This window comes from Sinohyriopsis cumingii, chromosome 5 (genome assembly GCF_028554795.1).
Source record: "Sinohyriopsis cumingii isolate HCF-2022 chromosome 5, ASM2855479v2, whole genome shotgun sequence".
NCBI lineage: Eukaryota > Metazoa > Mollusca > Bivalvia > Unionida > Unionidae > Sinohyriopsis > Sinohyriopsis cumingii.
This window is the reverse complement of record NC_142965.1, coordinates 153,322,449-153,394,537: the sequence shown is the minus strand read 5'-3', so window position 1 is coordinate 153,394,537 and position 72,089 is coordinate 153,322,449. Positions and strand designations below refer to the sequence as shown.

Here is a 72,089-nt window from a genome sequence, read left to right as displayed (position 1 = left end):
TATCCCATTGCAGACTGGCTGCCATATATTTTGGGTCCTACTAGTAATTGGGTTGTTCCTATAAATACTTTTGACTAACATTTTAGGTGCATCAGACTTGTTTCTTGTTAAAAGCATACCCATTTTTTGAACTGTATACATTGAACTTGTTTCTTATTAAAGGTGTATAAATGCTTGGAACTATATACTGTGATATTGTTCTTTTTATAAGTTTACACAATTTTGGAACTGTCTGCAACGTTTTTTTTTTTTTAAATTGTACAAAATCTTAAACACTTTACACACAGATCTCGTTCTTTTTGTAAGTGTATGCAGATTTTTAACTGTTTACAATGAACTTGTTTCTTATTAAACTGTACAAATGTGCCAGGATTGATATTAACATCATTAAATTCTTTGCCAATTTTGCATGAATATTCAGGAATGTAAAGTTTTCTTACGTTCTGATATTGTTAAGATAATGAAAAGATTTGTATGAATTTAGGATTGTACATTATTTGTGTGAAGTTTAAGATAATATATAATTTTTTATGAATTTTAAAATCATAGTTTTATGGAAGATATAGGATTATATTAGATTTGTATGAATTTTTCTCAGTTTTCCATCATATTAAAAGAGAGACTGTGAAGTGTAAGATGACTGGTAATTGCAGGTGAAATGTCAAAGTATATCAGTTTTTAATTTTTTACTTTTTGAAATATTTTGGTTTGCTAAAGGATGCATTTGGCATTTCTGATAATCACAGCAGTTTAGAAGCATTGCTGGGCATTTTCTTGCTCTAGGCTCTTCAAACCATAAAGCTCAAGAGAATATTTGAATGGAAAAGTATAAGATAGGAATATTTGAGTGGAAAAGTATAAAATAGGAATATTTGAATGGAAAAGTGTAAGATAGGAATATTTGAATGGAAAAGTGTAAGATAGGAATATTTGAATGGAAAATTGTAAGATAGGTATATTTGAATGGAAAAGTATAAGATAGGAATATTTGAATGGAAAGTATAAAATAGGAATATTTGAATGGAAAAGTATAAAATAGAAATATTTGAATGGAAAAGTATAAAATAAGAAATTTGAATGGAAAAGTATAAGATAGGAATATTTGCATGGAAAAGTGTAAGATAGGAATATTTGAATGGAAAAGTGTAAGGTAAAAATATTTGCATATAAAAGTATAAGATAGGAATATTTGCATGGAAAAGTGTAAGATAGGAATATTTGAATGGAAAAGTATAAGACAGGTATATTTGAATGGAAAGTATAAAATAGGAATATTTGAATGGAAAAGTGTAAGAAAGGAATATTTGCATGGAAAAGTATAAGATAGGAATATTTGCATGAAAAATATTAAATATTTTCAGTGTACACTCACTAGAACACAAATCAAATATGCCACCAAACTGAATTATGGCCTGCAAATCAACATACTGGATTATGGCCGACATGCCTTCATTACAGTGCCATTTGTTTGTGACATTAATATTCTCATTTTGTCAAATAATAAAAGTTTCAAATTGCCCACTGTATATTCCTGATGTTTTTTGAATAATTTAAGGACATGGTTATGTAAAACTTACTTCAAATACTCTTTTGAAACTTGAGATTATTTGGTAGGATGACCGACATGAAATAAAATTTTCACATATTAAATGTTTGAAAAATATTACTCAATTTAGATTTGGATTTCATCCTTTGTTACAAATATGAACATATTCTTTGTGATGAAGTGAACAAAGCAAATTGGACATAAGAAATTTGAGGTACAGAAACCGTTTTGAATAGCTTACATTAAGTGCTATTAAACTCTTTTAAGTTTAGAAAATGACACAGGATTAAGGTTGTATGTTTTTGTGATTATCAGTGAACAAGTTACATTATGTGAGATATTACAATTGTCTTTATAATATATGTATCATATGTTGTTCCATTATATATATATATATATATATATATATATATATATATATATATATATATATATATATATATATATATATATATATATATATATATATATATATAACACCTATTAATGACACCAATGTGTGTACAATTTCTGTATTATACCACATGCCTGTTGACAAATGGTGTTATTTTAATAGAATTATCAGTTAATATTTTTGAACATGCTACCACAGCAAAACATTTAAATACTTTGACTGTTTTAAACATATTTTACAGTGCGCTAATGTTATTATTGTTTTCTTACCCATTAATTGAACATCGTGGCCAATATTATTGTTTTGTTATCTGACAATATTATTGTTTTGTTATGTGTCAATATTAATAGTTTTCTTATGTGACAATATTGTTTTGTTACATGATTATTTTTGTTTTATTATGTGACTATTTTTGTTTTGTTATGTGACAATATTATTGTTTTGTTGTGTGACAATATTGTTTTGTTATGTGACTTATTGTTTTATTATGGGACTCTTATTGCTTTGTTATGTGAATATATTATTGTTTTATGTGACAATATTATTGTTTTGTTATGTGACTAGATTATTGTTTTGTTATGTGATTATATGTCAATTTGTAAAATACTTCATTTTTAGCATATGACCAATACTATAATACATTGTATAGTTAGGATTTGTTTCCTGGTGTCCTTGTTGAAGATTTTGTCTGGATATGCATGTTATAGTTAGGATTTGTTTCCTGGTGTCATTGTTGAAGATTTTGTCTGGATATATATGGTCTATTTAGGATTTGTTTCCTGGTGTCCTTGTTGAAGATTCAGTCCGGATATACATGGTCTATTTAGGGTTTGTTTCCTGGAGTCCTTATTGAAGATTTTGTCTGGATATGCATGTTCTATTTAGGGTTTGTTTCCTGGTGTCCTTGTTGAAGATTCAGTCTGGATATACATGGTCTATTTAGGCTTTGTTTCCTGGTGTCCTTGTTGAAGATTCAGTCTGGATATACATGGTGTATTTAGCATCAGAGAGAGAGAGAGATAAATATTAATTTTACTGTTTTAAAGATACAGTTTTCATGCAGGTATGAGATGGCAAGATTTTCATATGACATAATTATCCATGGGGTAAGATTTGGTGAAGTAATTTTTCCAACATTAGAAAACTATTATTTAAGCATAGACAGCATTTTTGTTTAAACTTTTATAAGGCTTATTATTATTTGCAGTATTTTTACTGGCGAGTAGTTAGTTGACAACAATTTTAATCAACATATATGCCATCCATTCTCATAAGCCTTGAACGTGTCCAATACTTTTATATTTATTATTTTAACTGAAGTTGAAGAGTGAAGAATATAGTGGAAAATCTTTGAGATTTAATTGAATAGCATTATTATTTCTTTAGATCAATTTTTTCCTTTATTGATTATATATGTAGGTCTAGCTTGTTTTTCTATATATAGATCTAGCTTGTTGTTCTATATGTAGATCTAGCTTGTTTTTCTATATATAGATCTAGCTTGTTTTTCTATATATAGATCTAGCTTGTTTTTCTATATGTAGATCTGGCTTGTTTTTCTATATGTAGATCTAGCTTGTTTTCCTATATGTAGATCTAGCTTGTTTTTCTATATATAGATCTAGATTGTTTTTCTATATATAGATCCAGCTTGTTTTTCTATATGTAGATCTAGCTTGTGTTTCTATATATAGATCTCGCTTGTTTTTCTATATATAGATCTAGCTTGTTTTTCTATATATAAATCTAGCTTGCTTTTATATGTGTAGATCTAGCTTGTTTTTCTATATATAGATCTAGCTTGTTTTTCTATATATAAATCTAGCTTGTTGTTCTATATGTAGATCTAGCTTGTTTTTCTATATATAGATCTAGCTTGTTTTTCTATATATAGGTCTAGCTTGTTTTTCTATATATAGATCTAGCTTGTTTTTCTATATATAGATCTAGCTTGTTTTTTATATATAGACCTAGCTTGTTTTTCTATATGTAGATCTGGCTTGTTTTTCTATATATAGATATAGCTTGTTTTTCTATATATAGATCTAGCTTGTTTTTCTATATGTAGATCTAGCTTGTTTTTCTATATATAGATCTAGATTGTTTTTCTATATATAGATCCAGCTTGTTTTTCTATATGCAGATCTAGCTTATGTTTCTGTATATAGATCTAGCTTGTGATTATTCATGTTTGGACAACATTAGTAATAATCTTATATACAGGTACTGCCAGTGATAATTTTATGAGCATGTCCATGAGATGTGCATATATACAAATGTCATGTATCTGAAATGGCTGTCGGTAAACAATTACAGTTATTTATGTCTAACACAGAGTTCAGCTTTCAGATGAGAATAACGTTAGTGAAGCATTACATGTAATGTTTAAGCAGAACAGGATTCACTATGCTTCAGATTTGAGGTTTGTAACAGATTTGACCTAAATGGATGCCTGGATTAAATGACAATGCAACACATTGTGATGAAAGATGGACGTTTATGAAATGAATTAATATAAATATGTACAAATTCTACAAATACTGTGTGATTCTTTCATATTCTAAAAATATGACTCATTCAATTACTTTACACAAGCATTCACAAATGGGAAAGCAAAAATGTGATTCATATATTCAAAAATAAGGTAAGATTCAAATAATCTCATGTAATGAAAATGACTCAGTTGTACTCAATTGAAGTAACATCATCAGTTGAAACAAATATGTTCAATTGTAATCAAAATTATAATTGTACCAAACATATGACTGATGACTCAGGTATTTGTACAGCCTGTATGATGCACGACCACGTATGACTCATAAATACTTGTAAAAACTTGTAAACAAAACATTTTGACCTAGTTCACATGTCCATTGTCAAACCACACAGTTCTCTTGAATTCTTGGGTTGGCCCACATTTGTATTGGCCACACATACCCTTCATGGATCCACTATGCGCACACATTTACAAAAATCAGTTCCGTCTTTGTATGGCCTTGATTGTCACACCTATTACCATTCTCATACAGACGGCCAGAGCCTGATATACTCGCACACACATACACATGTATTGCTACAATAAAACCAAACTGGTCATAATAACAGGTACGGAATTAAAATCTATAGATATGTGTTCCTAAATTAAACTCTTAACAGCAACTTGTAACATATAAAAAATTCACAACATTTAAAATCCGCATAGTGGTAAAGGCAACATTTCATGCTACAACATTAAAAACTGAATATGCTTCACACACGTCAAATAAAATAAAAATGTAACACTTACCCCTATGGCTGTAGGATAAAAACGGAGAATGTGCACTTCATGACATGATCCAAACTACCAGTGTGTCAATTAGAGAAGAAACTTGCCTTGAATCTATAGGAGAATGAGGGGGCCCCGAGTGACCGAGTGGTCTAAAGTGCTCTCTGTTATGGATTATTGCTATCTCACCTCTGTTTGCATGGGATCGAGTCTCACATTCAGCCAATGTGGATATGTGAGAAAGCTTGTCAGTAGCTTCTTGTGGGTCTATGGTTCTTTCCGGTGTCTTTCCGGGTTCTTCCTCGATTCTTTTTACTAGTCAGCCGCCATGTATAGCCTATCATGTGCTGAAAAATGGTGTTAAACCCTACAACAGCAACAACAACAACAACAGGAGAATGAGAATTCGTAGGGGCAAAATACCCGTGCATACCATGCTTGTTGTGTCTCTCGCCACAAGCGATCTATGACGAGATACATGTTAGTGCTGTCGCTTGGCTAGAAAAACATGTATCTATCCTATGTAATGCTATATGCATGTACAACAAAAATGACCAAATTAGTCTAAAGAGAAATTAAGTTATTTCTTGCCTTATTCTGTGACAAGGTTATCTGTAATAAACAAATAAAATCATCGCATTCTTTTGAATACATGTTTGTTTATTAATCGTTTATCCAGCACGACATATAATCTTGCTGTTTGACTAGTTGTCCAAAATGGTAGATAGTCTTTTTGCCTGACTAGTCGTCCAGTACAATATATGGTCTTGCTATCTAACTAGTTCTCTAATGCATTATATGGTCTTGCTGTCTGACTAGTTTACCAGTATGATATATGGTCTTTCTGTGACAAGTTCTCCAGTACAATTTATGGCCTTACTGTCTGACTAGTTGTCCAATACATTACATGGTCTTGCTATCTGACTAGTTGTTTAATACATTATATGGTCTTGCTGTCTGACTCGTTTTCCAGTATGATATATGGTCTTGCTGCCTGACTAGTTGTCCAGTACAATATATGGTCTTGCTGTCTGACTAGTCTAAGACAATATATGGTCTTGCTGGCTGACTAATTATCCAGTACAATATATGGTCTTGCTGTCTGACTAGTTGTCTAATACATTATATAGTCTTGCTGTCTGACCATTTGTCCAGTACAATATATGGTCTTGCTGTCTGACTAGTTGTCCAGTATGATATATGATCTTGCTATCTCACTAGTCCAATACAACACAATTATATAGTCTTCTACTTGATCTCAGGTCATGATTAACATTTTCTAAAAAGCCAATTAATTATTAGAAAATAACCTTCTAGAAGGTTCATAATTTTTTCAAAATAAAATCATAGTCATAACTAGAAGTCTATTACTAAAATTATAATATAAAATGTACAGTAAACAACACTTAGACCCGGGAATTCAATGGAAATTTGGAAAGTGTGATACTCAGATTGAGATAAACACATTTACTACAAAACAAAAATTAACAATTCAGGTCAGGTAGAAAATGAATTTAATTTTGGGTAAGGTCTAGTCCAACATAACAAGTCACATTATCAATATCACATACAATTAGAAAAAATAAATAAATATCCAACTAACAAATCATGCAAATTAAAAATATGTAAAATCCTTGCAAACCTTAATAGGATATCATACAATCTTATGGATGCCAAAATGAACTCAAATGATTCATCACCTTCACATCTAACAATGTCAAATATTTTTGAATACTTGTAAATTTCCTCTATTGTGCTTTCATATACCTTTCCCAGTTTTGCACTGCTTCACTTATGTATCATTGTGCATTATTTCATAACATGTCAGAAGGTTGGTGGTTTTGGATGCCATTGTTATCTTATAACGCAGTTTTCCTGCACAATATCAAATAATGATATTTCTTGGTTTATGTCATAAGAGTGTCATAAGTCTAAGTAGCTGCGCCTCAAAGAAAAGTCAATTATTTTATCAATGTGATCTGGATACATATTTGAAAAATCATAGTTATTTTGGGCCTCTTTGGCAAACTGTATGATACATTTAAGCAAAACAGCTATTTATTGTTGCCAACACTCCGTTCATACAGTAATATAATCCTAGAATTGGATATACATATAAACTCCTCCAAAATAGTATATGCAGAATTTATTTTGTTATTTATATAATATTTCATGCTGAATTCATGAGGTAATATTCCCACACAATTTCTGTCACTGTGACAGTCAATATAGTCACACAGAGAAAATGAAAGTCCACAAATATTATCAGTAGAATATATTTTATACATAATATTGTGGAGATTGATAATCATATTCATGGAGTAGTGTTTTTTTTCCTGATAGTGTTATATAGTCATACTCAATAATATACGTCTGAATGTGGCTTTCCTGTTCTATCTTCTCTTAAGGCTCATCTGCGATTACAATCAGGGTAGGCTCAGCATGTTAATGAGTGCATTTTACATTAGAGTTATGCAAGTCTTGGGGTATATAAGGCTTTAATCTCTATCAGAAACCTAACTCTAAAAGATCCATAATGATTCTACTAACCACTTGCATTGATAATATATTTTAATACAGGTACATCTAGTATTAACAAACAATTTCAGCATGATGCATGACTCTAAACTGAGACATTATTTCTTTTTATATCTTTTCAATAATATTGTGGCAGTAAGGTCAGCAATATCACAAGCAAGTCAGAATACTGTTCTCATTTGTGTATAATTGCAACATTCTGAAGAAAATGACACACAAAAACTAGCTAACTACATCATATGTCTCATAAGCAGGTTAGTATCTTGCTGTGAACTGCAGAAAATTATTGACTCAGCTGGATTACATTCTTAATTACCTTAAAGCGGAAGGGATAGTAGGGTTTTAGAAATGCAGCGTTAAATCCAGATAACCAATGGGGGACTTTCTTACTTCTTACAGCAGAAGGAAGTTGCCTACCTACATATGGGGGAAAGTAATTCAGATCTTTGTGTGAGCAGTTAAGGGCGTTATGTACATTCTGCGTTTTTACTCTGGGAATTTCCATCATGAGAGACAGTAAGCACACATTTGCGAATCACACCACATGTTGCTAGATGTATATAGACCGTTAAGGGAGTTAATGCACATTTTGTGTTCTTGATGCTAAAGGCTCATTCAATCAGATACCAGAGCATAACTCTAGTGTCACTGGAATTTTGTATGCCTCCAGAGTGTTGCTAAAATTGTAGAATACTAAATATATATATATATATATATATATATATATATATATATATATATATATATATATATATATATATATATATATATATATATATATATATATATATATAAATTTCTCCACGTTAGACATCACTATAAACTGCCACGTTGCAGACATCGTAGCGATATGACTGAAAAATTGGTAAAGGTACGTTAAAAATCCAAATCACATCACATCACATCACCACGTTAGACACAACCAGATGACCACACAGTCGAATATATTGTAGGACTATGATGGTTAGACAGCAACACAGATCAGACTCATTGTTTTGTTATGGGTCACTGGTTTTAAACTAAGAAACAGAAGCAAATCCAACAAGTTTTATAAAAATTAAGAAATAATTAATGGTTCTAAGTTATGACATTAACATTTAAGAGTAGTTCATAGTATTCTGAACTAAGTCCAAAATAATCCTAATGGTTTTATCCCTTGCCCAGGCCTTGAATGTGCTAATGTTACAATAGCTTTGAGTTTGCTCAAGTGCAAACAGTCTCATTGTATAAAATGTCAGAACTCCTTTGAATGAATTCGCAATAATTCCAAAAAAGTACTTAGTTTAACCATATGAACACTTTGTAATTCAAAGCTATAAAATAAATAAATGATACCTCTCACACTATATCTAAACACAACATTGAATACCTTTGCAGACTTAACATAACATAAGAACAGTAATACAATAGGAATTCATAACTGTTTGCTTCTTCCTCCTTATATATGTCCCTACGAAGCTACGACGAATCTATGTCACAATACACCCCTCGTGACTTAAATCTAAACCCAGCCTCAACTTTAGGTCACAACATAACCTACCTGAATTATCCAGTGAATGGAAAATTAGCCGAAACTGTAATCATGTTCATTCTATAGTACACAAACCCAAACAAACTACCTATTTATAGATAATGATCTTAAAATAATATAGAATCTACACTCATAGACTATGCAATACATTGTTTATACATGATCATTACAATCTATTATTATGGACAAGCGTTAAACACACAATGTAGATACACATAACAGAATTGCCTTTATTGATGCCATTATGATTTATTGTTTCTATAATGTAACTCATGTTTGTAGCTTATCCATGTTATTGGGACATGTAGCAGTCCATGTTATCTCTTGGTATTTGTGTTTTTGTGAACAGAAGTAGTTTCTTTCCCTAACAATTTCCTCCGAAGCATTCTGAAACTTTTGTGTTTGCCTCATATATATACACACAGATATATATGTATATATATATATATATATATATATATATATATATATATATATATATATATATATATATATATATATATATATATAACTCTATGGTTCAAACTAAGTAACAGAATCGAGCAAAAGCCAATATAAGTTCAGTTAAAGTCAGCAAATGATTTATTTCCCTTGGATACAAAGTGATAATTTAGAGTGTATGGTATCGTACATTAATAGTCATAAAGGTTATATCACAAGCACAAATCGTATATAGAATATTCCGAATGAATTCTAGTGCTGTTCCAAATGAATTCAAATCTTGAAAGCGCTGAACTATCAGTAACATTGAATTGTGCTAATAGGCTTGATGTGTCACAATGATATAATATAAATGTCTTTAATAACTTCATGATAACACCAAAATAGTGTTTTAGTCGTAAAATAATCAATTAGCACTTTTTAATTCCAGTGAATATTTTTATTTTTAAATCCTCAAATTAAAACTGAAACACGACTTACAATTATTCCTTCGGTAATGTGGTAAAGATATACAATGAGTAACTCTAATATAACTAACCTTGATATAAAAACTTAAGACAATTTGAGGACTGGGATGAGGGTCATCTTAATAATAATTTCCATCAAACAGTAAACAAAAATCATTTCTAATGTCGCAACCAAGGCTGTATTTTACAACAAACCCAGGTAAACATAATTCCCTACAAACAATAGTCTTAATATATAGTCGAATATCATGGACATATATTAGAAATGTAATATGTTGTTTATGACATCAAATTATTAGTCAGATATGCCGAACTCCTACCCTTATATATATAACTCTGTGTGTGTGTGTGTGTGTGTGTCCTGGAAGGCAGATAAAAAATACTCTTGCACCATTCGATATATATAACATTTTAGAAGATTTGGTATGTAATTTGCCTTTATCTTCATTTGTGCACAACGGTTTTTAAATTTTGATTCGAATTATTAAAGTGGGTTAGGTCGAGTGGTTTATTTCAGAAAGTAATCTAAAACAGTTAGTTGTAAATTGATACACATCTAGTAAATTGATACCCATCTAGTAGGTTACTGGTTGTAAGGCCACTCCGTTGGGTTATGCAGTGGGAATGAGACGTATTTACCCCCATATCCTAATGTGAAACGTTGAACAATCCCATCCCATTTTCATAGTTAGATTTACGGGTATTATATATTAGATAGAATATGCATCCCATGTCAGACCCATTGCCATGGCTTAGTGTCCCAATGGTGGGACAAGTTGCTCCTGTGTCCTAACACGGAAACTGTATCCATACTTGCACATAATGATCACGAATTAAGTTCAAACACATCATTACATTTTATTTTTTTTATCAGCACCTAGCTCAATGATGAGTAACGATGGGCCGTAGAATTTGTTGTTTTCATAATTATTTCATACAAAACGCTTTTATACAACTACATCAATCACTGTCTTTAGCTCTAAACCCGTGGGACAGTTCATAAGAATATGATACTAAAGATTACCTGACTGTTCACTCAGACAAATCTGATCATGTACATGTGAAACGGGCATTTGAACTCTTAGCCTTACACCACAAGAGGTTTGATGGCTGCTCGTTGTGGTGAGCTTTTCATGGAACGATTCAATGCTTGACGCCATGAGCTTATGACCTTTTTAGTTACAAAGTTAACAGATTGGCAGAAGGCAGCAGATAATATCGGGAAGGGTTCGGGAGATTAGGGACGAAGATTGGTACGACAGATGGCGTTGTACCAGGAACGCGCCGTGGATTGATGCTGCCTTAGAGAGTTTCAGGAGGAGGGATTGGGAAGGGGTGGCGGTGGAATTAAGGAGCCTTTGTTGCATACAATCCAAGAAGCTTTTTTAGATATCGGGTAGCATTTGCGGGCGAAGAGAATCACATGTTTTATATTTAAAAGTGTATGTTCACAAAACCAAATGAACATGGCAGACATTGAAGTAGATATATATCTGCTGCGAAAAACTATTCGGGTTTTAACCGTGTGAAGACGAACTGTGATCTTGCCGTTCTGGAAATGCAGAATTGGATTTGGCACCTACCACTGGATATATGCATGCTGCGGCGGGAGCACAATTACTCAAATCTAAATAAGGGAGAAAGCAGCGCAAGGATGCAGTTTGATATGGTTTTCTGAGTTGTTGGAGATCCGCAAAATGTCATTTAGAGGTGGGTAAAGTTTGAAAATAAGCTTGTTCATTTCTCTAGCTGACCACTTAAGGAACCTGCTCAGGAGAGGTCTTTTAACTTGGAGAGAGCATGAACTAGCAGTGTAGGCAAACGGATTGTGCAGTTAGCCAATTCCCAGGTACAGTGTCGCTCCGTTGGCTCGACCGTCGGAAAAGAAAACAGCTGCAAAAATGGAGGAGTTCCTAGGTGAGGTGGTTAACGTCTGTGCACGCCATTTTCTACCCATCCTGTCTTTGTAAAGAAACGGGAAACAGTCGATGAGGTAGCGAAACACTACCTCATTACGTAGTGGGTAAGTCACAAGCTCGAGGATGATGTTATTGGCATTTTAAAAAGAAGATACGAAATCTTCGCGGCCTGAAGTTTAATCCCATTCTGAGGGCATTGCTCGAGAAAGTTCCACTTCATCATCAGGGTGCCATGATAATGGTCACAGTCAGTTTCAGAAACATTGCCGTCGTAGCCCTGTGCATTTAATAGGCTGAACGGCTGGTCACCCAAGATAACAGTCTTTCAAGAGAACATACGCGAAAGATATGGATGGTTGTTCTTGAGGTGTGCGGAGCTAGAATTTCATTTGTCGCTATACCTCCCGTTTAAGGTCGTAGCTAAATGTCAACGCCAAGTGCTTCCCGCTGCTGTTTGTTGTCACTTTGAAAAACACCGCCAACTTCAGTTTCATGTAGAATATTTCATCCTTACATTACCCAGGAGACAAACGTGCTCTTCAGCAAGGTAAATCAGGACAGTACATTGGCGTGTTCGTGAACAGTGGATTTGACTTTTACGTGCAAATAAGCGACATTGAGAAATTTGAGCGCCTGAACTCGGAATCGTTATCTACGTCTTTTGATAGAAGAGATGCTTATACCCGCTAATAGTCAGCATGAAAGTAATACCGCACACTGTAGACCTATTACTTCTCACTGGGACCGAAAGTAGCCACTATGTATGGATAAATGACTTAAGGCATATGGTGTTAAAGAACCGTGAAGACAAGAATAAATATAAATAGCTCATCTGCTGCCAATGTATTCATGTCTTTATCCGGAACGACATAGTGGCAGCGCAAACCGAAGCGTGTCGCAACATGGGAGGAAGCCGCAGGTCATATCCTTGTCGTATGCAGAAAAGAATATTACATCCTTTCAGGACCACCATAGAAAGATTCACCTTTCATACATCATTTATGCAGATTTATAGGCATTAAATGTACCAATGGAAGGTCCCATCCGGAGAAAAGAAACAAGCAGACATTGCGGACCGGGTCCTAAGCTATACAGTAGGCTATGACAGACTCTCCTATAAGCCGGTGTTATACCTCGCAAAGGGGTTGGTGCCACTTTACTCAAAGCCATTAGTGCGAGATGATGGAGATTTTAGAGGCGCTTTGAAACACGGCCGAATTTATCATAGGATTAAATGGTCATGGTTGGGTATCCATCGATGTGTAAATTTTACCTAATCACTCACAAAATAAAATATGTCAGAAGGACTTCACTCAACCACGATAATTTAATCCCTATACTTCCAATTTACTTTCTGTCATCGTATCAGCAGATTTGATTAACCAAGCGTTCATTTATAGGCAGCTCGATGTTTCCTTTCAGTTGCCTCTTCACTGCAATAGAATACATAGCCCCATCTTCGTTAGCCAATAGTGATCGATTTATATGTAGTAATGTAGGGTGGAATGTCAATGCGGATCATGATAGGTATCTCATCAGCTTGTTATGATCATTTGCTTTTTATTTTAAATGAAACTAAATGGTTGATGATGTTTAAAAGAGGTTATTCGTGTTGTTAACATTAGGTTTGCATATTGTAGGTGTTGTTATGCATCCGTTGTTCTTGCTTTCTGTGCATTTTGGTCTTTCGAAAGCAAATTCGTATCCATTTCTAGTGAGATCCCTTGCTCGTCAAATAACCCTGACCTTTAATAACACATGCTGTGACGTGTTATCGAAGCGAAATTCAATAATAATGTATGAAGGTTGGCTTGTAAAGTCTGCCATTTGCCTTCTGCGAACGGGGTGAGTGTTCAAGTGAGGAATGTCAGTGCAATTACTTTGTGTTATCTTATAATGGACGATTTTAATCTGGGGTTTGTAAAGTTTGATAGGAAATCAAACCGGATCGGGGATTGTTATAGTTTTTTATGGCCTAAGGTCTTGATAACTTCACATAAAATGAACTGGAAACAAGAAACCAAAAGTTGTCCGCAGAATTTATCGATGTGTAAAAATGTCCAGATCATTATCACCTGACCGTTTACATCCATTCAGATTGGTGAAAACGTGGTCAATTCATAAAAATTGGAATAATAATAAACTGAGACGACAGAAAGGCTTTCCAGAATCCATCAGACTTACATCTTTTGCAGGACCCTAAGCGACGACAGGGAGAGAGTCCACTGCCATATCACCACCCCACCACCGACATAGCATCTGCTTTCTTTCTTGCATCATTGGTTGTTCAGTGCATAGTTCCTGATGGATGAGAAATATCTAAAATTCAATGTAATATACCGTAAAGCTCGTAAACTGGAAGATATATATATATATATATATATATATATATATATATATATATATATATATATATATATATATATATATATATATATATATATATATATATTGAGCGCCTGAACCCCGAATCGCTATCATTGCTGGTATTTCTAAGCATCTGGGGTTTCTTGGGGAATTCCACTTGAGCTGCTAAAAGACCCGGGCATGTATAATTTCATTGAAAGAAGAATTAGCGGTGGCATTAGTGTGATAGTTTTGTCGGGTTATTCTCTCATCTTATTGGATTGTCCCTTTGTCGCTGCAACAATGCGATATCACGGCATGCCGAAATTGTCCATCATGCGGAAGCACATACAATGTACACTGATCTTTCCTGCTGATGCTCATGACAGACTAAACAAATGGGTAAATGAACAATGACAAAATTATAGTAGTAGAGCTGTGATTGTAATGGGCTAAGGCAATTAGGGTATATTCCATAATCTTTGCTTGCCTACTGTATATATGATAATTCAAACTCATGAAGAAATCTTTTTGTTTTTAAAGAATTTTATTCAGATGCAGTAGTAGCTGTACCCCTTTGCACATTATGGATAGATATAAAATACATCACACGTTATGGATAGAGATCTAATACATCACACTTTATGGATAGAGATCTAATACATCACATGTTATGGATAGATATATAATACATCACACGTTATGGATAGAGATCTAATACATCACACGTTATGGATAGATATCTAATACATCACATGTTATGGATAGAGATCTAATACATCACACGTTATGGATAGAGATTTAATACATCACATGTTATGGATAGAGATCTAACACATCACATGCTATGGATAGAGATCTAATACATCACACGTTATGGATAGAGATCTAATACATCACACGTTATGGATAGAGATCTAATACATCACAAGTTATGGATAGAAATCTAATACATCACACGTTATGGATAGAGATCTGATACATCATATGGTATGGTTAGAGATCTAACACATTTCACGTTATGGATAGAGATGCAATACATCACACGTTATGGATAGAGATATAATGCATTAGAAGTTATGGACAGAGATATAATGCTTTAGAAGGTATGGACAGAGATATAATCCATTAGAAGTTATGGATAGAGATCTAATACACAACACGTTATGGATAGAGATGCAATACATCACACGTTATGGATAGAGATATTATGCATTAGAAGTTAAGGACAGAGATATAATGCATTAGAAGTTATGGACAGAGATATAATGCATTACAAGTTATGGATATAAATCTAATGCTTTAGAAGTTATCGATAGAGATCTAATACATCACACGTTATGGATAGAGATCTAATACATCACACGTTATGGATAGAGATCTAACACATCACAAGTTATGGATAGAAATCTAATACATCACACGTTATGGATATAGATCTAATACATTTCACGTTATGGATAGAGATCTACTACCTTACATGTTATGAACATAGATCCAATGCATTAGACGTTATGGATAGAGATCTTAAACATTACACGTTATGGATAGAGATCAAATACATTTCACTTTATGGATAGAATCTAATATATTGCAAGTTGTAGTTAGATATTTCATGCATTAAACGTTATGGATAGAGATCTAATACATCACTCGTTATGGGTAAAGATCAGATGCATGAGATACAATGCATCACACGTTATGGATAAAAATCTAATATATTGCACGTTGTGGTTAGAGATCTAATACATAACACATTTTGGTTAGAAATCTAATACATTACACTTCGTGGTTAGAGACCTAATACATTGCACGTTATGGTTAGATATCTAATGCATTAGAGGTTATGGCTAGATACTTAATACATTACACGTTGTGGTTAGAGATCAAAAGCATTAAAAGTTGGGGGCCCCGAGTGGCCGAGTGGCCGAGTGGTCTAAAGGGCTGTCCGGTAAGGATCGCTGCCATCTCACCTCTGTCTGTATGGGTTCGAGTCTCGGATTCAGCCAATGTGGGTATGTGAGAAAGCTTGCCAGTAGCTTCTCGTGGGTCGGTGGTTCTCTCCTGGGTTTCACCGGATTCTTCCTCCACCATTAATACTGGCCGCCATGTATAGCCTATCGTGTGCTGAAAATGGCGTTAAACCCTACAACAACAAAATTAGAAGTTATGGATAGAGATCTAATACACTACACATTATTCATAGAGACCTAATACGTTACACGAAATGGATAGAGATCTAATACATTACACGTTATGGATAGAGATCCAATAATTCACACGTTATGGATACAAATCTAATATATTGAACGTTGTGGTTAGAAATCTAATACATTACAAGTTATGGATAGAGATCTAATACATTACACGTTGTGGTTAGAGATCTAGTACATTACACGTTGTGGTTAGAGATCTAATATATTGCACGTTGTGGTTAGAGATCTAATACATTATACGTTATGGATAGAGACCTAATACATGACGCGTTGTGGTTAGAGCTCTAATGCATTAGAAGTTATTGATAGAGATACAATTAATCTTATCGATATAGATCTAATACGTTACAAGTAATAGAAAAAGATCTAATACATTACACGTTATGGATAGAGATCAAATACATCACACGTTGTGGATAGAGATCTAATACATTATACGTTATGGATAGAGACCTAATACATGACGGGTTGTAGTTAGGGCTCTAATGCATTAGAAATTATTGATAGAGATCTAATACAAATAATCTTATTGATAGAGATCTAATACATTACAAGTAATAGAAAAAGATCTAATACATTACACGTTATGGATAGAGATCAAATACATCACACGTTGTGGATAGAGATCTAATACATCACACGTTATGGATAGAGATCTAACACATCACACCTTATGGATAGAGATATAATGCATTACAAGTTATGGATAGAAATCTAATACATCACACGTTATGGATATAGATCTGATACATCATGTTATGGACAGAGATCTAACACATCTCACGTTATGGATAGAGATGTAATACATCACACGTTATGGATAGAGATATAATGCATTAGAAGTTATGGACAGAGATATAATGCATTAGAAGTTATGGCTAGAGATCAAACACATTACAAGTTATGGAAAGAGATATAATGCATTAGAAGATATGGATATAAATCTAATACATTTCACGTTATGGATAGAGATGTAATACATCACACGTTATGGATAGAGATCTAACACATCACATGCTATGGATAGAGATATAATGCATTAGAAGTTATGGACAGAGATATAATGCATTAGAAGTTATGGACAGAGCTATAATGCATTATAAGTTATGGACAGATATAAGGCATTACAAGTTATGGATATAAATCTAATGCTTTAGAAGTTATCGATATATATCTAACACATCACACGTTATGAACAGAGATCCAATGCATTAGAAATTATAGATATAGATCTAAAACATTGCACGTTATGGATAGAGATAAAATACATTTCACGTTATGGATAGAATCTAATATATTGGATGTTGTAGTTAGATATTTCATAGAGATCTAATATATCACTCGTTATGGATATTATTGATCAAATGCATGAGATATAATACATCACACGTTATGGATAGAGATCTAATAATTCACACATTATGGATAAAAGTCTAATATATTGAACGTTGTGGTTAGAGATCTAATACATAACACAATTTGGTTAGAAATCTAATACATTACACAACGTGGTTAGAGACCTAATACATTGCACGTTATGGTTAGATATCTAATGCATTAGAGGTTATGGCTAGCGACCTAATACATTACACGTTGTGGTTAGGGATCTAATGCATTAAAAGTTATGGCTTCAGACCTAATACATTACACATTATGGTCAGAGACCTAATGCATTAGACGTTATGGCTAGATACTTAATACATTACACGTTGTGGTTAGAGATCAAATGCATTAAAAGTTGGGGGCCCCGAGTGGCCACGTGGTCTAAAGTGCAGTCCGTTAAGGATCACTGCCATCTCACCTCTGTCTGTATGGGTTCGAGTCTCGGATTCAGCCAATGTGGGTATGTGAGAAAGCTTGCCAGTAGCTTTTCGTGGGTCGGCGGTTCTCTCCGGGGTTTCCCCGGGTTCTTCCTCCACCATTAATACTGGCCGCCATGTATAGCCTATCGTGTGCTGAAAATGGCGTTAAACCCTACAACAACAAACTTAGAAGTTATGGATATAGATCTAATACACTACACATTATTCATAGAGACCTAATACATCACACGTTATGGATAGAGATCTAATAATTCACACGTTATGGATACAAATCTAATATATTGAACGTTGTGGTTAGAAATCTAATACATTGCAAATTATGGATAGAGATCTAATACATTACAAGTTGTGGTTAGAGATCTAAAACATTACAAGTTATGGATAGAGATCTAGTACATTACACGTTGTGGTTAGAGATCTAATATATTGCACGTTGTGGTTAGAGATCTAATACATTACACATTGTGCTTAGAGGTATAATACATTATACGTTATGGATAGAGACCTAATACATGACGCGTTGTGGTTAGAGCTCTAATGCATTAGAAATTATTGATAGAGATCTAATACAATTAATCTTATTGATAGAGATCTAATACATTACATGTAATGGAAAGAGATCTAATACATTACACGTTATGGATAGAGATCTAATACATTACACGTTATGGATAGAGATCTAATACATCACACGTTATGGATATAACTCTAACATATTGCATGTTTTGGTTAGAGATCTAATATTTTACAAGTTATTGATAGAGATCTAATACATTACACGTTGTGGTTAGAGATCTAAAACATTACAAGTTATGGATAGAGATCTAATACATTACACGTTGTGGTTGGTGCTCTAATGCTTTATAAGTTATGGATATAGATCTAATTCATTACACGTTGTGGTAAGAGATCTATTACATTACACGTTATGGATAGAGATCTAATATATCACATGTTATCGATAGAGATATAATATATTGCCTTTTGTAGTTAGAGATCCAACACAATTCATCTTTTTGATAGAGATCTAATACATTACACGTTATGGATAGAGATATAATATATTGCACGTTGTGGTTAGAGATCTAATACATTACAACTTATGGATAGAGATCTAATATATTGCAAGTTATGGATATAGACCTAATACATTACACGTTGTTGTTAGAGATCTAATATATTGCACGTTGTGGTAAGAGATCTGATACATTACACATTGTGGTTAGAGCTCTAATGCATTAGAAGTTATGGACAGAAATCTAATACAATTAAAATAGATCTAATACATTACAAGTTATCAATAAATATCTAATACATTACACGTTATGGATAGAGATCTAATACATTACATGATATGGATCTAAATCTGATATATTGCACATTATTGTCTGAGATCTAATATTTTGCAAGTCATGGATAGAGACGTTTTGGGTAGACATCTAATATATCACAAATTATTGATATAATCTAATATATTGCACGTTGTGGTTAGAGATCTAATACATTACACATTATGATTAGAGATTTAATACATTACACGTCATGGATATAAACCTAATACATTACACGTTATGGATAGACACCTAATATATTACACGTTGTGGTTAGAGATCTAATACATTACACGTTATGGATAGAGATCTAATATATTACATGTTATGGATAGAGATATAATATATTGCCCTTTGTGGTTAGATATCTTATTGATAGAGATATAATACATTACACGTTATGGATAAGAGATCTAATATATTACACGTTGTGGAAAGAGATTTAATAGATCACATGTTATGGATAGAGATCTAATATATTGCACGTTTTGGATAGAGATCTAATACAATTAATCTTATTGATAGAGATCTAATAGATTACACGTCATGGATAGAGATCTAATATATTGCACGTTGTAGATATAGATCTAATACATAACATGTTATGGATAGAGATCTAGTATATTGCACGTTGTAGATAGAGATCTAATACAATTAATCTTATTGATAGAGATCTAATATATTGCACGTTGTGGATAGAGATCTATTACATTACAAGTTAATTATAGAGATCTAATACATTACACGTTGTGGTTAGAGATCTAATATATTGCACGATGTGGATAGAGATATAATACATTAGACTTTATGGTAAGAGATCTAGTGCTTTACACGTAAGGGATAGAGATCTAATACAGGACACGTTATGGAAAGCTATCTAATATATTGTACGTTGTGGTTGGAGATCTAAGACACTACACTTTATGGATACATTACATGTAAAGTCCAGTAAGGAGCTCGGAGAGCAAGGATGCCTCGCAATGTTATCATCAGTGCCTTAGTGCCAAAGACAGATGTGAGAGAGCGCAATAAAAATGTGAGGTAGCGCATATTTCTTGGATGCGGGGGAACGGAGAGGGGCAATGGCAAGCAAAAAAACTAAATGAACGCCTTCTCCACGCGGTCCAACAGCACTACACCTCTTGTTATTAGAAGTCCACCAAGGAACTAGGACAGCACGGGTACTTCGCATTAATATTAGAAGTGTTACTGGCAACCACGAGTTACAGTTGTGTCTGTTAACAGATAGTAATTAAATTATAGTATTTTATTTGTCACATAGTGTCTCTTCTTCACGTCAGTGAAACGGAAAAAAATGTATCGTATACCCAACAACAAACTCGTTGTCTTATATACGCGAAATCAGGAGTTTGAGAGAGTAAAATTAGTTGCAGATATATTTAGAACGTACCAAACATTAGAAAATGTACTTGCTATTGTATCATTTTGTGTAGATGGTTCTTTGATAGAACAATAAAGCAAATATCAAGAAAAATAATTGTTTCATATATTACGATTATATGGTCTGGAAATAGGTAATAGATAAGGGTGAAAACGAAGAAATGTTGTAAAATTTAATAAATAATTTTTTTTCATACAATACAAAGTGAAAAAATATAAAAACAAACTTCTGGTATTCATATTGCAAAATAATTCGCAAATATTCTTAGAATTTTGAAGACAAGTTCTAATGATTACTTTTCGGAACACCATTTCGAGGTATTTTAAAATAAATCCAACGCTGGAAGTGGAAGTGCCGATGTGCTTTTGGTGGCCTGTATCATAGTGATGTGCCAACAGTCATTTGTTGAATCACAATAATCCAATTAAAGAATATATCCATATTTAAAATTTCACTTACAATTCTAAGTCTCTATTTCAGAATCCTTTATTTTGAGCACTTATTATTTCCAGAGAAAGATAACTGGAATTAAATAATTCGAATAAATAAATCACAACCCAGATGAAAGCCTGAACACAACAATAATACAGCCGATTATGCTCATATCTTATATCATGAATATATAATTGATTAAAAAAACAAGATTTTATACTCTTCTACCTGATCGTAATTATTGTTGTGGGGTTTAACGCCATTTTTCAGCACACTCTGCATAGCGGCCAGTATTATTGGTGGAGGAAAATCCCGGAAAACCCCGGGAAGAACCACCGACCCACGAGAAGCTACTGGCAAGCTTTCTCACATACCCAAATTGGCCGAATCCTACACTCAAACCCACGCAGACAGAGGTGAGATAGCAGTGATCCGTAACGGAAAGCGCTTTAGACCACTCGGCCACTCCCCCCCCAACCATAGTCACAATTAGGATATTCTAAAAGAAATATTACCCAATGGAAAATTTGATCCTAGAAGGTTCTAAATGTTTACACTAAAATCATAGTGATAATGAGATGTATGTTACTAAAATTATGACAAAGAACATAATTTATCAAACCATGATAAATATGTGTACTTCTATTAATAATAATCCTAATACTAAACCGATAATTAGTGGGAAAATACTATCTATGTATTAGCTGTATACAGATTTTGTTTAACAATCTAACATTTTGGTCAGGTATAGACTGAACTTAATTTGGACAAGGATAGCAAAAAAAAAATATTTTTTTACATAACCCACAGCATATAATGAAAAAAGTTTTAACAAGGAAACAACAATGCAAATTAAATATACACAACACGATTTCTTGCACGTCTTGACACAATGGGTTCATTGTACAAATTATTGTTACGCATTCAGTAATACAAAAAGTGACGCTCATCTGTCAAAAATTGATCCATGCGTTAACATGTGCTTGGTTAAACAGGTCATGAAGTTATCGACTTTTTTCCATAGCGAATATCCAAACTTTTCAATTTTCATAATGCGGTCTGAGGTTTTAATACGAATAATTTATAAAATGAAAGAACTTTAAATGTACACTATGACAAATAGTATGACATATACCATGTATAGATACGAAGGACGCCGGGTAGACATTGTGAGCACCCTCATTCCGAACGTTCAGCAAAGAAAATATATTGATTACCTTTGATTGCATTTTTGCAAATATACGTAAAGTATTTAATGCTCTTGATTCAACACAGGCTGATATGCTTATTCGGACACTGATAATCTGTTTCTTCAAATATACAAACGGAATGGTATTTTAAGTCTCTAAACGTCTTTGTTAGCCAAATAAATTGTAAAACTGATCTAATCATGTCAGTTGTGGCATTGTCTCTTCCTGTTTTAATTACATACTTATATGCTTTTCATTAGAAGTACGTGCATATGTCATTAATAGACACATACTGTGTCTCTTTTTTTCTCGGATGAAACTGATCTCTTCCTTTTAAGTCGGAGAAGGCAGATTCAAGTTCGAATATATGTGTGACTGTCTATCATGTGCACTGCTATTTACCGGCACTTCGTATTCATTCCTCGGTAATCGCCTGTAAAGAATGAGAAAAATATGTTTGAATTTCGTTAGCATAGATTGTATTATACCTTATAAATAAGTTATTTAATTAAATACACACTAATTCAACAGTTACTAATTGAATAGTTACACAAGTTAAGGGGAGACAATCATTATAACAATCTTTAGCATACCTTTTATACATGACTATTTCATATTATTTCCTAGACACTAGTAACACGTATGTCCGACCGTACACAAGTTAACATATAATTGTTTCAGAAAAGAAAAAATATATGTAATACCATTTTCGAATATGCATCAAATGTAACTTATATTTAACGCCTCAATCGTAGACAAATTTGAGTTTTACCTAGTTAATGTTGCACAACCTTAAAGTCACATGTGATTTAAGTATTTAGGAATGTTGCTACAAACCACATATGATGTCACATGTATTTTAGTACGTACTCATAAGCGTGATATACATAACAACTCTGGCAGAGTATACATCTCCGAAATATTGATGCTGAAAATCACTTTTTGTAGGCAAGGACTATGCCTTAATAAAGTTTTCTCACGTAGACCTAAATTATTGGATGTTTAGTCTTGTCCTCTGTAGTGTAAGTATCAATGCCTACATTTGTCTTTCTTATATTTATTGGTCACTTAGACAGCTATTAAAAATATGACACATCCTATTTATTTGTCACTTCCACAGCTATTAAAACTATTACACCTCCTATTTATTTGTCACTTCGACAGCTATTAAAACTATTACATCTCCTATTTATTTGCCACATCAACAGCTATTAAAACTATTACACCTCCTTATATTTATTTGTTACTTCGACGGTTATTAAAACTATTACACCTCCTTCTATTTATTTGTCACTTCGACAGCAAATATAACTATTACACTTCCTTCTTTTTTCTTGTCACTTCGACAGCTATTAAAACTTTTACACCTCCTCCTATTTATTTGTCACTTCAACAACTATTAAAATTATTACACCTCCTGAAAGTATTCGATCAAAGATATGGATTATATCTTTATCGTCTTCGCATAAATCTTTCTGCCAATATAATTGCATGTTATAGGTGTGAGCAAATAAATGCTTTGACTTTAAATTTTAGTGTCTAGATTCATCTTCTTAAGTCGTGCATTTGACCATATGGCACACCATTTCCTGCTGTCGATGCCATATTCTAACAAGTGTTAGTATTCTGCATACAGAATTACAATTTTGAGATACGAACTAACTTTCTAGCAGTCATATCATAAAATATAACCATTGCATAAACTCCGCGATGAGGTAGGCGAATGAATATATACATACCACCATCTACCTCATCTTTATTAAAAGAAATATCATGCATTGAGAGTTAAGCATTGAGAGTAAAGCAGTATACTGTCAAATCGTTATTCTGGTAGATATCCAGTTTCGATATAATACACATGGGGAATCGTTAATCTGGTAAAATTCCAGTTTCGTGATATTATACATGGGGACTTGTTAATCTGGTAGTTATCCAGTTTTGTAATATTACACATGGGGAATCGTTAATCTGGTATATATCCAGTTTTTTAATATTACACATTGGGAATGGTTGATTATGCTGATATCTAGCTTCATAATGTTGCAAAAACTACAGTGTTGTACTATTACATTTTACATACTACCGGGAAATGGGTCTTATCGTTATTGACAGAATGATCTTGGATAGCTTTAATTAACAGCAAAATCCGCTAAAATTAGTACCTAAGAAGTATAGCGAATTTAATGTATTACTACGACATCATACACGTCTTGTAAAAGCTAAAATTAGTACCTACGAAGCATAGTGAATTTAATGTATTACTGCGACATCATACAAGTCGTGTAAAAGCTAAAATTGTACATACGAAGTATAGTGAATTTAATGTATTACTGTGACATCAAACAGGTCTTGTAAAAGCTAAAATTAGTACCTAAGAAGTATAGTGAATTGAATGTATTACTGCTACATCATATAAGTCTTGTAAAAGCTAAACGTAGTACCTAAGAAGTATAATGAATTTAACGTATTATGGCGGCATCATATAAGTCTTGTAAAAGCTAAAAGTTGTGCATACAAAGCATAGTTAATTTAATCTATTACTTTGACAGCATACACGTCTTGTAAAAATGCTTTCTTCAGAATCCTCTACCCTGAGCATGATTAAGTAAATGTCGGAAAGTTCAATCAGTCAAGTTTTCAAAGAAATCAAACGACACACAACCATTTCCTTTATAATTTTGATATCTGAAATTAAACATAGGTTTTTTTTCCGATACTCAATCAGGTTGAAATGATACATTCATTCCTTTACTAGACAGATTGATTTTAAAATTAAAATGAGACTCTAAGTTGATTGATTTTAAAATTAAAATGAGACTCTAACTCATGTTTCGTTGCTTACTTACAGTAAGATCCTGACGAGCGTGTATTTGCTATTTAATGTTGTGTATACCCTTATTCCTAGTCTGAAAAGAGCCGTTGATGAAGATCTTTTTGAGAACGGTATCCAATAAATTCCTTTAGTGTATTCAACGTTGAGATAATTAGATATATTTCTACAAAGTGCCAGTTACAACAAAACTATTAAACATTTTTTAAACAACTAACTTCATAGCAAATCAATGTTAAATCTAGTTTAATGTTTGATCAAAATGGTCACGGTACCATGATTCCTATTCTCTGAAATAATTTGCTTGTGACCTACCACCAAGCGTTTTAAAAACAAATTATCTTTACTTGTCCTTCATGTCTAGTCATGAACTCCTTTCAATATAAATAATTTATGGATTTGATTAGGTACAGCATTTTTCTACATTACGAGACATGGTCAGCATTTAGTACCTTCGGTGACCCAGTCTTAAAAACGTAATAAAGATTGCATAATCCTATCGATGTTCGATTGTCTTTAGTTTTCTTAGTGCTTGTAAATACGAGTTTCTGGTAACGTCTCAGTCATTTAAGTCATTCGCTAATTTCATCTTTATTCACTTCCAGGATACCTCCCTGCATGATAAAAACAATTCATCCATTCTTTACACGTGACCTCGGTCATGAATTTGATTCACCACGTCATACTAGTGAAGGAATTCAATATGTGACTGACTGAGTGACAAGCACGAAGATAGACTAGGTCAAAAAACGGACAAATGGAGGCATTCCATATCTATTTATGTTTGATAGGCATCTGCGGTAAAGAAACTGTACTAATGAATTAATCAGTCAATAATACAGAGAAAATAAATATGTGGAAAAGAAAACCAACCTTTTCAATGCAATTATCACAGTCACAAGAATGACGATAGCAACGATTAGTCCTGCAACAACCGCTATCACCAGGATCTGTATTCCATTATCTGCAACAATACAATATCCAGGTATATGTTACAATACAATATCCAGGTCTATGTTACAATGCAATATCGAGGTCTATGTTACAATACAACATGCTGGTCTATGTTACAATGCAATATCGAGGTCTATGTTACAATACAACATGCTGGTCTATGTTACATGACAATATCCAGGTCTATGTTACAATACAATATCCAGGTCTATGCTATACACGAAGAGCACGTCATTTTATTTATTTTTAAAGAAACTATTCCGCTAATTGCATATGATGACCACAAACTAATAGGTAATTTCCAACAAACCGTTTTTCACAAAATGTATTCACGAGTTGTCGATCATTCCTTTTGTTTGAGACATACGATGCCTATCATCTCAAGGGCTGTAGTTAATACGAATAGGCTTCAAAGGTTATGTGGGTTTGATATAGAACAATATCACTATAGTGCGTAGTAAGTGAAAGGTTATAAATTATTATCTTAAGAAAGTGCTATTTAAATGCTCTGTTTTGCGGAAAATGTATTTATCTGACCTAAAAAAGGCAATTATGGACAAAGGTAAATCATAATACAAATGATATATACGCGACATATAATCATGGACAAAAGTCAGCACAATCCAACTTACAAATGCATAATAATTGAGTCATCAGGATTTTCAAAGAATTTTCATCTAACACAGAAACAAGATCTAACTATAGAAGTGCCAGAAGGTCAAGTAACGTATATAGGTAAAACAAGGAACTCCTGGTTTATTTTCCTTGTTTGTCTGTTGTGTTTTACAGTTATGCCATCTACCTCAATCCCACTCTTAGATAATAGTTAAATGATTATAGCAATACTCTCTATCTCTCGCTCTCTCTCTCTGTTTAGCTATAATTGCTCATAAACTGTTTTCAGAAACGTTCTAATTACATGTAAACTGGCTCCTACGCAGGCATCCTTTAGGCATACCAGAAAACTGAGTGCTCTGACCTCCTGCTAGCAAGGATATTAAAATTTAAGTAAAATATTACGTTTACTTAACAAGGAGAGAGAGAGAGAGAGAGAGAGAGAGAGAGAGAGAGAGAGAGGGAAAGAGAGAGGGAGAGAGGGAGAGAGAGAGAGGGTTTCATTTATATATCATTTTAATCATTATATTACCAGGGGTACAAGACTGAGACAGAGAAGATTTAACAGCAGAAAGCAATATACTAGTATTAATTGTATAGCTAGTATATTTCTACTTATGAACCAAACTGTGGATGGAAAATAAGAACACACCCAGACCAAAGGAAGGAACTTGAATGCAATTTACACTGGTAAAACTTGAATTGAATCAATAAATAACCAATATATAAAAAAGGTTGGACGAATTTGTTTTCTTCCTGCAAGTTGTAAATCGTATTCATAATATAAAGGAACCATTGAGTATGACGTATGACACCTACGCAAGTAAATTGTATTGTGTATAAATTACAATGTGTTGTCAGCAGGTGCCTGTTCATTCGCTTTATTTATTAGTAGTTTTTCATTCTTTGTGTTTACTGTGGTATTAGCGAGTCGTACATTGTCTGATGTCGATGGACCTTGATCAGAACAATATAAGAATCCATTTGTAATATTAATAATAATAGTAATAATAATAATAATAATAATAATAATAATAATGATAATAACAACAATTACAAAAAAAATAAATAAATAAGTAAAAACATAAATAATAAAATAATAAATTAAATTTGATAAAATTAGTGATAAATAAAATTATAAAATTATTATAATATAATAACTATAAAATAATTTAAAATTACAATTTTATATTAAAATTTCAAACTGTAATAATTTAATTAATAATAAATTAAAATAAAAATAAATGTACAATAATTATGATTTAGAAAAAAATCATATAACTTAAATTCAATAAATTTTATTTAAAATATTTTAATAATAATAATAATAATAATAATAATAATAATAATGATAATAATGTTGAAGATTTTTTTTTTGAAGCTAAAGACAACAAAGACTTGTCGGTAATGACTGATTTCCGAAACCGAGCGTTGACGCTAGTAACGTTTACTATCGTGTGTTATACAGAAGTTTCTTTTTTCAAATAAGGAGAGATTTCAATGTTACAGTCAAATAATGAACGTAATGTTGTGGGAGTAGTATTTTACTATCAAGGTAAAAGAGCAGAATTAATGACCTTCAAATTCGTTTTCTTCTTACACAGCAGAATCTCAAAATCTAATAACATATGTCTTGGTAAATCGATACTATTCTATTTGTATATAGACATTTCGGTTACAACATGTGATACAATTTAGCACAATTTCATTTAAGACACGTGGTTTTAATTATATTGATTTTAGCGACTCCCAATTATGAACAGTAGCTACGAGGCACAACAAATGCTTGACTGCAATGAAAAGTGAAGTCTTTGAAATCAATTGAGTACATCTTTTCCATCCAGGATGTTGTTGGTGGTGCTATATGGTTTAACGCCATTTCTCAGCACACTATAGACTATACATGTCGGTCTGTATAAATGGTGCAGGAAGAAGCCGGGAAAACCCCAGAAAGAACCACCGACCCACGAGAAGTTACTGGCAAGCTCGCTTACGTGCACACATCGGCCGAGCTCGAGACTCAAACGCACGCAGAGGTGAGATGATTCTATTAAAGAATCCACGTGGAAAAAGTCGCTGAAGTCGAAAGTCTGTAATGTACGGGTAATATTTGTATACTCGTCAGCATTTGAAGAATTATCTTACATGTATTCGCATGCACAAAAACTGTTATACAGATCTGAAACGCAGAAAGCTACAGTCTAATCAGTAATAGTCGGCTAAAGGATTATTCCAAAGGGGCTTCGAGTGACTGATCAAATGTTCCGGGTCTTTGAAATTATAAGTATATTAGTTTAACCGGAAAACCTGAGGGAAGGGGGTCAATATAAAACCAGTGGAAATGTAAAATTATAGTACAAGCCCAATGGCATCGAGCCCGGTTATGCATTATAGTAATTTCCTACCGGATAAGGAACATTTTCCACAAGCTCTTTGGCAATTTGGTACCATCCACGTTGAATTCTTGTCACATTCTCCTGCCCGAGCCCAGCTCTGACACTGAACTGCATCGTGCTTGTCTGTACAGTTTCCTGAAAAGTGGATTGTTTATTTAAAACCCGGTGTAATATGTTGTGCAGCACTCAGAAAATAGCAACGTTTTGTATATATGGTATGTTTGTTATTAAGTTCTATAACAGCAACACAAATTATGCTTCTTTCTTTATGATGCATGTTTTTGGTTTATTCTATTTCTTGCATTTTATTTTTCAAATTTATTTTAATCCCAACTCTGGTGGAAAAAAGATCAAGAGAAGAAATATTTTCCTACAATAATGTTGCATTATTTATTATCTATATATAATAATGTAATTCTACTTCTTGTGAGAAAGATTAGCATTGTCACTTCTCTCGTCTTTCCATTCCTGATAGCAACATTCTTTCACACTTCTATTTTAAAGGTAACTGATGGAAACTGTCCCCGGAAGGCGGAGGAATGTATGTATGCATGTGTGTGTGTGTGTGTGTGTGTGTGTGTATGTGTGTGTGTGTGCGTGCGTCCGTGCGTGCGTGCGTGTGTGCAGGCATGCACCTATGTATGAATGTATGTTCAACGGCAACTCGATACGAAAATGACTCTAGAGTGCAAATCAAAAATAACGTTCTAAACTTAGATCCAGGAAATAGGTGGCATAGAATCAATGGTTTGTCTTTGTAAAAATGAATCTTCCTACTTTTGTCAGTAGTTTCTCGAAATAGTTATCGCGTTACAACTTAAATATTCATGTCTGATAGCAAGCACAATTAGTATGTTGACGTTAAAATGATACACAGTTGACTGTCAACCCGTCTGATCCAACATGAGCATTATTCACCATAAAGATGATACAAGTTTATGTATTATATTGTTTAAATCATTTACACTAAACAAGATTACTTTCTGAAAATAGTATCATATCAGATCATCCATCGTGACGTCGTAAGTTAAAAAAGATGAATTCTATAAAATTTCACTGGACATATAGCTTCTATAATTTATTAATTATAATCCAAACGGAATGATAATATTCTTTCTTAATTAACACACCAACATCCGGAACGGGGGTTGTGGCTGGCGCTTGTGTGGGTATTGGTTTGTCACATGAGCGGCACGACTTCTGACAATTTGGAATCATCCACAGAGGATTAGCCTCACATTTACCTTCGCTCGCCCAACGGTCACACTCGATGGAATTATTGTGTTTGTTTTGGCAGCCGGCTGCAAAAAGTAATTTCAAAAACAGTTAGTCTGTCGTAATGGACAAGCAACAGAGACTTCAACCTATTTACCAAATGACCAACTAATCAACAAAGTGAAACATGTTCATTATCAGAAAAGTGGCAAAAATCAACCTTGTTCCTGGGATTGAAATCATTTGGTTTGCTCAGACCTTATCCTCACTCGTGTATTAAAATTAGAAAGTCATTACTATCTGAAGATTTTAAATATAATTTTTAAAAATCAGAAATAAGTACTTAATGTTATTCATGACTTGAATTTCTTTAAAGAAAAATAATAACTTTTACACAGTGGTGAACGTGTTTATATGTTAATATTATACACTCTATGTATGTATGCATGTATGTATGTATGCATGTATATATGTATGTATGTATGTATGTATGTAGTGGAAAACGAAGGATCAATTTGTAATAATAATAATAATAATAATAAATAAGTTAAAAAATAATAATAATTGGAATAATTAATTAAATTTTATAAAATTATAATGCTAATGACACAATAAATTACAAAATTATTATAATATAATAACTATAAAAAGATTAAAATTAAATTGTATGTATTAATTTTAAAATTGTAAAATTGAATTAATAATAAATTAAATTATAATAAACATTCAGTAATTAGGATATAGTAAAAAAATGTATAATTTAAATTTAATAAATTTAAATTTAAAATATTTAAATGCTACTACTACTACTACTACTACTACTAATAATAATAATGTCGAAGATGAGTTTCTTTTAAGCTAAAGACAACAAAGACTTGTCGTTAAAGACAGATTTCCAAAACCGAGCATTGACGCTAGTAACGGTTAGTATCGTATGTTACACAGAAGATTATTTTCTCAAATAGGTGGAAATTTATTAGTAAAAGTCAAACAATAAACGTAGTGTTGTGGAAGTCGTATTTTACTATCAAGGTAAAAGTGCAGAATTAATGACCTCATTCGTTTTCATTTTACAGAGCAAAATCTCAAAATCTAATAACATATGTCTTGGTAAACTGATACTATTCTGTTCCCATATAGACATTTCGGTTACAAGACATAATACAATTCTGCACATGTATTTTCACTCAAGACACGTGGTTTCATTTCATTTATTACAGCGACTGCCAATTATGAACAAAAGCTACGAGGCACATGAAATACTTTAGCGAATTGAAACGTGAAGTCTTCGAAATCATTTGAGTACATCTTTTCTATCCATGTTGTAGGTATTATAGGGTTTAACGCCATTTTTCAGCACAATATAGGTTATACATATTGGTCTGTATAAATGGTGGATGATGAACCCGGGAAAATCCCAGAAAGAACCACCAACCCACGAGAAGCTACTGGCAATCTTTCTCACGTACCCACATTGGCCAAACCCGAGACTCGAACCCACGAAGATGTGAGATGGTACTATCAAGATACCCACTTAGAAGATGTAGCTGAAGACAAAAATCTTTAACGCTCGGGTGATATTTGCATGATCGTCAGTATATGAATATTTGTCTTACATGTATTCGTATGCACAAGGACTGTTACACGGATCTTAAACGCAGAAAACTTCAATTTAATCAGTAATGGGCGGTAAAGGATTGTTCCAAAAGGGCTTCGAGTGACTTGTCAAATGGTCCGGGTTTTCGAAACTATAAGCAAATTAAACTGGAAAACCAACCCGGGAAAGGTCTAGTTAGAACAAGTCGAAAAATATAGAACCAGTCCAAAGACATTAAGCCCGTTTAAGCATTCTAGTAATTTCCTACCGGATAAAGAACATTTTCCACAAGCTCTTTGGCAATTTGGTACCATCCACGTTGGATTCTTGTCACATTCCCCTGCCCGAGCCCAGCTCTGACACTGAATTGCGTCGTACTTGTCTGTACAGTTTCCTGAAACGTGGAAGGTTTATTTAAAACCAGGTGTAATATATTATGCAACGTTTTGTATATGTTATATTTGTTTTTAAATTCAGTTGTATAACAGTAATACTAAATATGCTTACTTCCTTATGATGCATGTTTTTGATTTATTCTATTTCTTGTGTTTTATTTTTCAAATTTATTTTAACCCCAACACTGGTGGAAAAAAGATCAAGAGAAGAAATATTTTTCTACAATAATGTTGGCATTATTTATAATCTGTATATAATAATGTATTTCTACTTATTGTTAGAAAATTATCTTTGTCACTTCTCTCGTATTTCCATTCCTAATAGCATCATTCTTTCATACTTTTATTTTAAAGGTAACTGATGGAAACTGTCCCCTGAAGTCGGAGGAATGTATGTATGTATGTATGTTCAAAGACAACTTGGTACAACAATTACTCTAGTGTGCCAATAAACAATAACGTTCTAAATACAGAGCCAGGAAATAGTTGGTATTGTGCCATTGGTTAGCCTTTGGAAAAAGGAATCTTCGTAATTTTGTCAGTTATTTCTCGAAATAGTTAAGACCCCACATTTAACGGAATCATCACTATGAAGCAGACTAAGATGGACGCTAGCTTGATGATAAATAACATCTAGTATAACCACGATTGATTACAGCAGGTTTATATTTCAAAACAAGTTGGGGATAGACATTGATAGTTGAAGCCGAAGGATCAGTTTGTAATAATAATAATAATAATGATGATATTAACTGTCCCCGGAAGTCTGAGGAATGTATGTATGTATGTATGACTGACTGACTGACTGACTTTATTTCCTCTTCAACAAAGATTACATCAGATTAATCAAAATGGGATGTATGTATGTAAGGATAGTTGGATAGGGTTTAAAGACACAGCAGTATTATCCTGGATATTCAGTGAAGAATTTGTTTTAATATCCAATAAGATACAAAAGGACATAAGCAAAAAAGATAAAATGCTTAAACAGTTTGTAGTATTTACTAGAAATGTTTCTTTTAAAACGTTTAAGACCTTCTAGGTGTGATCATGATTACGGGACACAACCCATCACAAAAACGTTCCTACTAATAGTCGCCTCATATGACACGGAAGACGAGTGTAATGGGCATATTTCACACCCTCTAGTATGGAGGGGATACATCTTACGATATGGAAGACGAGTGAAACGGCCATAAACTACACTCTCTATTATGCAGGGTATACTTTCTAACCGTTACGACACAGTAGAATATGCAAACGACATAATCTACTTCACCCCCTAATACTCAGGCTGATATATTCTTACGGCATAATCGAAGGATGCAAATTACATAATCTACTTCGCCCCTTAATACTCAGGGGATTCATTATAACGACATAGTAAAAGAATGCAAATGACATATTATACTTCGCCCCTTAATACTCAGGGGGATACACTGAGGTTTTTAAACTCTTAAGCATGTTAAACAGAAGAATATTAACTCAATCTGCTGACACTGGGACTGCTGTATTTTCCTTCTTGTGAGCGAAACACATCGTACTGGCCAATTACCTCCAAACAATAAAATTCAGTTCTTTGTATTTCAATTTATTCCGTATCATATATATGTCGTACTTATTACTTACTATCTGAAGGTTTTATTGTTCCTCCGGCCTGACAATCCTGAGAACCGTTTTTGCAAACACATCGGCAGTTTTCATCAACGTAGCCACCGGAACACTGAATGCTTGGATCACACTTTGCTGGAAAAAAGAGGTTATACAATTACTTTTAATTACTTGAACTTACTTTTATTTAAGTATTTTGAACTTTTCAGGCTAGCACCACATAAAAAAAATATAGGCACAAGTTTATGGATTAAAGAAATATCATTTTTAAACATTTTATTTTCTGATTACAAACCTATTTTGTCTTCAATCTGTTTCAAGCATCTGACTTACAACCTGGACGGTATGCATTACATTTTACATGTTTGAAATAAAGTCGTTAAAATAAAACGTATGCCATTGTTTAATGTGATCATTGTATTTAAAATAAAAGTCATCAGCTGAGTAAAGCTGAAGTCAATTAAATGCATTATATTTCAAATTATAAAATAAAAAAAAAATTCGGTACTTACCGGAACATTTGTACATTTTGTTTACGATTTCTACATCTGTGAATGAGAGTTCTTTCATGTACAGTTCTCCTACGCTAGTCTCTTTTTTTGGGTACTTGACACGTATTGTTTTCAACCCTCCACCCTTGGAGAATGCCTGAAGAGGTGATATAATGTAAATACATTATACTCGACTGTGTTCTGACACAGACAAAAGGTGCATGTCCAATCTTAGGGATGATATAATGTAAGTACATTCTACAGGACTGTGTTCTGACACAGACAAAAGGTGAATGTCCCATATTAGAATCAGTCTCACATGAATATGATATTGATAAGGTGAGAAAGAAAATAGAAAAGAAAAAAGATAGCGATCATCTGTCCACCATCTTTCTTACATTCTTTATACATCGATACAACATGTTGGTCCCATATGTCTATTATCATATTGCTGTCAAACTGACAGCCATCCTTGGAGTAATCTTGATCTGAAGAACCATGGCTGACAAATGGCGAATATGTTCCTAGCGAGATTATCGACAAAAAACGGACCCAATAAACAGGAAGATGGTTACATTATAAATGTATGTATTCTGTTTATAATACTAACTGTGATAATCAGACATTTCAGAGATAAAACTGTAACATGTGTATGTCTATGGAACGTTTACGTCTCTATGATAATTGTAAGACGTAGAGTTCCTATATCAATTATAGATGCACTAGACCAGACCAAACGAAGTCTTGACCAAAATTGGTTACCTTTCTTTACATATTCCAATGAAATTTACCAAGCTCCTCGATATGCTACCATATTACCTTTCTTTAAACCTGTAGTGTGTGTGTGTGTGTGTGTGTGTGTGTGTGTTTGCCTGTGTGTTTGTATGATGTTCGTGTATGTATGACCTCATTTAGATACATTATACAAAACATACAAGATCAACGATAGTTGATTGAGGATATTATCAAAATAACCACTTACGGTGACACCGTAATGCATTATAGAAGAGTAATCGTAGGGGACAAGCAGCAGAGGGGGCGAATCCGACATTTTGTCCAATCGTTATTTTGCTTAATTATTACTTTCTGCAACTCAACGATCTAGTGTCGTCAGCGCCTGGTAAAAAAAAAACGACGACGTCGTTGGGGGATCATCCAAACGTCATTTGGTTTAATTAACACCTTCTGCGCGTCGATCCCCAGCGTCGTCAGCGTCCGGTAAGCACATCGACGACCGCGTCGATGTCATCGCCCCCTCTGCTGCTAAGTGGTTATTTACAATGAAAATTATTTACAACTAACCGAATATTTGGTCAAGTCCGATACGATATCGTGTCCGAGGATCATGTAAATTTATCGTTACGAATCCATGTGGGGTCGACTGAGCATGACTAAAAAAGTTTCGAAAAGTATTAAAGTCCATGTCACCGCAGCACCATGTCTGCCAAATATTTCGTAGCGTGTGTGTATCAACGCCGTTGAACACAGCAAGAATATTACAGTTGTCTCTAATTACTTTTGGAATCTGAGTGTATCGTTGAGTGACATATATCACGTCAGTGTTTTTATGCCTGCCTCTGGAAAATATTCTAGCTGGGTTTTTTTGATTGTCTAACATAACATCATCGTACACGACTAGATTGTTAACGTCGCCATCAATATCATCAATACCCGGTGCATCATTGATATCCGTAATAAACTCGATGACATTTTTTTTAGCGATCGCTGATGCATTCTCGTTGAAATCTTTCAACACCTCGTAGCATCGTTGATCATCTACGCTAGGAGCAACCAAATACAACTTATCCCACTTCATCCATCTCATTATTAAATTGAGTAACAATTGCGTCTTGCCGGATCCAGATGGTCCGATGATAATCATCCGGATCGAGTTTGGTAACGCTGCAACATGCTTAACTGGTTCTCTTGTTTTAGTCGCCGAAAAATCAATTATATTCATATCTCTATACATAAATTATGGATCTATATTGTGTGAAGTGCAGAGTGCGTACTGGCACAAATGATATGACAACCGCTACAACAAGAAATAACAGATCGGCCCTTACTGGTAAGTGTGTACAATGCGGTACAAAGAAATTTAGATTTATTTCTATTAGACCCGGAGATGTTTTAAAAAAAAGCGAGGAGGTGACATCGCAGCCAAATTGGCAAAACTCCCCGGAACACCGTGGGCAAAGTATCCAGGAGAAAAACACCTCCCAGGATATAACTACTGTGGCCCCGGAACACGATTAGATATTAGACTCGATGATCAAAATCAGCCCAAACCCGGTGAGTATCCAATAAACGCTATCGATAAGGCGTGTCATGCTCATGATGTTGCTTATAAAAGTAGCGATCTGCAACAGCGTCATATCGCGGATGTAAAATTAATTCACGCATTAAATGCTATTCCTGATAAATCCGTCAAAGAAAAATTGGCCTCATGGTTGGTAAAATCGGCTATGAAAGGTAAATTAATGATTGGAAGCGGAGCTTCTGGCGCTGGTAATTGAAAACGATAGCGTTTATAATAACAACATGGAATCCATCTATTATTCTCCGAGAGGATACTGGAAGGGGAAGGCCGCAATTGGTAAGCTTGCAAGAGCTGCAAAGGTAACAAAGACCACTGCGGCTAATTGGTTATCCAAACAGGCTATATGGCAAATCTATCTACCACCGCCTAAACAAATCAACTTCTCGCGCTTTGATGTCAGCGTACCTAATGAAGTTCATCAGGCTGATATACTATTTTTGCCGCATGACAACGGTTACAAATACGCGCTAACCGTAGTTGATGTTGCGAGTCGATACAAACAAGCGGAGCCGTTAAAAACAAAGTCGGCAACTGAAGTAGCCGCTGCGTTTGAAAGAATTTATCGAAGAGGCCCTCTGCGCTGGCCAAATCTATTACAAGTTGATCCCGGTAGTGAATTTCGCGGCGCTGTTTTATCAACGCTGAAACATCATAGCGTCGCGATACGACGAGGTCATACTGCGCTACATCGTGATCAGGCAATTGTTGAACGATTCAATCGGACTCTCGCTGAACGGTTATTTGGATATCAATACGCGAAGGAATTCATCCAAGAAAAACGATCTCGTGAATGGGTTAAAAGGTTGCCAGGTGTAATTGCAGCGTTAAATAACGAGATTACCCGAGCAATCAACATGAAGCCCAGCGACGCGATTAAATACGAGTATATACCCGGAAAATCAAAAATAAATAGCGTTTCCAAGCCGATTCTTGGCGATGTCACTGTTAGATATCTATATGAACCAGGAGAGCTTGAAGGCGGTAAAAAAAGGGCTACCGATCCTATTTGGAGTGTTACCACACATAACATATCAACGATAACACGATCAACTGGTAGACCACCGATCTACAGACTGGATTCAACTGCTCCTCAGCGCGGATTTACACGCGAGCAACTACAAGTGATACCTAACGATACTCAATTACCCCCACGTGGTCTTAACTAGCGCCGTTGCGTCTATTGCACTCAAGACAGGTCAACCTCACATTGTTTTTGACATGACCGAGACTGTTATCGATCCTATCCACGGTAAATTGGCGAGTGTCTTTATCCGAATAACGCCAACTCATTATACAATTGCAACTCGCGCAGTGATTATTCTGTTGTTGTCGTAGCGAGATTATTAATTCGGCATCAATATCAAAACGCCGCTGTTTTTTTTTATCCTGTTGGCGGTAACCCGAGAGTTTTCTATCAATGACGCTTGCATCGATGGTGACTTTGTCGCCGGCTTCGTCAGTGACTCCGTCACCGGCTCCGTCAATAACAATTCTTCGAAGCTGATTTATCCTTCGTACTCTGGACACTGCAAGATAGACTAGATTCGACCATTCAATGCGATTATCAACTATCCAAACAATTGTGTCCGTGATGGTTAGTCCCTGCGAGGAATGCATTGTTGTTGCGTATCCTAGCGTCCACGGGGATTTATCAGCACGTAGCGCGTCCTCGACGACACCGATATCAACGAGCACGATATCATTCAGCACGAGAATTTGTTTTTCTGTCCGGCCTGGAATTTCAACTTCAATGTTCTGCCGCCGTGTGTCCGCGGGTCTATAACATAACGGCACTGGACGCGTTGGAAACTTTTCCTTATGCAACGTAAACAACTTCCGCTGAAGTGTGTCTCTGACTATCTTTCTACTCGCTACAATCAAATCGTTTGGTCTCCATGTTTCCCAGAATTCATTCAACGGCGTTTCCGGAATTACCTCGCGGATTATTTCACACTGAACTCTATCCGGCTGTAATCTGATTAGTTTTTTAACCTCGCGCAGTTGTTCATCAAGTGCTCGGTAATCAGTATCGGTTTCTTCATAATAGTCCACAAAACCCCTTAACCAATCATGTGGACCCTCGCCGACAAATGGTGGTGGTTGGCCATGATCCCCACACATGATTACCGCTGTATTCGCGCGCAGCAACCACTCAAGAAACATTTGTAAAGTATCTAACGAAACAGTACATATCTCATCCCAGATGATAATGTCGGGAATAAATTTTTCACCCATTCGATCAGGAGTCCACTCACCGCCGCTGTATCGAAAAAAGCTGTGATAAGTAACGGCGTCAACATTTCGTTGTTTTATCTCTCGCGCTAGTTTATGGGTCGGTGTAAGCACGATTATACTTGCCCGCGTTCGAAATAATTCAATTGCCCGAGTCGTCTTTCCTGACCCGCCACAGCCGCTTAAATAAACTGTTTTATGTCTACAAATTGGATCAGAACACGGTGGTGCATTAGACCATTCTGATAATTTATCACCGCGTAAGTAGTCGTTCTCAACGGTGACATCTGCTGACGGGGAATAATCGCGTCGTATTTCATTTTTAATTCTCCATGTACCCCAACTCTCGTCCGGACTAGTAAACTCGGCTACGTTTCCCTTATACGCTACGTCAATATAAAATGAATCAACGGCTACTCTAACCGCGGTGTCAGGAAATCTATTTATCATCGAGAATAAATTAATAGCGGCATAACCCAGCATAGACGCCCTCAAATGCGGGTATGCCGGGCTGTCTCCATCGCTGTAGGTAACAACTGTACCCAACCTTGTTCCATTGGACAAGAAAGCTGTTTTGCAGTTCACGTATCTATTTTTCGCCACTGCGTCCTTGATTACGAAATCATATTCTGCGTCATCTATAATCAGCCGTGAGCAATATCGTTTGTAATCGCAGTTTTTTCCACCTTGTGTAAACTTACCAATTATTCTTCTACCGAGATCTTTTGCCTCGTGGTTTCGTTGGTTGAATATCCTCCTGGACCATTCGATGATATATTCCTCGTCGGCATCAATGTTTTTTCTGGACTCGTCAATTATACTGTCTAGACGCTCCGGTTCTGGTAACCAGACTTCAGTCTGCGCCCGGTATGATATAATCGCGTCACTGACAATCAACGAAACTAGCATGCTACAATCAATCATATACCGTAGCAGCACTATTGGCAACCACTTCTTTTCAGCCATGTGTCTACCGATCCAAATATAGCAACAGCGATGAAGTCCTGCCGCGAACTCAAATGATACTATGTGAGCGAATCCGGTTAAATCAAAATCAGGCAGTGGTCCATTAATAGCAACACGAGTCATTTCATGTCTGGGGTGTCCAAATCATATTAGATTATACAAGATCGGCGGGCCCATCTATAATGTTCGCAAAGGACTCCACCGATAACGCTGATCATATTCAGTACATTAACGTGCTGGTGGAAAGAGATACTTCAGTTCCTAATCAAACTGAAGCAGCCAACCCAGACCGCAGAACAAGACCGGGTGCTGAGTTCAATATCATAAAAAGTACTAACGATAATTTTAATCTAGGGTTTGCAACACGAATAGGAATGTTGCAAGGACCACGCCGAAAGTTTTCATGCGCGATTCCACTCCATCACATATTCGGATTCTGCAGAAATGTTAGAAAAGTTGTCTATGGGGCTAAGCATACAATCGCGCTGACGCGAAGGGGCGATGATAACAATGCAATATGGCATGCTGCTGGCGTCGCTGCCGGTAAAGTCATTTTAACTAAAATGGCATTGTGGATGCCGGTGCTGACTCCGTCAGTTACCACGGAAGCACGATTGTTAGCATTTATGGAACAGGGGGGGAAATCGTTGTTGAGTTGGCTAGCGGTAACAACTGATGCTAAAGAGGATAACGTCGCCGATACGTTTACATGGCACCTAGCATCAAAACAGGGTGTTTCAGCCCCGCGTCATATATTCATAGCGCTACAGAATAGGGAACGATTGGGTAATCAAGAACGCAGCCATATGATATTTGATCGATTAGGAGTCATGGAGGTTTCGCTGAGAATAAACGGACAACAGGAACCATCCGAGGATATACAGCTTAATTACGGTGACAACCATGTCGCACGTGTGTATCATCGATTGCTGTCATATATGGGTCGTGATCAAAACGTCGACACTGGTTTGCAAATATCACAACTTGATTTTAAAAACCTGTATCCGATTTATTACTTTTCGTTGGAACATCTTGATTTAACGAGACAATCCGTCGTTGATATACACTTCCGAGCTCGTATAGCCCCAGCTGGTGTTAATTACAGAGCGGTCGCTGTCATTCTCAGCGATAAATCAATGCTGCTAGAAGGTGTTGGTGGACGAATGAGAATCGTTGATGCGCCAGTGGAAAACATGTAATTGAAAGCACAAAACGCGTTTACAATAAAATGTCGTATAGTGTCGTCAATGTAGAGTTGACTGATGGTCAAGTCAAGAAATTACGATCAAAGTCGGCTAAACAATGCGGGATCACAATAACGCTGAAGCCGTCACAGATGGCGGGTGGTAATCATAAGATATCGTTGACGGCGCGTCAAATAAAACATTTCAATGATGCGATGAAGAATAAAAAGGGTGTTCAAATAGATTTTTCAGCCGCAGCAATTAAAAACATGGAAAAGACCGGTGGGATATTTCCGCTGTTAGCTGCGATTCCGGCATTGATTGCCGCGGCCGCACCAGCAGTGGCTAAGGCGGCGGCGTTAGGAGCCGTTGGTACCGCGGCGGGAATGGCATTAAAGAAGGCAACCGGGAAAGGCTACAAAAAAAAACGACCCGTGGCCGGAAAGGGTCTAAGACTACCGGGAACCCCGTATTCATGGTACTCGGGAAAGGGTCTAAGACTACCGGGAACCGTTTATTGACTCGGGAGTTAATGACTCCCATGTCTAATTTTGATTTAATAGATGCCGCAAACGCGCTAGCGATAAAAAACTTCAGAGGTGTTTTTATGAGGGATCAATTACCGGCGGCCCCAAGGAATACTGAAACCGGCATAATTAACCTCGATGGGTCCTCCGGAGCGGGAACTCATTGGGTTGCATACGCAATTGATCCGCGTGCGATCGTCTATTTTGATTCATACGGGTTAGCCCCGCCGAAAGAGTTCATGCGGTATGTCCGGGCGTGTTCAGCCCGGGCGTGTTCAGCCCGGGTTTTTTATTCCACGCTGCCAACACAGCGATTAAGCGACCCACCGATATGTGGCCGCGAGGTATTGAACGTACTTGCGGCGATTTCATCATCGCGAAAACCACCTCATGTGGTTGTAAACGAATACACTAGTGGGGTCGTAGAAGCTCAACGGATTTTAGAGAATAACATTTACAATAATAATGATTGATATCTGGGGACGACCGGTTTCGGCGCTGAAAAAGCCCACGGAAACGGCCGCCACCGATGACATAAAAAAACTAATTGAGGATGAAATCGCTGATACGTTGAACTTAACCAGTGTTGACCCAGATGAAATAGTTGTATTTCAAGACCGCCAGGGTAAATTGAAATCCAGTAATGTGTCGCTGGATGACGTTTTAATACGACAGCGTGATACCGCCGAGGACACTATCGCGCTGTATACCAGCGACGGACGACTCAAACCGGGTGAATCCATCTTGACGATAAATGGAAAAATAAGTACACTTGGCGACAATTATATAACCATGTCAAATTCGTTAAAGGGTTTACGTAGTGAAATTAAATTATATGAAGAACGGATCGTGTTGACGCTAACGCATTTCGACGATGTGCAACACATTGTCAATAGTTTTTTTCGGGGACCCCCGACGGCAACCGAACCAAATCTTGCAACAATAACAAATGCTATTTCGGAACTTATGGCGCTGTCGGCCAATTTACCACCGTTGCGAAAAAATGTTAACAGGATCGATGACAACTTTGATAAATTCTTTGGTAAAAAAAATACCAAGCCGGATGAGATTACAATAACTATAAATGATATCACTGCGTATGGACAGGAAATAAAAACAATCAAAACTGATATTGAAGCGAACAAAAAAAGTGTAGACGTGCATGAAGGGGAAATAGAAATAATCGGCGCTAATGTTGCAACGATCATAAATAATGTAGACTCGCATGGACGGAAAATAGAAACAATCAAAACTGATGTTGCAACGATCATAAATAATATAAACGCGCATACACAGGAAATAGGAATAATCAAAACTGATATTGAAGCGAACAAAAAAAATGTAGACGCGCATACACAGGAAATAGGAACAATCAAAACTGATGTCGAAGCGAACAAAAAAAATGTAGACGCGTATTGGCGGGGAATAGGATTAATTAAAACTGATGTTGCAGCGAATAAAAAAGGTATAGACGTGCATACATATGAAATAGAAACAATCAAACTTGATGTTGCAGCGAACAAAAAAAGTATGACCGAGAATACACGGGAAATAGAAACAATCAAAACTAATGTTGCAGCGAACAAGAATAATATAGACGCGAGTTGGCGGGGAGTAGGAATAGTTATAACTGATGTTGAAGCGATTAAAGACAGACTACCGAGAATGGCAGAGCAACTCGAAAAAATAAAAATCCCTCATGAGAACATCATCAACACAGTATACACAATTCGGCATGGATCATTCGATTGGACTCCTACACAGAATACAGTAAATATCACCGCAACTGTTAAGGGCATTTATCGATTGACACTGATTTCAATGATGCAGTTTAATATATTATCGTCGAGTTCATCCGGGTTTAACAATACAATATCAACAATTATAGACAAGAACGCAACTGAAAAGTTTACAATTTATGCCGTTGATAGAAATCTAGCCGGGGCGAACATTACATGGTATGTGGAATTTGTAGCGAATCTAAGTAATTAAAAACACTAGTTCTTTTAAAATAAAAATGACCACCAAGGAAATTGAATCAGAGGTATCACCGACGTCACATCAATATCGATTCGATACCGCAAAAGAATTATCCGCGAATTTGAAAACGCTTTCCGAACAATACCGTATAAAAATAAAAAAATACCGCAGAAAAATAACCGCCATCGACGCGGTCGTGTACTCGGTATCGGGTATAGTAGCTGGCGCCGGTGTTATTTTATCCACGATGACCACGATAACCCCGATCGCTGTTCCAATCGCTGTCTCCGCAATGACAACAGTTGCTGGAGTCGCCAACGCAATCACTAGGAAGATATCATCGTGTTTTCAAAAAAAACTCAACGAGTATACAGTAAAACATCAAATAGTATCCGACGCGTACTCAAAATTATCCGAGTTGATCTCGTTGTCAATTGATAATTTGTTAGTATCCGATGTTGAATTCTCCACAATGGTCCAGTTGTATAGCTCCGCGATGTCAAAAATCGAGGATTTTCAACTGGAAGCCGGAACCACCTGGTTGCTGAAATTAGACACTAAAGACAACGAATAATAATAATGTCGCAGAACCCCGAAGGGTTTCAATTACTTCAGCGGATCGCGGAGAACACCACTCCGGTACAAACAAATATGATATCAATAACGTCAACGAAACCCGAATTCAGTGTGAACTTCCCGTCGCCGGTTCCAGTGAAGGAAATAGCGCTGGCAAAATTGCGAGTATATCACAGTTGGCCTAATATTCGAGCGGACGCATTTAACGGACAACAACCTAATAACTCGCTGGTTTTTGCACGGAAAAATAAACCCGATGGGACCCCAGACTGGGAGGAGGTTACAATACCAACTGGGTCATACCAAATAGAGCAAATCAATAAAGAATTTCAACGCAGAATAAAATCGATCACAGGAAAGGAATCAAAAATCGCTATTACGGTTCATGAACCGACGTTATCATCGACGATTGAAATAAGCACACCGGGGTATATGGTTGATATTTATAACAGTTCAATAAGAACCATACTAGGATGGCCTAAGAATCCACCCGCGGATTTGCACACAAATGTGCAATCGTATCATGAGATTAATCCCAGTTATCTGAATGATTTGTCTATTATAAGAAACACGTTATTACCCAGCGAGTTTATATTTCAAGACAGGAATACCATGCAATGGTTTTTTCCGTATAAGAAAACTCCTGAATTGTCAGCCAAGGTCACAGTTCGTTTAGATGATATCACTGGTGCGTTTGCCGAGATTAATCATTATTACCAATTACAACTAGAACAACTACGAGAGACAAAAGCACAAAAACACGTTGAGGTGTTAAATCAACTTATATCAGACATGGAATATATCAATGAACGAATCGTTAAAGTAATATCCGATAGCAGCGATGATAATAAACAAAAATTCCTAACCGGGTATAATATCACAGAAGCCGATTTACCCGATTTCAAGTTTCCAGGATACAACGCGCCAGAACTAAGAAAGTCTCTTAATGATTTTCTCGATCCATCAACTTATATCCTCAGACACGATAACGGAGATGGTGGTAGGCATATTGCTCCATACAACGTAAATATCGCATCGGTGATAGCAATCAATCTAGTGTGTGATGTTATCGAAGGGAGTTACCAGGTAGATACCAATCAATCAAATCAAGCTCAACAGGGGTATATCCTTTATTCATTTTCACCAACAGCCCCTCCGGGATTTTTAATCGTTGAGAATCCGATTAATCCGGTCTATATGCGATGCCATGATCGGTTTTTAACGAGAATTAATTTTAAACTCACCGATCAGTCAAATAACCTAATTGATCTACAGGAGGAGGAGTTAGTGATCACTCTGTTTGTAAGATCATTGTAAATAACCACTTAGCAGCAGAGGGGGCGATGACATCGACGCGGTCGTCGATGTGCTTACCGGACGCTGACGACGCTGGGGATCGACGCGCAGAAGGTGTTAATTAAACCAAATGACGTTTGGATGATCCCCCAACGACGTCGTCGTTTTTTTTTTACCAGGCGCTGACGACACTAGATCGTTGAGTTGCAGAAAGTAATAATTAAGCAAAATAACGATTGGACAAAATGTCGGATTCGCCCCCTCTGCTGCTGGACATTCATCTGGTCAATGGCCTGTGATGTGTACTTGGTGAACTGGTCCAACATATCGGCCTGCACGTTCTCTGTAATAATCTCAACATAATCGTCCCTGTTTGGCAGCTGGTGTTCGTGCACAAGACCAATCGAATGCCCAATCTCGTGTAAGTACAATCCTCTCTGTATATTAAAGATATGTACTAAATATTATCACGAGACTATCTTTCTTTAAGCTAATGATCACTCTTCAATCTGAATAGACTTACAATTCGTTTCACAACGGGTTTTAGATGTTACGTTAGAATTCATTTCAAGCAGTTTTATATAATAATCGACTGCTGCATTCCTCACCTTTCATGCATGTTTGTTGATATTAAAATTACAGAATGGTTTATCAGAGATATCATACTCAAGGCTGCCATTTTGGAACTCTTTAGTTCAATGCAAATTTCGCTCTCATGAATTTTTAAATTGAGTCCACTTGAAGGGCTCATAGTCCTACATCCTGTACCCTATATTGACAAATCTGCAGTGTAAACTATCTGGACATCCGAGTTGTCAGATTGAGACCATCCTGCAGCAGCAAACAAATTAACATGAACAAGGTATTGCTGTCCGGTGTGTGTGAGTTAATATGTGTGTTAAAAACCTAATAACTGGTACTTACATATCTACACCCGGCTGAGGATAAGGAAACCACCTGCTCTCCACCCACCATTCCCAACTGTGAGTAGCAGCTGGAAAGAATAGGAAAAGAGTATTGGGTAGCTGTATGTTCCTAGAAGGCAGAAACATTCTGGATATTGCAATCACCCAAAGAATGTACTGTACATTACAACACTAACAAAATGTACTGGACATTGCAAAGCATTGTTTTGAATTAGAGGTTGAATAGCTTAATTTTAAACGGACCTCTGACAAATTCAGTTTCACTGTTTTCACCAAAAACAAAATACGGAGATTTCAAAACTTATTCACTTGGAACATTGCGTTTAATTTTTGATTATGCTCAATAACGTTTGCAGGACTTCATTGTCTAAAATTAATTTTTGCTCGAGGCTTAACATTAAAAAGATCTAAGCCAAGTTCGACTTTGTTTCTGTGTTGTGGCAGTCTTTAACTAAGTTATGGCACCTGCTTCACTTAGTACTTAACTTTTATAATTTGGCCTAATAAACATTTGAAGGTCCTCAAGAATTAAAATCAAATGTATCATAAAAAGCATTATCTTTTATTAAATAATCACCTTCTGCTTTGAGTTTGTTCTTTTCGGGCAAATGATTTCCAGGTTTCAGGTTTCCACTTCCGATATAAGCATGATTGTATTACTTTTAATGAGACACACACACACACACACACACACACATATATATATATATATATATATATATATATATATATATATATATATTTATATTTATAGAGAGAGAGAGAGAGAGAGAATGCAATACACAATCGAGTGATTACTTAGAACTTCTAAACTATCAAGGACCAGTCTAGATCATACGTTTTGAAAAGAGAAAAGTACACTAAGAAATGTCTGAATTCCCAAACCGCTACAAATAAGAATATATGCCTATAATCAACATCCAATCGAATGAGTTTAATAGCACATGCACAAATATTTTTTCTAATTAGATAGCAATTCCGAGTTGCCAGGTTCGAACTGGAGAGATATCATCGCATTTTCATCGCCATATTCTTACCCTTGTCCGTCAATGAAAACGATAAAATTGATGTCAGAAGACGTGGCCACTCTAAATCGGAGACAGGTGTAACGCTCCCATTCCGTCATAGCCTGCCGGACATTGTTCTGATCTATCTGACCTATACAACATACAATGTGTACAATGTACAAAATGTGTAAATGTCCCTTCCCTATTGAAATGATATGTAGAGAGTCTTGTATGAATGTCAGATAAATATGAAATTTTATGACACGAGTGTAATCATTTTCAGTTAGTGGCAAAGTTTGTTACACAAGAAGTATGCACTCTTTTTCATATACAATGAGCATGGATGTGAAATTCAATTATTCGTATCGCCTTGAAGACACTTTAATTTCTATCAGATATTGTTATGTAACGTTTGCTTGAGTTATTTCTAAGCATAATCGGAACCTTTTCGATTTCGTCTTATATCCTCTACAACGTGGACTTCAGTTGCCTTTTTATACTGTGTGGGCTTGAGATGCCTTATATCCGTAACTATCGGTTCCGAAAGTTGTCTGATTTCCGTTACTTTATGTGCCTCAGAGGTCTTATTTCCGTTACTATCTCTCCCTATGTTGATTGTTTCCGTTAGTCCTTGTTGTCTTAAATCCGCTACTCGTGTATCTGAGTTGTTTTATTTCCGTTGCTCCCTTGTCCTTGTTTGCTTTATTTCCGTTATTGTGTGGGTGTGAATAGTTAGAGGTTTGCATTCCTTTTTTTGTGTGTGGTCATTCTCTATTGATTGTGTAGGAACCGGTAAAGACTGGTACAAACATTAACGGAAAAAAGACAACATGTGCGAACACGCTTTGATAGTGTTATTGCGTCATAAAGCACCCGTCCCTAATAGAAAGAACATTTACATTGATATAGGTAAGAAACAATCCCTACGAATTTGTTTGACACTTACCATTCCCCAACAATTATTTTATCGAACAGAGTAGATTAAAAATAGTATAGCTAATTAGGAAACCTTTCGATGAATATATCATTTCCCTAATAGATCTATAACGCATGGTTCTTCTTTATATCAACGTTAACTTACTGAAATCTCCCGGGTAGAAACGATATGGAATTACTCCGTTTTTCCAACGTAACAATGGTGAACGAATCGCCTTACGCTTACTTCGAATCAGTGTACTGCTGTAAGAAATTATATATATATATATATATATATATATATATATATATAGAGAGAGAGAGAGAGAGAGAGAGAGAGAGAGAGAGAGAGAGAGATGGGTGTCAATCGATTTTCTGAATTAAACATAACCTATATTTTAGATAACTATTGTTTATAAGTTTTCAAACACATTACAGTGTATTTTTCAAGTAGATAGCTCATATAAATAAGCTGCCGGAGTTGATAATTATTTCATATTTATTCTTGTCTGCAAGATTCACATTTATGTACATGCTGGATACATTTACTTCAATTTAATTCGCCGTACTTTGCAAAAAATTTACTCAATACACATTTGGTTTGATGTCTATTGATTATTCTCTTCTGCCATCTTTCTAAAGTAAGTTTAGCTGTTTCGAAAGAGATGTCAACAAAACGAAGAAGATGCAGCAGGTACGATTAAGGAGAAAGAAAAATGGTATCGAGGATATGGAGGTAAACATTGTTAATTCAATTTGTTGTCAGAGAATCGCCTTTTATTAACACGACTTTGGAAAATTTGGACTCCCCGCCCGACATTTAACATACCTGTTCGGTTGCTCATAAAGACTGTAGTATTGTTGTTTGGACAATAACATGTCCAGCTCCATAAGGATGCCACCATGCATACTTTTTACATTGAGTGTATCTAAGAAAAAAATTAAACCATACAAATTAAATTGTCAAATTCCATGCTGCTATTTTTCTGTCGATTGATCGAATATCGATCGATCGATGATACAATATAAATCTTGTAAGAAAATTACTGCACAATTTTGTTGCTAAAGACATAATTCCCATTCTAGGCTGAATGATATGATATGCACCACACACAATTTTGATATAATATCGATGATAACGGAGAATTTTATTCATACAATACGAAGTGAAAACTAGCTATTAGGACGACTCACAAGTTGTGAGGAACGTGACCTTATTGTCAGATGGTCCTATACATAATTTCCATTCAATAAAGAAAGACCGATTCGGTTCGTTTAATTTGTTACTGTTTTAAATGGTGGGTCCTACAACATGGATGGTTTTATTGATTACATAAACAGTTTTAATTTCAAATCTCGTAACAAATGACCATCAAAATTGTGAAGCAATGATTTTAGTAGTAAATGGGGACGATTCAGCGACAAGATTTATAGCGACAATAGGAATTAGAATTACAAGTCCCCTTTGGGACGATATAGCGACAAGATTGATAGCGACAATGTAAAAATACAGTATAAGACCTCCCTGGGACGATATAGCGACAAGATTGATAGCGTCAATTGGAAAATACATTACAAAACCCCATGGGGCTGTTTACGGACAATGGGAATTTAACCTGGGGAATATTGGCCTGTTTACGGACAAGGGGAAATTGGGTCTGTATAGCGTCTGACGTCACGGTATGGGAGATTGGTAACAATGTTGCAACCATGTGAGGTGACGCTCGAGTACTGCAGATTGGTAACCATGTGCAGGTGTGCATCGGGCTGACCTCAATCGGGAATAAAACGTGGGACCTAGATTTATATAACACATACAACATACAATCACAAACTCTTATATAACTGACTAAAAAAACAATAAGGCAACAAAGCAACTGTTTTCGAGGCATATGAGTGGCCATGAAAATGGTCTTTGGGTTTATGTTAACATCATTCCGTTAACACAGAGGGCATCGCATGGGTCTTCTCCTCTTCCTCAAACTTCTTCTGACTTCTGGTCCGTAGATAAGGGCTCTTTTCAAACAATCTCGTCTCTCCAAATAAATTCTTCTTTTTCCAAACGCTTGCATCCGTGATTCTAATAATTTTCCATGATGATTTCACATACATGTGTAAGTCCGTACGGAACAGCATTGACGAAACGAGGGTAGATTTTCTACGTTGGTGTCACGGAACTGTGTAAAATTTTTATGTATTAAATACATGTACTCGGGTTTCTTTTTTGTGTACAACAAAACCCGAGGGTGATTTATGTATAGTGTGTTGAATTTCGAAATAGTGAGTTCAGTTCATCCTACGCCGCACTTACGAAGTGCTCTCGATTGGAAGAACCGAATGCCTCCAGTACACCCCCTATATCTGTGTATAAATACCTCACCGTAAGTAAAACTCTTTACATTACGGATATTCTTATCAGTCAGCGGTCTGGTTTAAGGACTAGCACATCTTCAGCTGTAGAGGTAAATAAGTTTAATAATTTCTTGTATATAAGTTCTAACTATTGTACAACCTCGTTTATTTTTGTATGTTTGCTATGTAGCTTTGGTTCACCCAGTATAATGCACATATTTCTATCCTTGTTTGCGACTTAGCAAGGGATTTATATTAGTAATATAAGGCTAAGTTTTTAAGAAATGTTTAGTACAGTAGGATTTTTATCGAGCAGGGTTAAGTTTATTTCTGAACCTGTTGTTTTGTAAGTATTGTGCCGATAATGTAATCTGTATAACTTACCGTGTATAACGTCATTACGTTTTATCTTTTATTCCCGTGTCATGTATAGTACACGGTATATGATATATTTTCAGCTGTGTAGATCTGTCCAGAGTGTCTGGAGTGTCGTGAGTGTCTTGAGTGTCCAGAGTGGCTAGAGTGTCTAGAGTGACCAGAGTGACCCGAACGTCAACGTTATCGGAGTGATCGAGGTCGAATTCGTGTAAGCTGTAAAGCCAACCACAGGAATCAACCGTAGCATCTGTGGAGCTGAACTGTAGCAGCCGTGGAGCTGAAATAAAGTGTGCTGATAACGGAGTGTATCTCCTTACATATAATCCTTTAGCCGTGGGCTAATTGTGGGGTTCGTAAAACCCACTGTATCTTTCGGGACTGTAAAGATAGTTTGTATATCTGCCCCTATTTTGTTGCATAATTTCACTATCTGGGTGAATTCATTTTACTAGATGAGAAAACTCTATCCATCTTTTCATTGTGAAATCGTTGTGAACCATTCACCACTTGACTTTGTATTCTGTAAAGTAATTTATTTGTATTTTTCATTGCTAACCATGTGCGTTCTTATGTTAATTAATCCAATATTTGGATTATATATACAAACACATATTCATGACTTATTGCTCATTCAGGCCATTCATTATTAAACATTGTATTTATATCATCGTCAAAACTGTTCTGTTGTGAATCCGGAAATCTTACCCGGTTATCTTGTTATAGTTGGTCCACATCTTTTGACAAGAACAGGTGAACTGCGGTTATCTATAGGGGAAGGGCGGATTGAAAATGATTGATTATATTCACCAATCCAAACACGGGTTACATAATTCAGTCATAACGTGGAGTCTGTCTTCCAATCCGAAGAGAGTTTTGTGTGACGTCACATTCCCTATATAGATGCGCTAGCGTATTTATGGTAGTCAATCCATGCGACACAGTTTTCAATCATGACGGAACCTAAGAAGACAATGAAATGGGGTGCACCGACTGTGGAGACGACAAGCAATGTTAAAGCAGCGGCTACCAAAATCAACACAGGCCTACTTCTAAAAGAGGCTGATTTTAATTGGGATTTAGTCGATTTTCTTTCTTCTTCGCAATAAATAGTTCCGGTACCATTACCTTTGCCACCTTCTCCTTCTTTACCACCCGTGATAATTTTAAACAGAAACAGAAGGAAAAATTGGAGAATTGTTTACAGCAGCAGAAGGAAGCAGAACAAGCTTTTCTCCTTCAACAACAGCGAGAAGAAGGAGAGGCAAGAAGGAAACGATTGGAAGACGAAGCAGAGAAGAAACAAGGTCTAAGAGAGAAGGTGGGCAGTGAAAGTCAAACGGTAACGGTACTCTTAGAATTTTAGCAGAGTTAAGGAGTCTGAAACAAATGTATCAGACTTATTTATTACTACAAACAAATACCCAACACTCCTTTTCAGGGCCACCCACTTGTCTCGAAAAATCAAGTGAAACTCAAAAAGCCCGTTTTTACCCATAATGAACGTGTGTGAATGTTTGAGTGAGTGCGTGATTGTAGATTCTTATTCTAAAAATCAAAACCAAGAGACACTTACGTTTTCTACCTTTTTTATTCTGGTACAAATTTTATAGTCCAACTCACAACACAATACTTTAAAAAGTTCATTGGCTTCTTCTGTGTCTGTTTCCTCTGTTTTTTAAATTTCTTCACTTTCACAGGTTTTTCCTCCACTTTGTCCTCACTTTCACCTTGTCTTTTCTTCTTCTCATTTTTCTCTTCCTGGACGTGTCTGTGTTCTTATTTTGGGAAGAGAACCTCTTCTTCTTCCTGTTCGGAACCCCTCGCTTCTCCCTCCTGTTGTTTCTTAGGGCCATTTGAAGACCAATGTCCTTTTTCTTGACAATGATAATAGGTGTCCTGACGTTTGTCTCTTCTAGCACCTGTTTTTTTTTTTTTTTCGGTCTGGACACTCTGAGGACCAATGTCCTTTCTTCTTACATACATAGCAAGTATCTTAACTTTTATCTCGAAAGGAGGAATATTGGAAGGAAAGTCACACACCCTTTATATATACGCTTGTCTGCCACGGAGATAAAGTGACCTATAGCGTTTGAAATGTAGTCATTTAACTTTTCGCAGTCAAGATGAAACGATCGCATAACTTCTTGGAGAAAGGAGAAGAAAGAAAGAGGCCGAAACGTACCAGTGATTTTGAAGATGACATGAGTGAGTCAGAATCCAGACCCAGAGAGTCTACACCTAGCCAAAGTTCACAACCCATAGTAAACCATGAAAATTACTATCACATTCGAGAGATGGAAAATCGCTCCTCTAGAAAATTTAGAACAATGGCTTACACCGACACGGTGAAGTTTAAAGATTTCAAATCCAACGTACCACTGGAAAAAGCAAATGGTTTCATCACCGAGATGTGGGATTCTTTGTTAACCACTCTGAAACTCCAATATCACGCAAAAGAAGACAGTTGCTTGAGACTTTCCATTCATCACGACAGTATGAAATCCCATGTTTTCATCGAGTTTAGGAACTCAGCAGAATTGACGCCTTCCAAAGTCATCGACAAGATTCAACACGTGCAACAATCCAACGACAAGTTTCACATCACTGATGGAAAAACAACACTGTTCATGATCCACTTCTCTCTCCCCATGGGGACCGGACAACGCAGAAAGGTGTTATTGGTGGACGAACGTATCAGCACCAAATTAACAACACTCAAGACCAGATGTGTTTTGCCCGTTCCATCGTGGTGGGACGAACATGTTCCTTAGTATACCTGCAAAGATTCATGCCCGAAAACACACTGGCTGTCATCAGACCTCAAACGTCATTGCTCGGTCAAAGCCCTACGCTTGCTACATTACTTGTGCGACAAGGAAGACAAATTGATTCATCACGCAGCAACTAAGGGGGGCGAAAAGACCATCGGAAAGTATTCGGTGGATGGCTGGGACTTAGAAAACCCCAAGATCGTGTACGAGTTTAATGGTTGCTTATTTTACTGATATAGACCACTTGTCAGAGGCGCCTGAAGAAGAACAGCAAGGATACTAAGTGGTGGGAATGTGTGAACACAAGTACGGCCAAAGTATGAAAACCGATCCCGAGTTTAAACGCATCGTAGAAAGTTACAAGTTGATGAACCCAATGAACCGGAGGGAGAGTTTGTACGGAGGAAGGAAAAATGCCACCTATTTGCTGTACCAAGCCGACGAAGAGAAAGGAGAAGAAAACAAATACTTGGACGGTGTTCGCTGTATTCTTACGTGGGCAAATATGGTTGTTGACGGAACACATTGACCTGGACAACATTAGAAAACACGAACGCTTGATCAAGTGCAAAGTTGTGCGTCCCACAGACTTGTACCAACTACTGTTACCTTACCATTGCCAAGGAAAACATGTTTCCCTTGCGCATTACTTGTGCCGAATCGTGTAACAAAAAGACCAGCCTTGTCAGCACACTCAGGAAGAACGTGCCTTGACGGGAACGTGGGTCAGCGTAGAATTGTTCAAAGCTCTTGACATGGGATATCAACTGTTAGAAGTGTACGAAATTTACCACTTCAAAAGACACAAAGATACCACGAGGTCAACAAGACTCACAAAGGCATTTTCGCAGACTACGTGGATTCTTTTTGAAACTAAAACAAGAAGCCAGTGGCTATCTTTCTTGATGTCACACTCCCGAAGATCAAACGAAATTCAAAGAGAAAGGCTAGGAGCAGGAAGGCATCACTTTAGACAACATCGAGAAAAACGAAGGAAGGCGATCGTTTGCCGAAGTGATGTCAAATTGCCTGTGGGAAAGAAAGGCACAACGACCGTGTTTACCTAGGACGGAGCATTTTACAGAACCGTACCGCTACTTCCAGATGATTCACGACAAAACCAAATGCACGAAACACGTGGACTTCGTTCGTGAGGATTTGATCTTAGTCAATTACGAAGAAGATCTGGATTTTTACAAGCCGATGAATTTGGAAATGTCATTATTGCGGCTTACGTGACAGCCCATACACGCTTAAAATTGTACGAAGCCTTAGACCTGTACTTTGACACAGACAGTTGCATCTACATTGATATCCCGTGTAAGCATCACCCTGACATTGGAGGAGATCGTTAAAGTGCTGGACAGACGAACATCCCGACGAGAAGATTTTAAGTTTCGCTAGTGGCGGTCCTAAATATTACGGCTACGAATACCGGGACAAACAAGGAGAAGTGCACACGGAGTTTAAAGTGAAAGGATTGACTCTCAATTATCGCACCAGTCGAGTTGTGAACTTTGGGGTGTTGAAAGAATCCTTGAAGTCTGGAGAGGATGGAAACTTTAGAGTGACCACCCACGAACCACATGAGATTGCACGTTTACACACCAAATCGTCAGTCGACACTTGGAAAAGCTGTATCAAATCGTGTGCGGCTTGTTAATCACTTCACTTTACCGTACAGTCACGTCGATATTGGTCACCATATAAAAAGGGACAACGTCCAAGATCTATAGTTCATTGTAACTACCAAGTTCAATCGAGAAAGATGAATCCTTTTCAACAAACATCTTTTAAGTTCGATGATTCTCAGTTGGAGTGAGATGATGTTCCTTGCAGTGAGAGCCATGCAGTAAAGCATCGTGGGAACATTTTTATCACTACTACTACCACCACTACACCTACCAAATGGAAAATGATGCTATGCGTGTCAAACCTGCATCGAGGACTCTTTACTGGTTTTCATTGTTAATGTCCACCTTCACGCGAGACCATGCGTCTACCATACTAAGGTGTCATCCAAAACAGAGCAAACTGCTATCGATGTCACCCTGCCCTCATCGAAACGAACCTGTGAAATACGAATATTAGTTCCCTGTGCGTTTTCCTGAATACTGCGAGTTTGAAAATTGTCTTGAAACCTTTCAAGGAAAATGGCTTAACTATCTGGAAGGATTCACCTCCGAAGAAGTAGCCAGAGCCGGATTTTTCTACTTGGGTGAAGGGGATAAAGTCAAGTGCTTCGGTTGTGGTGTGTCACTACACCAGTGGGAACAACACGATTCAGCATAACTGGAACATGTTAAATGGTCTTCCTTAGTGGGACCGAATTATTGAAGTGACATACCATGTCGTTCACGAAACCAGATTGGCTAGGAGTCAAACGTTAGATACGACCGAAACCAGTATCTGAACCCCATTTAAAAAATAATATTCACCCATTACCAAACAAACTGCAAGAAAAGCTCTACAAGGATGTTTGGCAGAGACTTGCGAGAGAAAGTCAATGAGTGACTATAGAACGTTTGTGTTGAGAAATTCACAAGTAGAAAGTGAAAGAAGTCAACAAACTGATCAGATTGTTCTGGATCAAGTGTGCGTTCACCCTATTATTGCGCTTTAGACAGTTTACGTTAGAATACTTTATTGACATTCCTGACCGTTACCCTGAATGTCAGTGGTCAAAAATTACTCACTATGTTCATTACTTTCGCTCTAGGAGAAGATTGCAAATAAAATGATACTGACTGACAGGATCATGGATACTTTAGAAGAGAACAGTCGTGGCTTGCCTGTGGAATTGAGAGAACGCATTTACCGAGAATTGGTCAAAATATAAGTGAAAGGCAAAGAACAATTGCATCCGTTATGTCACCAGTGTTTAAACCACTGGTACCTGAATGCTATAAAAGAACTGATTCAGATGAAAGTGTTCAAGTGGTCTGACATTGTTAAACTGGACATGGGCGAGAAGGATCGGATTATTGTGTCTCGTTCTTCTTACTACATGATAGGCTTACTGCATCGAATTCCAGAGGAAGAGTTAGAGAGTTACAAAAATCTTTTACTCGACGTAAGCGTAATTGAAGAAGAAACTTCTGAACGGTGTCTTATGATGTGCACGTTAGTGACTAAGCTATGCAGATTCGCCACTGGAGTAAAAGCATTTTTGTGCAGAAAGTACACATGTTGTCTCCAACAAAAAGAGGTATAAAACAGGCTACCACGCCACAACATTTACCAAAAGTGATACAACAGATTGCGTGGAATGAAATAAATGACACTATTCAGACAGTGGAAAATTACCAACACTTATTACGAAAACTGTGTCCGTTAAATTTGGGTCGACGTGTGGTGTGTGTCTTAATGACTTGCTTTCTGGGATTTCGTTTACCGGCTGATTTCTTGTGGACTATTTACGAACAGCACTTACCACCCAATACAACATGAAATTGGACCCTTTAAATGTCCACGAGAGATTCATTCTGCTCAAAGCCTTGCGTTTTCATGTGGATACTTCTCGACCTCTACGGGAAAGAAAGATTCAACAACTTTTGGGTACCGAAGATGTGTATGACGATGTGTGTGAACCTTGTGACTTACACCCTCATTGGACAGATGTACGTGACTGGAAAAAATAGGGTTTTGAGGCTTGGAACAAAGAAGTGGTCCATTGAGATCACGAGTTGAGATCATCCATTCAAACGTCCAAGTAAAATAGTAACTTTTAAACCTGCATTAGTGACAGTACCAGAAGAACCCGTCAGCGAGGACAATCACTCCCTTAAGGACATTCTTGAAAGACACATCCGGGAGGACTCTTGTGTGACATTACACCATGTAGAGCCTATAAGAACATTACACCCTGTCCCTAGGACATCTTGGTTACCAAAAACGTGTTGTACAGTGACTTGTTATAGTGCACTGTATTCGTTTTGATGTCTATTGTATTGCTATACTTAACCATTTGGTTTTATGTACATTTTCGTTTGTGTTTATTTTTAAAAGTCAATAAAATGTGTCCTAAAAATGATAAAAACTCTCGTCTTGTCTGTCTTCGTGTCAAAAGGGACATTCCTTGCAATATGGTTACATCTGCTGTCTCTGCTCTTCTTCTCCACTTTCAAAGTCATCGACGAACACCTGGATCCTGCCAGTTGGGAGGCCTTATATATCCGCTATCCCTTTAACATGTTAATTTTGCGGACCTAGCGATTCAGGCAAAACCGAATTTGTCAAACGTTTGATCGAACATAAACATAGTTTGATCGATCGTTTGCCTTAAATAATCGTGTGGTGTTACAATGAGTGGCAATCGGCGTACAACCTCTTGCGAGAAAGGCATTCGTAGCGAAGAAGACGGAATCGTGTCTGACACCAGTCAAACCCATCCCGTCATTTTCGATGACATGTTAGGAGAAGACGAAAAAGGAATTAAAATGTGGTTTACGCGCAAAGGGCATCATCGTAATGCTAGTGTAATTTACATCACTCAAAATTTGTTTCAACAAAAGTAAAGCTCATCGCACCATCAGTCTCAATTCTCATCATGTGGTCTTGTTTAAACGTCCTAGATATAAATCGCAAGTGCAAGTCTTAGCCAAACAGTTAGGAACACCTAGGCTAACTCATGCGTACGACGATGCAACTCCAACCTCACATGCCTATTTACTCGTAGATTTGAAACCCACCAACCCGGATTATTTGCGATTTTGTATCCATTTGTTTAACCAATGGTGTCAAGACGGAGGGCCTATCCTGTACATATCTCCTTCGTCGACTTAAAAAAATATATAAAAACCTCGGACACTTTTGGTCTGTCTCAAAAACCGCCAACATGACGACCCTTTAGTCTCATCTTCCCGTCAAATCGATTCATACCTTGTATGACATCAGTCGTGAAAACAGTCCATAAATATGTGCTCGTGTCTTAGAAGCCAGTCTCGAAGAAGTCTTACGATGATTAACGGTGACAGCAAGTCAAATACAGCAAAGCGTCATTCAGATTCGTCATCAAACCAAACGCTTTTTTGACAGAAACAGAGTAACCTTGACACATGTGGCCGATCACCGCATCGACATTCAAACCAAAAAGCAAATCATTTTGAAACCCAGACGGAGCGGTTCTCTAGGAGGTGTCATCAGTCGCTTCCTCTTAAAATGGGATCCTAATGCCCTCACAGTTCTCCACAAGAAAGAAAAAACACTCGCAAAACAGCCAATCGAAGCCCAAGGAAGAAAACGAGCAATGGTGGCAAAACCAGGTCACAACCCAGGGAAAAAAAAAGCCAACAGAAAAATAAAAAGAAAAGTGCCCATTAAAATAAAAACCCTCAGAAAACAGCTTCGACGCGCAAGAGATACTTCGGCCATGACGCAACCTTACATTCGCAGACCACAACCTGCAACGACTGAGACCTCCTGCGGTGACACCCTCCTCCTCTTTCGTTGCAGTTGCAGCTGCTCAAACAGTATCCGCTCCCAAAATCAAAGTCCAAGAGAGATCGGGTATGTTACAGATTTTATTAGATTTGTCCCAGCAAGAACTGTCTCGATTTAGTCCGTTGCGAACGCCTCCAAGACGGGTGATGCCTGTCATGAAGTTGATACGACGTAAAGAAAATGAGTGGCGATGCGCTCCAGTATGAAAAGGGCGAGATAAAAAAGCATGGGTTGTTGTTGTTGTTGTTGTTGTAGGGTTTAACGCCATTTTTCAGCACACGATTGACTATACATGGCGGAGAGCATTAATGGTATAGGAAGAACACGGGAAAATCCTGGAAAGAACCACCGAGAGAGGTGAGAGGGCAGTGATCCGTAACGGAGAGCGCTTTATACCACTCGGCCACTCGGAGTCCCCAAAGCATGGCTATCCGCGTTTTTGTTCTCCTGAAGACCCAAAGATGTCACCCCCCACCGAAAAATCCCTCTTCTAAACCCAAAGGAAAGAAAAGGAAAGGACTGCCTCATCGTTTAGTCAAAAATGGGGACATGTTGTCCGTCCTGTCCAAAGCTTTTCCTCTCATGCAAAAAACAAACTCATTAAAACTGCCTCCAAATATGTGCGAATGTTGTTTGAACGCCTTGAAAGGCACGGTACCTTTGCCTAAACACCTGTAACAATGCTTAGCCAAATGGTTCAAATAAAATACCCAATAGCCAGCATTTACTACGATCCATCCCATCCTGCAGGTTACAGAAGAGTTCAGAAATTGTATCGTGCTGCCAAATCCCGTCTGAAAAGTCTTCGTTTACCTTAAGTGCAACGATAGTTACAAGAACAAGCCACCTACACCTTACGCAAACCCATTCGGCGAACATTTTCCAGAAGTCGCACTCGAGTGGAGGGCATCGATCATCATTGGAAAGCCGCTATTAATCTTCTCGCTATATCGTCCAATGGGGGTCTTTTAATGTATTTTTCCATTGTCACTATCCATTTTGTCGCTATATCGTCCCGGGTGTGTGTGTGTCTTGTAATGCTAATTCACATTGTCACTGAATCGTCCCCATTTACTAATATTATAAATGGTGTACCCTAATTTAACGCTGCTTTGAACTTATGTTCATGGTTCGATGCAAGTTAAACCCTGAAGCATGCTGATGCTGCCTGCCAATATCACTGCTGACAAAGGTGTGAAGCATCACTCAGTTTATAAGAATACTGGATGATTATCATGAGTTTGCATGAAACTTTCCGTAAATACTGAAATATTCACACCAAATATCATGGGGTAAGTGTCTGTTCAATTGGTGCTATGCTTGCTGCTTAGGTGAATTATCTCTGTCTTCGCGATATATCAGTTAACAAATTGCAAATCAGAGATAGCTATAGAAACTAATTAGCATAAGATTTCCTGACAAAACTTCATAAATTTAAAAACAACAACCTTTCACCATTTAAGCAAAGGGTACGATCTGAATTATACTGAAAATTTCATCTAACTTCGGTGACTGTTAAACAATTTTCGAGTGTTGTACATTTTATTTATCCTAGAAGATGGGCTATGAGATACCCAGGACGCTTGGAGATATTACTTAATTTGTCAAACTTAGCCTGGTTTGTGAGTGGGCAGCGGTCAAACGAAATGTTGAAAAACCAGCGCTTGATAGAAAACTGCAGGTAGATAGATGGAGAATTGAGATTCGTCACGTGACTAGTACAAGCTAAGGCTTGTTATTGACTTCAAAATAATCTCATGTGTCGATGGAACTGACGCTGCGTCTACGAACATTTATTTTCATATTACACAGTGTTGGTTCGTAATCTATAAATTTTCCATTATTGTCAGGGTGAATGGGTGTGGCATAATTTAAGGTACTGAATATTGTCATCAAACACGGAGCGGGATAACTATTGAAAAACTTAGATTATTTAGGTTTTTTAATCAAAGCCTTTTATTGAACTGGAAAACAGTATACTGTTTGTCAGGTTCTTAACAAGGCATTTCTACTGTTTGTGAGATTCTTAATATGTCTACAGTTTGTGAAGTTCTTACCTCAGCATGAGTACAGTTTATGGATTTCTTAATACGAAATTTCTACTGCTTGTGAAGCTCTTAAATGGCATTTTTACAGTTTGGGTCCATACTACCGTTTTTCTACAGTTTGTTAAGTTCTTAATGTACCATTTCTACAGTATGTGAGGTTCCTAATACGGCATTTGTACAGGTTGTGAAGTTAATAATTCAGTATTTCTACAGTCTTAATACGTCATTTCTACAGTTTCAGAGGTTCCTAATACACCATATCAACAGCCTGTTAGGTACCAAATACACAGTTTGGCACAAATCGTATGAGTTTCATCAGAATAAAAATCATATTTGATTTAAGTCTAGACTTTGCATCATAAGCTCATGAATCCAGCCAATCATGTAGCTATATACAAAACTTCTACTAAATTTCTTATCTACATAACATAGCCTTTTTTTATATTTTCTGTGCAATGTTTATAACACTTTTCAAATGCATTTTCATGAAGTGAAATTTTGTTTCGAAATTATTTTATGTAAACTAGCGTAAAACTGGATATTGTTTATATTGTTTTTGTTTTTGTTGTTGTGTTGTTGTTGTTGTGCATGTTGACTACGGGAAAGTTATCGGGTTGTGACATTTCGGATACATCTAATGTTGGAATAGACATAAATGAAATATACACCATTTGACCGGATGATAATAACACTTTCATCTGAGTTCTACCACATTTAACCTACTGTACGATTGATTGTGATATAAGTAAGTATAAAATTAGAATTTACATGTTTGTTAACCAGCTTTGAGGCCTCCCTACCACATTTAACCTACTGTACGATTGATTGTGATACAATTAAGTAAGTATAAAATTAGAATTTGTATGTTTGTTATCCACCTTTGAGGCCTCCCTACCACATTTTACCCACTGTGCGATTGATTGTGATACAATTAAGTAAGTATAAAATTAGAATGTATAAGTTTGTTACCCACCTTTGAGGCCTCCCATAGCTTCCATAATGAGCTGATCCAAGGTTTTGTTTGTCGGAGATTCTCGTCCAAACATGTTTGGAGGGGTAATGTTGTCCTTCTGTAATTCCTCTGGAATGTTCTGCCCATTGCACCAGTGCCATAGAACAACCTAAAATACGATATCAACAATCAACAACAATTCCATAGAACAACCTAATAAGATATAAACAATCAACACTTACGACATAGAACATACGAATACGATATCAACAATCAACACCAATGCCATAGAACAACCTAATAAAATATCAACAATCAACATCAATGCCATATAACATACGAATACGATATCAACAATCAAGACCAATGACAACGTAATAAGAAACGAACACTACCCTAGAAATAACTACAAAACAGGCATTAAGGAGGAAAACGCTGAATTTATCTGATAATGAATAAGTTCCAGTCTTTAGAGCTTTCTTGCATTCGCAGTACAAGAATAAGTAATCAAAGTTTTTTTTTTCAGTGACTCCATGACTAGTAATAAGATCACTGAAATAAATGTTGTAATTTTAAATTTAAAAGCAAATATCATACAACACACATTTGTGTATTTGCGGATCAAGCTGTGTTGTCGTGTTGTATCAAGTATAAGATGCAATAATTGATAAAGCATCTCACGTCAAAACTTATTGACAACAGACTTCACGTACACCGGATTGACAAAGTACCAGACAAATACTCTGGAATGATCTATTAGCTCTGAGATGACTTATTATATTAGATTGTCAAAGCACGAGCTAATTACATGAAATTTATCTATCAACTAATGATTTTTCAATTAGATTGTTGAAATTCCGTTTGTGTAATATAACCATGACAAATTCAAGCATGGCATAATACTTACACAGATAAACAAAAATCCAGTAACACGTAAGTGCATGGTTGTTATTCCACTTCCAAGGTATAAATTGGTTCTCTTCTTTTCTTCTGAAATGTAATTTGTATGTTAGTATATGTCTCTTTGCTTATACACCAGTCCTCATGTAACACTGTTGACAAATATTTCGTTTTGTCATTTATCTCTGTTCTTTATCTATTTAAAGTTTTGCATCGATTTCGATGCTTGGTTTATTATTCCGTCTGCGCTATTTTCCTGGCTTTATATTCACCGAGTAACAGGATATTTAACTACAGAAGCAATCCCTGTCATATGACGTCATTGGATGTTATTGTTCTTACTGATTCATGAGCATCCGTTTGATGAACACTTGTTTGAATCCGGATAGTAATTATGTTTGCAATCATGCGGAATATGATGCAACCTTCTTTAAACGATACCCTACCTAATCATGCCATAGATTTATAGAAACGAGGCATTGTAGTCTCTTTTATGTATGTATGTATGTATGTATGTATGTATGTATGTATGTATGTATGTATGTATATGGGCCATTTTCAAAAAAACGCGAAATTTCAGACTAGGCCGTGGACAAAAATAAATTATTTGATAAAGACTTTTTATTTTTTTCAATCAAACAAACCAACATCAAATACCACTAATAAAAAATATGCAACCTTAACTCAAACAGTAAATATATTTTTTTTCAAAATATTCAAATACAGGTTACAAAAAATGTCAATTGCATAACGATAACAAAAATCTTTATATTTTTTTTCTGAGTTAATATAGTAATCAAAACCATAAACCAAATAATGTGTTATACGATTACAAACATATCCCACCTATTTTATCCTCCATTTTTTCAACTAACTTATTATATTGTTGAAACATGTAGTTATTGTTAAAAAATGTTTAAAAAACAATCGAAAAAAATTATTTTACATGAACAACAAATAAACAATCCCCATTTGAAGAGATTGATGTTATACACATGATGAAAACAACATTAAATAATTAGATAACAAGCATTGAATGGTGTTAGAATTTGCAAAAAATGTTATATTAAGCATGTTATGCAATTGACATTACCGTTATACAATTGACACTCTCGTTATGCAGTTGACAATATCCTGTCAAGAATTAATATAAACTTTAAATTAAAAAGTCAAAACAGAAGAAACATATTTACTAAAAAAACATATTGGTATGGTCAATTAATATAAAGGCAAAAGTCTCTAAGTATCTTACTTGATGACCATTGAAACAAAATTTAAAATATGCAAATTTTAACTATCATAACTAACTTTTATCAAACTACACTAACATTTTACCCTAATTTTATCACGTCAAAAATCTTAACTACACAGAAATACAAATTCAAACAGTGTTTCTTTTCATCTTTACATCTTGATACACAGTTAAAATGTAAGTGCAGGTTTAGGGTCTTTTAGCATCTTCCCACTCAGACTGTTTTACCGCAAAGTGGTTTGTACCCTCAATAGGTTCTGGTTCAGAAATCATGCATCTAATCTCATCAAGTTCATACCAGTTCTTGTCGTGAATTTTCTTTGGCCAGAAAAAGCAGTTTTCGTTTTTGGATCCAATTCTGACCATACATTCGATAAACACCATTTGAGATTCAAAATCAATGTCATTAACCAATCCAGGATAATACTGGTCATTGTATGTTATTAAAACATACTTTCCTAGGTAACCATCTATACTCACTTCAGTAGATTTGGTTTGTTCGCAAAATTTATGATATAGTTCTTTGATTTCTGCATTAGTGTTTCTTTCTGTTTTTTTCTCAATCTCATTGACACTGGTGTTGCAGGTTTCTGGTAAAATGGGGACAAAATGGTTCGGTATCCAGTTTTGATTTTGCATGTCTGATCTAGTAGTTGTCCAAAAAATTTGTCCAACACATGACCTTTTCTCATTAATTCTTGGTTCAACTGTTCTATTCAAATGTCGTCTAACTACTGGATTTCCAAGTTCAGGGTAAATAGATCGAAGTGACATTCCTAGAACCGATGAAAGGGCATGGATTTGCCAGATTCCCATGTAAACTTTTTCTTTAGTTATCTTCAGAACTTCTCTTTCATAAATATCTCTGATTTTATCTGATGTTAGTTTCCCATCATGCATGTATTCTTCGGAATACATTGCATATGCTTTTATCAGTGATCCAACCTTTTCAGTGTTTGCTACCTCGCCTTTGATAAGATTAGTTTCATTTAGATAGTATTCCTCATTTAATGTCAGTTCTGCTACTATTCGTGTTCTCATCTCAAATACATGTAAGTCGTTCCCATATGCAAAAACACTTCCACACGCAGGAAGACAATCTCCGTCTGCTTTGACCTTCACTGCCGTGTCACCATTAACAGAAATGTTGTTTGGTAGAATTGATTGTGAAATAGGCTCAGCTTGAAAGTTATGATAAGACCTTGGTGTTCCATGTGTATACCCAATCTGATTTTTTATTATGGCACATTGCTTTTTCAGATTAATGAATGTGTCTCTAGCCTGTAATGACTTTAGAATTCTTCTAAATGTTCCTTCTTTTCTTCTGACTTCCTGTAGATCCTCATTCGTTCGACCGTTCAAGGTAGTCTGTTTCTTTTTCTCATCTGTAATCGGTATATCCTTGAAGCTGTTATCTTGTTTCTGATTTGTTTCACTTTTGCCTTTGCTGAACACCCTTTTTGATTCTTCTGCTTTTGTACCTGGTAACAATGAGAACGTTTGAAGTTGATGGTCCTTGCAACATTGTTTATAACATACACAACTAACATCTCTATATTTGATAACATCTGGTTTATCAATAAAAATCTGATGGAGTTTTGTTGTCCCTGGAACTGTTAACAGTGGGTTCTTGTATTTTGCCTCCATACTGTGAATATCAACATCTCTGACAAGATACACCTGTATCAAAGTGTTTGTAGTCTTCATTTCTTTTAAGAAGCTGTCAGCATTAAGAATATCTGCTCCATGTTTTACTTTCTGATCTGCAGATCTCTTAAGAGCTGCCCCTATTCCGTCTGGTATCCCTTTGCCATGCCCTGCAGCATGAAAATTCCATTGAGCTTGTGTAAAGCCGTAACTAAAAATTTCATTACTAAGAATGTGAAAGTTCAACTTCTGCTTATATTGTGTCGTTGGACCATCACTGTAAAAGTGTACAGTGTCTACCTCTGGATATTTCTCTCTAATTTCACTCAACACTGGATTCAAGTGAGCCCAAATAGAATATGGATCATGTTGGAGGCTATCTGAAATTCCACAAAAAGATTGAAGCTTGTTCATTGTTCCAGTGATATAATAACCTGTGTGTAGTGTTATTTGATTCTGTGAAGCTCCAAAGTGAACACTTTGAATCTCTTTTTCCATCTTTCCTACATAATTCTCTGCAAAATCCACGTGGAGAAGACATTCATTTGGGCCTAGTGATTCCTTAAGTTTTCTGTAGTGATTCATTTGGTTTTTAACAATGAAAAGGTGCTTTCTTCCTTTTATCCATAGGTCATCGTGAAATCTGTCCATAAGATGTCCAAGTGATCCATTTTCCTGGGTTTTTTTCGTGACAGTTACTTCTTTTATTTCTCCGTTTTTAAATGTTCTCTTTTCCTTCTCTGTTTTCCACTGATTCCAACTGATCTCAGTGTTGAAATCTTCGATGTTTGTTTCTACTTGTTTTTCCTTGCAACTACTACAATTCCCAAACATGCAGTCTTTGTTATTAGGATTGCAAACCACTTGTGTTACTAGGACTTCAATATTAAATGTTTTTATTGCCTTGTGTTTGTACAGGGCAGTGGCCATAAAAGTAAGATTTTCGCAAGTCTTACACAGACATGTCTCCCTCTCTTTTTCTGTCTTTTGTTTCACCCAAAATGGTTTGAGACGCCAAAATGTGGTAAAACTTATGGCTTCCTTAGCTTCCCTTCGATACTTTTCATAAAGATTCTCAATCGTATCTAGCAATAAACGTTTCTGCCTTTTATCCTTGAGTTTAGTTACAGTTTGACGAACTCCTGTTGTAATTCGGGAATTGTCATCTCTTTCAAAAAACTGCTGAACATCAACACGCAGACGCTTGATTTTAGTTCCTTTCTTCTTCTTCCTGTCATCTTTTGATGGATTCCTTATTCCAATTTCTGATCGAATATAGCTTAGGGCTTTATATTTTCGAATCACACTACCAATTACAGCATGACTAACCTTTTTCTTATTCTCTTTTAACTTGTATTTAAGTCTAAGTTGTTTGATTAAAGCATAGTGAAACTCTAGGGACCTTCTTACTTTATTGAGCGATGAGTTGTTGCCTGCCAGATGTCTCAGTAATTTCTTTGTTTTAGTTTTTGGTGAATCCTTACTTAGTGCATCTTTCATTCTTTGTATTCTCTTCCTGTACATAGCCAGCTTTTTGTTGGCACTATCAAGTTTCATTTGTAGGGAGTTCTTGTCTCTGTAGCACTTTGCATCCTTTCTTTTTCTTTCACGTTTACTTTGTTCCTTTTGTCTAGATGGTTGTGGTCTTGACGGTGCTGGAGGTTCTTGATCTTTACTTGCGGGTGTAGATGGCGAAGATGGCGGTGTAAGTTCTTTTTCCAAGTCTTTCTGTCTTGATCTCTGTTTCCTCTTCTGTTGTCTCCAATATTTTCTCTGACTTCTTTTATTTCTTTCGGATTTGGTGTCAATTAAGGTAATTTTGCCAGCTGCTTTCTGGTCATGATACCGTTGTCTCATTTTCTGTTTAAATTCTTCATATCTTTCTGGATCTTGTTTTAATCTTTCACGAAACCTCCTTTGTCTTTCTTTTGTTGTCAAAACCATGATATTTTAGGTTTATCTGTGGATAATAAAAAGAAGATATTTTTCAAATGGACATGTCGCCAAATATAGCCTTAAATTCACTTTTTTGTCATGTCTTGTTACAGGAATTAGTCAGATTTTTAACTAATGCACAGACTATTTTATCGTTGTTTTTTTCAATATAAAATCTACCACATTCTTAGATAAATGATGTGCCACTTTACTGCCATACTAAAATAAGCAATATATTTTTGTCCACTTCATCACGAGGACGTTTTGTATGATGCTGTGAGTCTACATGAACCTTGAAGGGCTTTGAATAAATGCAATAAAAACTGGTTTAATTCGCAAACACTTTAAAAATGTTTGTGAGGGTAGTGTATTATTTTGCTGAATGTTTTTATTTCATTGTTGCATGTTTTGTCAATTGCATAACGAATCATGTCCATCAGCTAACGGCATTTGTCAATTGCATAACGGACTATGTCCATTGCATAACGATATTCGGCGTTATATCATGGACTGTTATGCAATGGACATATTCACATGCTTTTCTATTTTTACTCGTCACTACTTAAAGGTCAATGATAATTTTCTGTTAATAACATCTGCACAGGAAATGCAATTATTAGAATAATTTCTTGTTTTCCAAAGATTGCAGCAAATGCTATTTGTATGAGTTACTTACTGGACATGTTTAAAATATATGCCACTAATCGGACTTACCTTATCAATGTTTTCTTTGTAAAATGTCTTTTGTTGTCTCAATCACCCCGCCATTTTAACTTTATGAAAGTAGAGTTAGTGACAAGTAGTACAAGGGGAAATAACACATAAAGGGGGGTAATGCAAAATAAAAAAAATGTGTATGCGTTATGCAATGGACATTTTTTCTGTGACAAAAGTGAAATTGAAAAAAAAAAAAAAATACTATAATATTTGAATGTTAGTGACAAAGAAGTAAAGAAATCATGTTAAAGTTTATAGTTGAGCTATAAAAAGTTAAAAATTGTATGTTTTAAGTAACATAGTTTTATCACAAATATTAAAATTTGTTTTTGTGACATGCAAAAATGTCAATTTTGAGGATATAAATCATGATCACGAGACAATAAGATATGTAGGTGTATAGTTTTTTTGTGTGCTCCTATTTAGAATATGTATTAACATACCTTGTAAACTATTTTTTTAATGCTCTAATTGTGTATCTTGAAAAAAAAATGAGTGTGACATAAATTTCGAGTTTTTTTGAAAATGTCCCATATATGACAAGTTAACAAACTTATTTTTGACGTGGGATACAGGTCATCTCTTCATTTGAGATTATAAAATATCAACATAGTCGAATAAGTAAGTATTTTTGTATGCAAAAGTCTTGCCATCACGTAGTGAAATAATGTCACGCGTGAATTTATCATGGTTACGAAGTGAATGCTACGAAATGCTTTTTTAATGCAAAGAATTTTGAAACTCCTGGGTATTTAAGCAATCAAATTTTTCTCTCTTCTTTCCTTCATTATTGACGTATCATTATTCTTCGTATTCCTTTCAGTTATTTTGTATCTTTTAAAATATGGTAAGAAAAGTGTATGTGTTCCAGGTTGTAAAAGTTATTACATTCGTCGAATTGCACCGTAATAAACACATTCATGCATGCATACATACATACATACATACATACGTACATGCAAACATACATGTAATTTCTTAAATGCGTGACATGTTCTTGCATGCGTGTCTCCATTTGTGGGTACATGCATACGTACATTCAGAGATGTATTCATCCATACATACATGCAAGCATACGTACGTACATAAATACAAACGTACATAACATTGTATTGCATTGCTAGATGATACTTTTTCCCACGTAATAGCAGGAGATTAGATCAACTGATTTAAATCCGGAGATTAGATCAACTGATTTAAATCCACGTTTTAATTATATACGTGACGAAAGAGGAAAAACGTATTGCAGGTGCACGTACTAAATTATTGTCATGCATCATGCATGTACTTTTGATGAATCCTAGCAAGTACTTTTAATATATGCATGTATATCGTATTATTTACATATTTTGTCTTATATTTTTTCAAAGCAAAATCGACATTAGAATGTAACTTTACCAGGACAAAATAATCTGACGTGTAACGCTCACTAATAATTACAAAGTTTAAAAACTGAAAGTTCGTTTCGTTGAATCTTGCAAGCAGATTCACTAATGATTTGAACATCATTTTCAAAAATGTGATAAATGAGTGAATTTAATATGATTAAATCTATTAATTGTTTGAATAATTAAATTATTTGTTATTTGCCGTCTCTAAGCTTTATTTTTTTTTAGATGGATCAATCAAGTATGGCTCATTCAATCTCTGGGTATATTTTATACTTTTCGTCATTCAATGTATTTTCTACTTTTCTTGGTGATGGATAGAGTGTCCGAATACTGAATACAGACTTTACGATTGCAACTCGCCTTCTTAATAGCTTATCATATGATGACCGATCCATCACAAATTTTCATCACTATTAGAAACCTTACAAAGGATATGATATATAAAGAAAGAGATGAAAGACAATAAGTACAGAATGATATATTATTAATGACTAAATACTTAAGTACTAATGTAATTTGCTTCTTTATAATATCCGAGTATCATTTAGTACTATTAGGTCACACAGACTCGTGACATGTACTTGAAGGTTAGGGGGTGCGAAGAGTTAAATCAGCTCTGCATCATAAAATAAAGAAATAGGATGGTAGTACGACCTATACAGGTGCTTGTGATTAGATACATAGTTATATCCCTATCTCTCTAAACTGCGCATAGGTAAAAACAATGATAAAACAAAATGTTCAAAATTCTATTTTCAATATCCAAATTTAATTTACTATTTAAAAACCAATCATGTCATTATTATGACCTCGCTTCTTATCGTCTCACTTAATTTGTTAACATTCGTTATAAGACTTTGGAAGACGTGTTTAAACAATATATACTGCAAAATGACATCAAATGAGATATTATATCTGTATTTAAATTTATCATCCCCATACATTGTCAACTGTACAAACTACATGGCTTGGTCTTAAGAAGGAAATTCTCCTTCTCTTTCTCCTTCATCTCGATCATGTCATCTTCAACTTCTTCTCATTTGTCGTCGTCACAGTCATCATCGTCTGCAACCTTCAGTCACATATTGCCATTTTGCGTTTCAGGCATTATCATGGGCTCTTATCCGGGTTGTAACAAAACATTCATTAAATTAAAATATAATACCTTTAACAAATCAAAAACGATAAGCGTTTAATTACAATATTAATATAAACTGCCTAACAGAAATAGCACGAAAGTACATTTTGATTGCAAGACGATACTTTACCTTTTTCCTTTCGTGCTATTCACGAGTAATTCTTTTTGAAGAAATACTGTCTACAGGAGTTGTGTTGCCCACGTCACTGTGTAAAATTCAGATTATTTTGTGTTTATCGTGCAAGCCATCATAATAGCCGATATAAATTTTGTCGACTTGTTGTGAACAGTG

The 72,089-nt window shown here is 35.8% G+C and overlaps 1 protein-coding gene across 3 annotated transcripts; it reads right to left on the bottom strand.

Moving 5' to 3' along the window:
- Window positions 1-21,377: 21,377 nt before the first annotated feature.
- Window positions 21,378-63,992, bottom strand: LOC149800490 (zinc metalloproteinase nas-14-like). Of its 3 annotated transcripts, none has more exons than XM_089960124.1 (15): window positions 63,725-63,992; window positions 62,839-62,986; window positions 49,704-49,803; window positions 49,041-49,138; window positions 47,990-48,110; window positions 46,951-47,020; window positions 46,303-46,463; window positions 35,928-35,970; window positions 34,967-35,102; window positions 34,473-34,589; window positions 32,717-32,842; window positions 30,767-30,937; window positions 29,646-29,771; window positions 26,545-26,635; window positions 21,378-23,274 (listed from the first exon to the last, which is right to left on the bottom strand). In XM_089960124.1, exons 1-15 carry the CDS (start codon window positions 63,758-63,760, stop codon window positions 23,175-23,177), a joined length of 1,644 nt encoding a protein of 547 aa, XP_089816250.1. In that variant the 5' UTR covers window positions 63,761-63,992; the 3' UTR covers window positions 21,378-23,174. The 3 variants fall into 3 exon arrangements, with proteins under 3 accessions (XP_089816250.1, XP_089816251.1, XP_089816252.1); XM_089960125.1 differs by having other exon boundaries at window positions 49,041-49,135; XM_089960126.1 differs by lacking the exons at window positions 35,928-35,970; window positions 46,303-46,463.
- Window positions 63,993-72,089: the final 8,097 nt, after the last annotated feature.

Excerpts from the sequence above, each read along its gene's own strand:
- LOC149800490 (XM_089960124.1), bottom strand. The coding sequence starts at position 63,760 with ATGCACTTACGTGTTACTGGATTTTTGTTTATCTGT. Across the intron at positions 47,021-47,989 it reads GTTTTCATTGACGGACAAGG|CTGCTACTCACAGTTGGGAA; the intron begins GTAAGAATATGG and ends TATTCTTTCCAG. Across the intron at positions 26,636-29,645 it reads TGGAAAATGTTCCTTATCCG|ATAATGGAATACAGATCCTG; the intron begins GTAGGAAATTAC and ends GTATTGTTGCAG.